General features: G+C 42.8%; 4 protein-coding genes and 1 long non-coding RNA gene across 5 annotated transcripts in view; 2 read left to right on the forward strand and 3 right to left on the reverse strand.

The window, feature by feature from the left end:
* Window positions 1-10,182: 10,182 nt before the first annotated feature.
* LOC111960248 (segment polarity protein dishevelled homolog DVL-2) lies at window positions 10,183-37,922 on the reverse strand. The gene is made up of 14 exons (XM_023982163.2): window positions 37,428-37,922; window positions 19,255-19,324; window positions 17,570-17,733; window positions 16,044-16,153; window positions 15,544-15,764; window positions 15,360-15,429; window positions 14,796-14,935; window positions 14,599-14,675; window positions 14,409-14,476; window positions 14,132-14,266; window positions 13,483-13,614; window positions 13,182-13,358; window positions 12,268-12,501; window positions 10,183-12,017 (listed from the first exon to the last, which is right to left on the reverse strand). Exons 1-14 carry the CDS (start codon window positions 37,586-37,588, stop codon window positions 11,473-11,475), a joined length of 2,304 nt encoding a protein of 767 aa, XP_023837931.1. The 5' UTR covers window positions 37,589-37,922; the 3' UTR covers window positions 10,183-11,472.
* A 261-nt stretch (window positions 37,923-38,183) lies between these two features.
* On the reverse strand, window positions 38,184-39,644 carry LOC139023857 (E3 ubiquitin-protein ligase RNF186-like). Its single transcript, XM_070437904.1, has one exon. It carries the CDS (start codon window positions 39,516-39,518, stop codon window positions 38,877-38,879), a length of 642 nt encoding a protein of 213 aa, XP_070294005.1. The 5' UTR covers window positions 39,519-39,644; the 3' UTR covers window positions 38,184-38,876.
* A 6,630-nt stretch (window positions 39,645-46,274) lies between these two features.
* Window positions 46,275-47,335, forward strand: LOC111960324 (RING finger protein 227-like). The gene is made up of 2 exons (XM_023982290.2): window positions 46,275-46,755; window positions 46,952-47,335. The coding sequence occupies exons 1-2, from the start codon at window positions 46,296-46,298 to the stop codon at window positions 47,008-47,010; spliced, it is 519 nt and encodes a 172-aa protein (XP_023838058.1). The 5' UTR covers window positions 46,275-46,295; the 3' UTR covers window positions 47,011-47,335.
* A 968-nt stretch (window positions 47,336-48,303) lies between these two features.
* On the forward strand, window positions 48,304-50,987 carry LOC111960121 (uncharacterized). Its single transcript, XR_011475059.1, has 3 exons — window positions 48,304-48,413; window positions 48,532-48,590; window positions 50,440-50,987. It is a non-coding gene; the product is annotated as an uncharacterized lncRNA (long non-coding RNA).
* Window positions 50,988-63,605: 12,618 nt separating this feature from the next.
* Window positions 63,606-67,425, reverse strand: part of si:ch73-335l21.1 (insulin receptor substrate 1-B) — a 93,159-nt gene continuing 89,339 nt past the window's right edge. Inside the window, exon 4 of the mRNA XM_023982015.2 lies at window positions 63,606-64,671. Coding sequence (XP_023837783.1) covers window positions 64,664-64,671 — 8 coding nt within the window. The 3' untranslated portion in view covers window positions 63,606-64,663. The remainder of the gene's footprint in view (window positions 64,672-67,425) is intronic.

Genomic DNA, 67,425 nt, shown 5'->3' on the forward strand with positions numbered 1-67,425 from the left:
TCTGCCCACCCTGGGGCTCTCCTGGACCAGGGTTAGTGAGTACAATTGTAATCTGTTACGTCTTGTGCATAGATTTKATTGGCTATTCCACCTGCACACGGAATATGCTCMAAATTACCACCTTTGTTGACAATGTTAAGATCCACAAACATCTTAGTCAGGACCTTTACAAACAGTGACCTACATTGTGTCTGGTGTATTTATAGCACAGCGAGTCGTCTTGTTTCTACCCTCACCTCCAGCTATCTTTTCCTTAACACCCCTACAATGTTTCCACCACCCCCTTACAACAGCCTGCCGTTTCAACACGAATGAGGTTTCTGAGCTGTGTGGTTGCTGTGCGTGTGTGTCTATGTGTGTCAAAGGCTGCGTTCACAGAGGCAGCCGAATTCTGATATTTTTTCCACTAATTGGCCAAGCACATCCGATCTTTTCACATCCAATCTTTTTTTTAAAGCCAATCTGATTGGTAAAAGACCAATTAGTGAAATAAATATCAGAATTGGGCTGCTTGTCTAAATGCAGCCTATGGGGCCTGGTGGTTGTTCTGTAACATGACATGCAGCGCTCAACCACACCAAGAACCGATGAGTGTTCTCAGAACTGAATAACAAATAGACTGCATTCTGAGACATCTCACCTTCATGAAGCCCATGCCTCCCATGATCTGAATGCACTCGGAAGTTACTGTCCACGCTGCTTCCTGTCAACAGAGACAGAGCAAACACGCAAACTAAGCAGGTTCCCCCCTACATTTCAAAAAGCACAACTCTGACACAGCGTTTCCACTTCCCATGTTTACGATCATGTCCCGACAGCAAGGCTWCCACAGAATAAGGAAGACCACACATAAACATAGTGAAACAAAATGTCAGATATTGTAATGGTGTCCAATGGATGGGTGTGAATACTTAGAGACAACCCAGCTAGCACATACTGTTCGGAGAACCATAGTTTCTTAGAKCTTGGAGAGTGTGGTTATCCTATGGTTATTTTTCATACAACCTTCCCACAACTTTCTGGGAGTGGTGAAGGATAGTTGCTTGGCTTTGGAACATTCTCAGGACATTAAAGAAATTGATAAAAAAAATGTAATTTTCTTGATATTTCATTACTTTAACAGAACGTTTCTTAAAAGTTGAAACATGGTTACATTTCATTTAAATGTTGGTAATGTTCTAGGAACGTTCTCTAACAGGTTGGACATTGGGAATGTTCTCAAATAGTTCAGGGAATGTTCTCAAATAGTTCAGAGAATGTTAAGAAACAACGTTCTCCTGTGGGAATTTCAGGACTTCGGCATATAGGTTTCCTCATGTTCCAAGGATTTTAAGAATACTTTCCATAATAACCACAAGAAAACTTTAGTAACGTTCAGAAAACATATCCATTCCCCYGTTCTCAGCATCAACAAAAATCGATCATCTAACTTGTTAAATGTGTTGAGGTGTGTGGGGCAGCGCACACTAATCTTAACGAATGCTTGTTTCCTTTGAAATGGGGTCTGTTTGAATAAAATTGTTACAGGCTTTGGTTTTTCCATTTCTATTTCGAGGCTGAACTGTTAGCACGTGGGGCGCACCAATTTGGTGAAACCTCGTTAGTCAGTATATGTTACACGTGTGCTGGTTTGTCATTGTGTTAGTGGGAAGGTGTTTCACCTGTGCTGGCCCAGGTGATATTTAAGAGTGGCTGGTCCAGTGCTCTGGTTATCTTGAGCGAGGTGGAGAGTTAACACCTTTAGTTGGAGCTCCCCATTTMATTTCTARACAAACCCKCCTTTATCTGAGCTTCCCTGTTTTTGTTGTGCTCCACTTTTTGATTTGCTTTCTGTCTTTACGTTTGGTGTGGGTTTTAATTAAGTTAGCCTGTTCTTGGGCAAATGTAGTGGGCGCTCATGGCTGGTGTCTTTTAGGTCCAAGTTGTTGTTGCTAAATTGTTGTTGCTAGTCAACTTTCAGTGGACACCCACATGAGTGTCTTACAGAACCCCTCCTAAAACYCCAACTGTTTAGTTTTGGTTGTGGTTAGTTCCCCCTTCTGTTTGAGCGACATTATTTAATTTTCTTGCTGGAGAACATAAGGTTTGTATGATTTAAAAAAAAAAAACTGGCATGCTAGCTCCATCCTGGTGGTGCAGTGGACTAATTCCAGAGAACAGAAGATCAGAGGTTCAAATCTTACTGACGCCGTGCCACAATAATGTTTGCATAATTAATGCCTAAGCAAATTAATTTCCAAGTGTCTTCTCTGTGCTTGGAGTTCAACACAGTTAACCCAAACTAAGCTAGTAGTGTTATTGAAACATGTTCTCAGAACATTATTTAATTACCTTCAAATAACCTATAATTTCCATTCTCATAACATTAATAAAACCTCCCAGGAAAACTTTCAGGGAACCACAGTAAAACGTTCCTAGAACCTCCCTGCAACCTAAAAATGTAAGTTCTGAGAACAGGCAAAAGTTTCACTGCCATTCTCAGAACATTTAAAAAACAYTGTTTTACCGGTGAGGAAACTTTGTTCCCAGAACCATTGGGAAACCAAAAATGTACGTTCCCACAACTTCCAAGGAACCAACTGACCATGTTCCCACAAATCGTGTAGGCCATGGGACTGTAAAAAGAGACCTACAAAATTAAAGGAAGCACATAATGTGTGTGTCTGTGTGTGTGCGTGGTTCCTCTGACCTCTATGACCACCTTCTCTTGGACGGTTCCGTAGTTGTGGATTTAGTTGCCAAACTGGTTCCTGTTGGCTGTGTGGTCCACCTGAGGGAGAMATACAGGTCCATATGAGCAGAGGGATCTGGCTTTTAAAACCTCAATAAATACTCAAAGTATAATAATGTAAAGTATCATAACCTCAACGTACAGTAAGCTAGTAGTTTTTCCTTGTCATCATTCTTCTCAGACTTACATGTTTTGGTGCCCATAAGGAAATGCACATTTTAAAAAGATAGATTTTGAGTGAAGGCACAAATAGTTAGTTGTCATAAATGGAGGAAGCTCATACTCAGTCTAGCTTTGTCAGAGAGAGAGGAATATAAACAATAAGAAACATCACATCTTGAGACACCAGCTTCAAATTACCTCAATACTGGGACTTGTTCACATGTTTTCGGGGCAGGGCATTTAGCAATGGAGGAAGCAAAAGGCAGATGCGAGGCCTTAACCAAAGATTCTAGGTCTCACGGAGAGCTGCAACTACAACCCACGAGCTGTGAGCTGAAGGCTTGCCTTGCAAAAATACAACCAACCACAATAGGAGAGCTGAGACGGGGGTTAGAAGGAGCAAAATAACTAAACTACTGAGAAATACCAACCACAGACTCCACTAGGTCTACATTTGTGGTGACTGTGGTGATAGCTATGAAATAGTATGTGCATACATTTTTTAAATAATCTGTTAGGCTATACTGTGTATTGTTAGTTAGCTACAACATTATCTAGCAATTATTCTATGATATTTATTTGTATATTCCATGTCCTCCTTTTAATCAGATGACTTTATTATTCTTTATTGTGAATCTGTAAGATTTGGCAGAAATGYGTATAGAGCAATATCTAAAAAGACAAGTTGATCGTGCTGCACCCTGAAGCTTTCACAGGATATGGCACTGCAAAAACAGGTGCCAGTACAATGCATGACAGGGAAATTCCCCCCACCCACTACCAGGGGAAACACGTGTGGCAAAATAAAAGGCRGCAGTAGAGTGAAGCAAATATAAAATACTAGGCACCTAGAGAGAAGCCCATCTCGCCACTCAACACGCGTGGCGTCATGCCCAGTGTGGGTTACCTATTGTCATTACCAACATGGGTGGGCTCCAATCCCAAACTACCATGAACAAAAATATAAAATCGCAACATGCAACAACTTCAAAGATTTTAGTGAGTTAAGGTTCATGAGTTAAGATGAGSCATCAGCAAATCGCTCTGCCTTGTACAACTGAAACGGGGATTAATCCGTCAAGAGCACACTTCTCCAGCATGCCAGTGGCCATCGAAGGTGAGCATTTGCCCACTGAAGTCGGATACGACGCCAACCTGCGGTCAGGTCAAGAACCTGGTGAGGACAATGAGCATGCAGATGAGCTTCGCGGAGACGGTTTCTGACAGTTTGTGCAGAAATTCTTCAGTTATGAAAACCCACTGTTTCATCAGCTGTCTGGGGGGCTGGTCTCAGACAATCCCACAGGTGAAGATGCTGGATGTGATGATCGTGGGCTGGCGTGGTTACACGTGGTCTGCAGTTGAGGCCGGTTGAGTTGTGAGGCCGGTTGGTCGTAGGGCTGTTAAGGTGACCATATTACCGCCACACCAGTGGTCACTAGTCATGACAGCAGTCAAATTCCACGTGACGGTTTAGTCATGGTTATTAGGCTTCTCCAAGCTCTGATGCTGCTGATGGTCATTAGTAGTCTACCACACGTGCTAACTGCCTGGTAGTCAGCAATCTATTGTCCCCCTAATCACTCTGACATCAATGCAAATGTGATCAAAAATCTAATCAAACACTTCATGAGAGTCCATGACCTCATGTTGCGCAACATTTCTATAGGATATGTAATTTCGGGAGAAAACAGTGATGGAGCTAATAAAAATACAAAGATCCCATCWGCTTTCTATAGGCTAGGCCTACTATATTTATTTCTCAACTTCCTAATATTAAGCACATTGCTTCTCTTCACAACAATGAACCACGGGGARAAGCGTCCTCCATTTGCTATTTAAGTGCATAGATCAAATGTCTTTTTTCCGCTGCCCCTGTTTCCAGACAGGTGCATGATAATGGTCCATTCTAAATCAAAACTAATTTCACACATATATTATTTAGTATATGTTAAGACAAGATTAAATCAAGAATAGTCTGATGGGTGACAATATTAGCCTATCACTTGTGAATGATGCCCAATTTAAGGCATGAAACAGTGCCTTTTTTGTGACTTTTTCAAATCATAGTCGRACACCTCATGTAGCCTAGCCTATATGTTTTGATAAGGTTTGTATGACAACTAAAGTGGCCAAATAACTTCTTGAAATKAAGCACATTAATCCAGGTAGAGCCTAACTGGAATACAAACGCAGCGAGTGAGTTTTAAGTTTGGGGAAGATCAATTTCACCATAAAAATGTACCTTTATARTAAAAGCATTACTCACATTAATCAAATTTGCTTTGAGAATGGTGTTTCCCCGCAAATGGAACATTCGTGCTTTTGGCCTACTGCCGTGTGTGCATTGCAACATTTTAAGCTAAACGTTCTGATCTGTTGCATCAGCTTCGTTATATAAAAACGATTTTTTTTTATGCTAGTGGTTGTATTAATTTGAGATGTATCGCATCCCACAACTGTCCCAGACTATGTTTGGAATATTTATTTCTCACACAGAATAGGTCAACTTTTGTACTATGGGGGATAGTAGATTGACATAAGCTAGTGCTTTTGCTGTTCGTTAGGTCTACTCATCTTGTTGGCTGATGAAAAGTAAATGTGGACAGTTCTTCCAATATCTTCAAYATGCGCCTCGGAATTGGATAAACAACTCTGGACAGGTACATCTTCCTTGTCTTACATACCCCTAATACATATATAGAACAAGCAATGCCTAATATATACAAGACAATCACAATATGATACATAATAGACAACAAAAGGCAGACCGTATCTATCCCGGGCATTTTCTTCTCACCCACGTACTGTAGTCTTACGACTTTTGAGACATGCCACCATTTTGCATTTTTTCAATGAGAACTTGAAACTGCCTATGGAGGTTATACATTTCAAAATCTTTGGAAGACTATTCCAAAGAATGCCAGCTGAGTACAAAAAGGTTTCTTTCCCTCATACCAATATTAAATAAATAAAAAATGGCAGTTTCACTCCTTCTAGTGGAATAGTTATGGGTATCCCGGACCAAGTTAAAGTAGTTACATAGGTACCTGGGACCATACTATGGACAATCTGATGTACAAGACACAATTTCATCTGCGAGACTCTCTCCTCCACTTTGAGCCATCTATGGCTTTCAAAGTGGGAACGATCAAGATGAGTACCTGCTAAAAGTTTGTATAAATAATCCTGAGATGTCTGCAGTTGGTTTTTAATTATCTTAGGTGCACTATTATACCAGAAAGAGAACGCATAGTCGAAGTGGCACTGAACAAGAGCCCCTGYCAATGCCACCATTGCATTCTTAAACAGAAATGTTGAGGTTTGTGCCAGAAACCAAGTTGTATGGTTCACTTTGGAGAGAACGTTTTGAACTATGTTCTCCCCTGTCAGATGGTTATCTAGCACACATCCAAGATAATTAAATGTGTCTTTTGCKGTGACCACTATGTCACCTACTAMCAACTTACATTCAGGGGATTTCCTCAGTTTCTCTTTGTACACATACAAGATGGGACTGTTTTTCCAAGGTRAAGTGACAGTTATTGTCATATAGCCATTTACTGACAATCAGAAGTTCAGCACGGAGGACTTTCTCAACCACATTTTTGTCTTWGTGTGAAACCAACAGCGCAGAATCATCTGCATGGAGGACAAGCTTTAACTTCCTGACTGATGTCTTCAGATATTGCTTCAATATATCCACATCATTTTCCTTCCTCATGACRCCATCTATTTTGTGAAGTGCACCAGTCCCTCCTGCAGCAAAGCACCCCCACAACGGTGCTGCCACCCCCTTGCTTCATGTTTGGGATGGTGTTCTTCGGCTTGCAAACCTCCCCCTTTTTCCTCCAAACATAACAATGATCTTTATGGCCATTTTTGTTTCATCAGACCAGAGGACATTTCTTCAAAAAGTACAATCGTTGTTCCCATGTGCAGTTGCAAACCGTAGTCTGGCTTTTTTATGGAGGTTTTGGAGCAGTGGCTTCTTCCTTGCTGAGCGGCCTTTCAGGTTATGTCGATATAGGACTCGTTTTACTGTGGATATAGATACCTTTGTACCCGTTTCCTCCAGCATCTTCACAAGGTCCTTTGCAGTTGTTCTGGGATTGAATTGCACTTTTTGCACCAAAGTACGTTCATCTCTAGGAGACAGAACGTGTCTTCCTCCCTGAGCAGTATGACGGCTGCATATCCCATGGTGTTTATACTTGCGTACTATTGTTGTACAGATGAACGTGGTACTTCAGGCGTTTGGAAATTGCGCCCTTGGATGAACCAGACTTGTGGAGTCCAAAATGTATTTTCTGGAGGTCTTGGCTGATTTCTTTTGATTTCCCATGATGTCAAGCAAAGAGGCACTGAGTTTTGAAGTAGGCCTGAAATACATCCACAGGTACACTCCACATTGACTCAACACTATGTCAATTAGCCTATAGAAGCTTCTAAAGCCATTACATAAATTTTCTTGGAATTTTCCAAGCTGTTTAAAGGCACAGTCAACTTGTAGTAAGTAAAGTTTGCTGACGCCACTGGAATTGTGTTAAACAGTATCTTAAGTGAAATATCTCTGTCTAGTAAACAATTGCTTGAAAAAAATTTTATGCTTCGATGCACAAAGTAGATGGTCCTAAGCAACTTCAAAAACTACAGTTTGTTAACAAAAATTTGTGGAGTGGTTGAAAAAACAAGTCTTATGAACTCCAACCTATGTGTATGTAACTTCCGACTTCAACTGTGTGTCACACAACAGTGCATTCAGACCACTTGACCACTTATTCTAAAATTGATTTAAAAAATAGTTTTTGTCCATCAACATTTTACACACAATATCCCCATAATGATGAAGCAAAAAACAGTTGTTAGAAATTTTTCTGCTAATTGATAAAAAATAATACTTGAAATATCACATTTACAATAAAGTATTCTGACCCTTTGGGCTCCTGATGGTGTACTGTAGTCGGTCTAAGCCCCACTGCATCTCAATGCTAGAGGGCTCACTACAGACACCCTGGTTTTGAATCCACAGCTGTATCACAACTGGCCGTGATTGGGGAGTCCCATAGAGGCGCCACAAATTAGTCGGTCTACCGGTGCTACGCTTGATAGCCCAAATCTTAATCATAAGTAAATTTATCTTATCTGACTTTCCTAGTAAATAAAGGTAATCTTACATCGAGCCACTATCTGTTGAAGCACTTTTGGCCAAGCGATACCAGCCTCAAGACTTCTTGGCTATGAACAGCTAACAAGCGTCATGAGTTTCTTCAACCATTCTTTCCTGCAATCTCTCTCGCAAGCTCTGTCAGGTTCGTGCATGGAGGAGCGTCTACTCTGCCACAGCTATTTTCAGCTCTCTCTACCAAGACATGTGATCAGCATGCAACTTCCGCGACTCTGGCGGCCCAACTCAAGGATATTCAGACTTGTCCCGCAAGCCCACTCCTGCTTGTCTATGCTGTGTGTTTAGGTTGACTCGTGGCCTGTTGAATGTGAACCTTCGCACTCCAGTACTCGAGTCTTCTGAGCCGCTCTGGAGCAGTTTTCATCAACGGATCTCTCTGTTACTATGCATAACCCCCATTCATCTCTCCTCTCGTATAACAACCATGACTAGTCTCCCCAGTCCCCTGCTGCTGACAAACAATCCCCAAAGAGAATTATCTGCTCATCTACCATCGCCTCATCACCGTACGCGATGTAGCCAGGTTTCCTCCAGACGTGACRCTTGGCATTCAGGCCAGAGTTCAATCTTGGTTTCATCAGACCAGAACATCTTGTTTCTCATGGTCTGAGAGTCCTTTAGGTGCCTTTTGGCAAACTCCAAGTGGGCTGTCATGTGCCTTTTACTGAGGAGTGGCTTCCGTCTAGCCACTCTTCCACTAAGGCCTGATTGGTGGAGTGCTGCAGATATGGTTGTCCTTCTGGAAKGTTCTCCCATCTCCACCGAGGAACTCTGGTGCTCTGTCAGAGTGACCATTGGGTTCTTGTTCATCTCACTGACCAAGGCCCTTCTCCCCTGATTGCTGTTTGGCCAGGTGGCCAGCTCTAAACTTCTTCCATTTAAGAATGATGGAGGCCACGGTGTTCTTGGGGACCTTCAATGCTGCAGATTTTCTTCGGTACCTTTCCCCAGGTCTGTGCCTCAACACAATCCTGTCTTGGAGATCTACGGACAATTCCTTCAACCTCATGGCTTGGGTTTTGCTTTTTAGCAAAATTCTGAAAACCTGTTTTCACTTTGTCATTATGGGTTATTGTGTGTAGATTGATGAGGGATTTAAAAAAAAATGTAATCCATTTTAGAATAAGGCTGTAACGTAACAAAATGTGGGAAAAGGGAAGGGGTCTGAATACTTTCCCAAGGCACTGTATATACACATACAGTATATAGCCTCCTAATATTGTACTATCTGTGTGTTGCTTCATTGGCCTGGGCTATTGTGTGTTTGAACTCAAGACCAGATTGATCTCAGTTTGTCAGTGTCACTCATTCCGGTCATTTGTGTGGCATTAAAAAAAGATTCAGCTAATGTCTTCTATCAGCTAATGTCTTCTATCAGCTAATGTCTTCTATCAGCTAATGTCTTCTATCAGCTAATGTCTTCTATCATGTAAACTATGTAGAATTGCATGAAATGTAGCCTAGTGGTTAAGAGCATTGAGCCACTAACCGAAAGGTCTCCGATTCGAATCCCTGAGCTGACTTCGTGAAAAATCTGTCAATGTGCACTTGAGCAAGGCACTTAATTGCTCCTGTAAATCACTCTTGAAAAGAGCATCTGCTAAATGACAAACATTTTTACTAAAATATCAAGGTTCCTGTCTATGTAAGTGGGTGTTTCCTCTCGCGTAAGCATGCTTTTCCCACGAGCACACGGTTCCTCCATAATATTATGCTCAGCTCTGGTCTACTTATTGTTCCCTCACCCTACCCTACCCGCCCCGCCCTGAAAAGAATGAACCAGTGAGACGTCTCGCCCTGAGCCGCCCCCTCCGTAGGGCAGGGGCCAGAGATCGCTGCCCACAATTCAGGGCATTCCTGCATGTGGACCAATAGAAGTATAAAGAGATGATGCAGGAAAGCCCCGAATTCAGGCCGCAATTGCACGCCATTCTCCACCTGTCAACAGACTTCTGCAGCATGAGAAACATGGAAGTCAACAAAATATAACTTATTCAAAGAAAATGCATGATATTTTTCCATCTACTGTGCTGGAAAGTGTGTTAATAATTCTCTATAAAAACCATTTACATATACAAGAGAAAAAACAATTGTCTTTGGATTTCAGTCTATTACACATTTATTCTCAAATACAGAAACAAAAGTGACAATGAAATCAAACAAAAATGACACCCCAATGTGACACTGCTATACTTTGAAACTATKGACTTCATTTAGCACCTTTATGGTTCGGTTATACATCCTCATCTCTTGTGGACAGATATCTGCATTTTGTTCTGGGTTAAACAAGATTATCTTCAATATATATATATATATTTTCACTCATACAAAATGGACGCTTACGTGCGTCAGTAACATACAAAGTATGAGGAGAGGGGATCACAGTTATTTAAAGCGAAAACTCATGATTCAATCCCAAAAGTACCATTTTTGGTGTGCCCTCTTCTTCCTCCCAGTACCATTTCCTATACCACATAGTCCTAGACAGTGTTACAATACATGGCACCCATTCTTGTCATTTGAGGTATCTATCCTCTGAATACTAGACAGAAGTTGGCCTGTACCTTAACATGAACCATTCTGTACGATTGCATTTAAAACTAGTTGGCACACAAATTCATACAAAATAGGATACTTTACTTAACGTCCCACCATGTTCATAAATCAATGAAAACATGACACATTTCACCTTTTCAAATGTCTTCTTCCCTATAGAAAATAAGAGCAAGTGGCGCCCTCTACTGTTCTAGTCCTCAAAACACTTGGCGACGACTCTTCATTTGGCCCGTTAATATGTTACTTCGGTCAATTCAATGAAAGACCACTACTGTTCCTCACACCCAGCCAGTCAGTCCCAGGTAGGAAAAACAAACACGATGCTAAAAGGTAAATCAGTTAGAAAACACACAACAGCTTCACAGACGGTGTGAGAGGCAGAACTAAACCAATATACATGCTTGAAATCAAACAAGAGTTGCGGCTTATCTGATATGGAGTCCAGCAACATGTTYTGGAGTCATAAGATATGTGGAACGTTGTGGGGGGAGTTGCTGCTCCTAGATCTGACCTCTTGATTGTAGGTCTGTCTAGCTAAACGGTTAGGAGGGAAAACAACCAGACTTGAAAATATGCCAGTATATTTAAGAGGGAAACCAGACGTTATGCATTTCACGTCTTTTACGATACTGTGCCAAAATTCCTCTGACTCACTGTTGAACCCAGTTTTTACCAGACTAGAAATGAGCGACACCAATCTACTAGGGCCTAATCAGACCACAAGTTAATTACCACCAGACTAGAACAGTCAGTCATCCAGAGAGTGGAATACTCCTAGACCTCACACAAATGGTCACTCACCTCACAAGCACACACACACACACACGTCATCAGACTACATGACATCCACAAAGAACTCGCTGGGGTTGCCCATTGCTAGGTGGAAGGACTGGCGCGAGGCGGTCAGCTCAGGGGGCACAGAGCCCAGGTCACGGGTTGGGGGGGCCCCGGGTGGTCCTCCAGGGACAGCGGAGGGGCCCAAGCCTGGGTGCATGGGGACCGAGGGATGGTGCTGGTGGAGGTGTCCCATGTTTGGGTGTCCCATGTGTGGATGTTGGGGCACCATCATCACCATCATAGGGTTGTAGGGCATGGGCATCCCGGGGGGGTAGGGCGACATGTGGGGGGGCATGCGGTGATGATGCGAGCGCTGTGATGTGTGGCTGTGTTCGCTGGGCGTGGCCGAGCCGTGGCCACGCCTCAGGCTGCTGCGGACAGAGTATTCCGATTCGCTGCCGCTGCCCGAGCCCTCCCCTTCCCCTCCAGAGGGGGACTTCTCTCCTCCTCCTCCCCCCCCCACCACCGTGCTGCCAGGACCTCCCTTAATTCCCCGCCGCCTCTCGCCACCCTCACTCTTTGTAGATCCACTGCTCCGACTCCCTAGGGGGACAAAAACAGGTCGGAACTGGTTAGAACGGGTCAGGAGAGTATAGAACAAGTTCAAACAGCTTAAAAAACTGCCAGCTCTCATACATGTCACTGCCAGCTCTCAATGCAGTCACAATTTGGAAATTAGCCACCAAATGTGACACCCTCCCCGACCCTCTTTCCCTACTTCCCCTCTCACTCTGTCTCTCTTTCTCTTTACCTCCCCTCACTCTGTCGATCCCTCCCTCCCCTTTGGGCTTACCTTCGCTGTGCTGGCTGGCTGTGCCCGTGCTGCCTGGGGCGAAGCTGTAGCTGGACAGCTCGTGGTAGGGTGGGGGTTGACTGGAGTAGGGGTGAGGGTGGGGGTACTGGAAGGAGGGGAAGGAGTGTAGCAGGGGCCAGGGCGTGACCCCCGGGAGGGGCAGGGGGGCCAGGGTGTCTTGGTCAGAGGCCCCACTGGAGCCGTCGTTGTCGTTCAGGGACAGGTTGGCCATGTCTTGGGGGGAAAGAGGGGGGAGGAGAGAGGAAGAAGAGAGTAGAGAGGAAGGGGAGAAAAGGAGAGAGGTCAAGTTAAACTGGTTATATTTTGATTTGAAATCAAAATGTTTCATATGAAGCCACCTTTTATTTTGAGGGGATTTTCGTACACATCTTTAACCGTTTAGAAATGAAAGCACTTTAAGTATCTAGTCCCCCCGTTTKAAGAAGTGTTTGGACAARTTCACTTGTAGTGTATTAAAGTAGTCAAACAGTATTTGGTCCCATATTCTTAGCCCGCAATGACTACATCAAGCTTGTGACTAAAAACRTTGGATGCATTTGCAGTTGGTTTTGGTTGTGTTTTGCCCTATAGTTACTGAATGGTAACTGGAGTCATTTTCTTTCGAAGTGAGTAGATTAATGGATTCTCGACTTGAGGGGGACGGGACGAATAGATATATAAAATGCTTTTACTTCTAAAACTGTAAAACTGGTATGAAAACACCCTCAAATAAAAAGTGACATTCTGTACTCTCTCTCATAATGTTACATTTTAGCTGCACTGCCCAAATACATACRGATGGGAGTGTATAAGCATCAACCTTTCCACAAATACCTTTTTCTAAATAAAATCGAAGGAATTAAAACTGTTCAGGTTTTTCCCTGTACAAAAGTCCTCCCCCCATAAGTACTCACAGTTCTCGCAGTCGCTGAAGTCTCCGAAGATGTAGTAACACTGCTCTGAGAAGGTGATCTTGTTGACTGTGTGGCGGATGAAGCCGGCCTTCAGCAGGTTACTGGCATACTTCCGGGCCTCGCGGCGGTCCTGGAAGCCCTCGATGTGGTGGTAAAGCCACTCCACCACGTCAGAACCTGGACACACACACAGGGATGAAAAAAAGGGAGAAAAACAGGAGATGTGTTCCATCAGTTCGAACCTCCCCCCCCCCCATCCACAGCGTCACTATTGTCCCTCAGTGTTCACACCCGCTCTCACCCAGGAAGGCGTTGGGGATGGTGATCTTGAGCCACATCCTGTCTCTGACCTCCAGGCCAGACTCCGGGGACGCCATGGCCTTAGCCACCGACGCCATGTCAGAGTGGAGGGACAGGTTAAAGTCATCAAAACCTGGAGAGACAGAGAAGAAGGGGTATGAGAAAGAAAAGGAGGGAGAGAGAGACGAGGAGAGAGAGAGAGAAATAAAGACATGGAGATTTAAAAAAAGGGTGGGGGGTTGTAGGGAGGGAAAGAGGTAGGGGGATAGAGGAGGAGAGAGAAAGGGAGGGGGGACAACAGAGGGAGGTAGACAGCCATCATTGACCACATAAAACAATGAAGACCAGAAGAGAAAGACAGATGTGGCTGGTGCTTCCTGTGCCATGGCCGAGTTTAAAACGCCTGGCACACGAAAAAGGGATGGATAGACCACAATAAAAAAAAGATGGCAGAGAGAGGGAGGAGGGCAGAGACGAAAGAAACAGAAGACAAACAGATGAAGTAAGAGACAGCAGACGGGGGTCAAGGAGAGAGAGGGAAAGAGTGAATGGAGGAGTTGAACGGAGCGTGAGAGTAGGTAAAGTTGAAAAGAGAGAATGCTAAAATAGAGAGACTGAAAAAGAGATAGAAAGAGAAAAAGGGTACTGACGTTCTGTCTCAGTGACGGAGGAGGAAGAGGTGATGGTGCTGAGAGCGGAGCTGGCGGTGTAGGGGGGGTAGGCCCCCGTCAGGGCCACCGAGTGGTTCACCCACACTGCTGGGTCTATTGGTCGGATTGGCTCATCTACAGGCAAAATGTCTAATTTATTCATTTGAAACATAATTTATTTGACATTTCAGAGGATAATGTATTGATGGCACCACTATATAAATGTGTCTTCCATCTATCTCTACGGTAGAGACGAGGCGTCCAGCTTACTACTCACTGCGAGGGAGTGTGAAGTAGCCCTGAGGTGAYGGGTCCCAGCACTTRGCCACTGTCAGGATGATGGGTCTGAGAGAGACAGGTCATCACCACCATCATCATCRTCATCACATGTCAACTGACCAGACATTTCACACTGAGAACAACTGGTTGGGAATGCCAATGAGAACGTATTTATGTCAGCCACTGACCCCGGTTTGTGTACGATCTCCCTCAGCACACGCACGGCGTCATCGTTGCTCATGTTCTCAAAGTTGATGTCGTTCACCTTGATGAGAAAGCCAGAGTCAGTAAACATTAATGGTTCAATCTTAAGTCAGAAACAAATGGCACCAGTAGTATCATGGCTATCTAGTGTCATCCTGTAGTCCCCTGGGCGACCCMGCACCTGTAGCAGCATGTCCCCGGGTTCGATGCGTCCGTCTGCTGCCACCGCCCCTCCCTTCATGATGGAGCCGATGTAGATGCCCCCGTCGCCCCTCTCGTTGCTCTGCCCCACGATGCTGATACCCAGGAAGTTGTACTTCTCTACAGGGGGTGAGGCAAAGGAGACAAAGAGATTGGGAGATTAGGCKTTGTCCCAAAAGGCACCCTATTCCTTAAATGGTGCACTATTTTGGACCAGGCCCCATAGGGAGGTCAATAGGGCAGAAATGTGTGAGAGGAGTGGATTTCTATAGCCTGATCGCTGAACTCGCGTTTCATTTCACGTCACAGAATGTGAGCTATTGCAATGCCAGGCTGGTTTCACCAGGCTTGGATTTCTGGGCCATTTCAAGAAAGATTTTTTTTAACAAAACGGACAGGGCAGAGTACTGGTTAGGTAGACGTTAGGTTCGAGGTATAAAATAACRTGAAGAAGCATGACAGTCAAAGAGAAGGTCAGAGAAACAGATGGAAGAGGTAAAAACACCTGAGAGAGACATTAGAAGGGAACAGTGATGTTACTGACCCATGTTRAGTGTGACGGTAATGATGTTCAGAGACATGGTGGAGTCTGTCACACTGCTGAACGACGACGCCTGGGACAAGACATGGGAAAAACACAGTATAACTACAATACTTACCAACACAGAAAATGGGCCATTTCTGACTTGCAATGTTTCAAGTTTTAAAAAAAAGTATATGTGCATTACCCTTTCTAGCCTCGGGGGGCGCTGTTTCCTGCGTCTGCGGTGKCGTTTGAGCAGCCTGGATGCCGTGCTCTGCTCCGTGGAGCCGCTGAATCGGCTGATGGTGTCATCCTCCTCGGAGTCACAGAAGCTGGTGGTGTCCAGCTCGCTGCTCATCACAGTGGTAGCGCTCTCATAGCCCGCTAGGTGGCGCTCCATGCCGCTCTGGCCGTTCATCCTCGGCCCTGAGGCACCGCAGAGAGAGAGAGACAGAGTGAAGAGAGAGGGCGAGAGAAAGAGAGGCTTTACTATAGCTTTCATGCTTAGTAATGTTGTCAATGTCAATTGTTTTTACCTCTAGAACAAGAGTTGTGTTCAGTAGGCCCGAAATGGGAGAAAACATTTTGAAAACGGGAAGCCTGACATTGGCCAATTAGAAACGCTCATTGTCATTGTCCATTTTTTCCTACGTGTGCCCTACTGAACACAACCCAGTGCTGTTTCATCATGTGCAGAGTGCTCACCACGCTGCTCCATGGCCTCCCTGTGTCTGGGTCGCTCTCTCCTAAAAGACACCACAGACTCTGTTTCCGACTGGTCATCCAGGTTCTCCACACTGTCTGCTGCATTGGGACTGGATAGGGAGAGGGTAAAAGTAGGGAAAACATAGAAATACTTTGTCCATTCTACTCATTCTAATTCTATGGGTGAATGAGAGATGGTATTGTATGTCGGCTCTGTTACATACATTACCTAATAAACCACAAATAGCAGCACACATAACCTCTAATTAAATAGGCTACAAGCCAGATCATATTAGGACCGGAGGACAGATAGCTAGCATACAATGGTGTAGGGTGTACACCCATTCAGCCCAGGGTGGGAGAAAATGCGCWTTGGTGATGAAAAGTCACTTCCTTGCGTTATAAAACAGATTTGACCAAGACAAATATGATTCTTTATGTTCTGAATCGTTCAGTGGGGGTCTTCCTAACATATAACAATGATATCCAAAAAGTCGGATTTCGTAMCCTAATACATCCGATAATACGCACCGAGCTCTGTTGACAGAAGCGCTGCTTTCTCACAGTGACTTTTGAGGACTTTACATTTTGTTGTGGTCGTCTGCAAAGTTGTTTCAGCAGGTCGCAAAAAGCTAAATTCACACGAGCTGAATTAAATGTAAAATGCTTTGTAAATAAAACGCTCAGTGCTCCGTTGACATTTCACTGACAAGATTTTTCACATAAACAAGCGCACCTCATTCATTTGAAATGCGTATACTGAAATATGAAAATACTACATGTCATGTCTCAAAATCGATATCCAGCTTACCTCGATAATGTTTTATGTCCTCCGGATTCGACAAGAAAAATTAGTTCAAAAGGTGAGACTGTCAGTTCTCGCACARCATCCAGCCTAGCTGACGCTATGCTATTTTCCACATTTTTTTCTCTGGCCATTGAATTATTCACCTTAAACATTCTACATGGGTTAAAACTCCAATAGATTTTGAAGAGATTATGATAGACATGAGTTTTGACCATTGGTTTCCTTAGAGRAGTATCTAYACAATTAACATATTATTTTACCAATTGRTTAAAAGATGCATTTCTGATTGGACACCCTACAATGTGTATGATTAGGAAACAATGGATCAAGCCTAGTAGACTGGTACTGTATATCACAACTGGGTTCAAACAGTATTTGAAATTTWCATTTTCAATAACAGTGCTAGATGGGCGGGTTTGTACTTTTGGGGCCATTCAATTGGTCCCATTGTGCCAGGCATACTGAATCTAGTGCAGCTAATGATATTAAACACTATTTGAACCCAGGTTTGCAGTGTATTATGATATTCTAGACAGGTGCTTAAGAGTCAATGGGCGGCACAGGCTATGATCATGTTGAAATGGGCAGTTGTATTTAACAGTAGGTAACATGATGGCTGGAGTAGAATACACTAGATACAGTGTAAGAGATGCAGCACAGTGAGACTAGGACACTGTGATTCATGTGATTGTGGAAGAGGGTGTCTGTGTGTAAGTACTGGAATGATGGGGGTCTGGAGTCACCGATGCCCCCGGTCCTCTCGACAGGTGGGGGTGGGAGGGGAGGAGGAGGGGGTGAGGGCAGGGGCCGGACTTCTGCTGGGGGCGGAGGAAGGACTGGTGATACCAGCTCTGCTGCTGCTGGGGTGTCTGATGATACCAACTGAGGAGGAGAGGAGAATAGTGGAGAGATGGATAGACGGACAAGGAGTTGAAAGTGGATGATAGTGAGGATGGAGGGGAAAAAAGGAGGATGAGGGCGAAAGAGGAGGAATTAAGTAAGAAGCAGAGGAGAGCATACGAGACGGGGGGAAAWAGGTTGAGGGGGAGAGAAAATAAATATGGGGTTAAAAGGGATAGGTAGGGAGAAAAAAACAATATGGGGGTAAGAGATGTCAATTGCTTTGACAAACACATCTTTACTCCATTCAGAGGAAAATCTCAGGGGTCTAACAGACACTAACCCGACACTTAGCCTGTCTCCCTCCATTATATACCCAGAGTGCTTGAGAGAACGAAAACAGACACACACACAAACATCACAGTCACACACACACACTCCTCCATGGATGGTTGCAAGGTAAAAAGGAAACACCCATGCAATTTGGCCCTATCAATAGCACTGGTGTTCTATTACCTACTCTCTACAGACCTAGCATACACCTATACACACACACGTATGCCTGGGGGGGGGGGGGTTAACAATGCTAACAAACATACCAACTACCTTAACTATCACCACAGACTCTGGTTTTCTATACATTTCTGTTGTATGAAAAGGAGGGACTTGAACAAACTACATGCATTCAAATGTTCTGTCTTGAACTTAACCTTGAGAACCGGTTTGTGGTTTTTGATTTAATATCCCTGCCCCGAGTGACAGAGAACAATTTGCCCCCCTTTCTTTAAAAACTTTCCTCCCTCTCCTCTAATGGCTGTTTGACTATAGAGCACTCATCCCTCTGGGATCATCCCTCCACCATCCTATCATGTATCCATCCTTATGGTCTCCTCTATTTGGCCAACCCTTTCAATCCCTTTCCCTTCCTTCTTGTCCTCCTCCTCCTTATGCACTTAGCAGATGCATTCCTCCCAACCCCCCTTATCCGGGACAAGTCCCAATGTTTTGTCTGGAGGACTCAAAGTAATAACCTTCTTTAGGGTAGGGTAATCATAAGCGGGGAAATTTGAGGATGTAAGAAATCCTTTGTTTCTTCAGTGTTACGATCACAGATAGTGGGTTCTTGTAACGGTTCTACTAGTTAAAGCAAGGCCTAGGCTACAGAGGTCGTTAAAGAAAAGTCGGCTATGTTGGCACCAAGAGTTCCATGACAATAACATTCTAATTGGCATTCTTCGAAGATAATGTAATGGTTTGGAACTTTTGACGCCAACACGGTGCCCGTTTAAGCTCTCAATCCCAGAATGAGTTTGCCAGAGTTTGTAGGCTACATCTCTGGCTCCGCTTCAGGTTCAAAGCTCAATTACGTATAATATATTTGAGCTGCTAGGACCATTTCAGCTATATTGCTTCGACTTGGGAACGGGACTTTTACAACTYAGTCCTGGAAAAATAGTTTCAAGCGATTCAGGAATTCCCCCCCTCTGGCTCCCCTTCTCCTGCTGGTCTTTTACGGGTCCAAGATAATGGTGTACAGTCTACCTCTCCCAACTCTGTTCTTACCCATGACACCACACGTCCGTTGAAGCAGGGGAGCTTAGCACTTTCATCCGAGATCTCTTCCTTCACCACCCTGAAGACAGACAGAAGAAAAAGAACAGAGAGGAGTTTGATGCGGCTGTGATTAGGCAAAGAGTAACAAACACAGAGACAAATACACACTGTAAACTCATACACAGGAGACAGACGCAAAGAGCAACATGAGGACACTGCTGTGTTATTGCTTGTTTTCCAATGACTCACCATCATTACCCAAACCACAATGGAGATAGATAAACACACACACACCAAACAACTAAACAAACTCATGAACCAGCCATTGTTTCTCAAGACTTCTATAACTTCAGACCCTTCTTTCCCTCTGCATCTACCTCTTCACTCTTAGTGGACAGGTAGCATCTGCTGTATAATTTCTCTCCGTCTGTCCGGCTACCATGTTATTACAGCAGTACTTAGGACCTGGGCTGGACACGAGTACTGTGTCGAGGAGACACTTAACTGACTGCCCAGACTAGGATCAGGTCCATCGTGAACTACTGGGCACCCCATCTATGAGTAGCTCGCTAAACAATTCTGAAAGTAGCCTACATGCAATTTCCACCGCAAACTGTCAAACAAATCTCAGCAGTATCAGACACACGCAAGCTCCCAGCTAATCAACGCACCATATCATTATCTCACCCCTGGTTAGCCACTATTGGCAACAAAAAAAGCGAAAATCTAACAATATCTGCCAATTAATTTCCAGCAATATTTCCCCCGCCTGTCTGTGTGGTGCACAGGTTTGTCTATCACTCAGTCTGTAGCCAGTTGATGCGATARGCCTAGCCATCTTGTGGGTTGACAGAAATACTTTCCCCAAAGCCTTCTCAATTAAATGTTAACTGCAAAGCAGGCTTACCTGGCAGAAGTATATCATATGTATATTATTTGCTAACTTTTACATTAAATGAGCATTAGTCAGTACAGAACCATCGCTAGAAGGGCACATTCCTCACCTGCTAGATGTGCAATTAAAAAGGGCCAGATGTGCAATTAAAGGGGAATTACACACAATCTACATTTGTTCGTTTTAATTTTAAAAAGTGTCTTCAGATAGGATTTAAGCATTGACATGGACTCACAACATCCAATGTCCTTGTTTCTCTATGAACTATTGTAATTTTGCGAGTGAAAACCAAAACAAATCTGAAAACAGGAAAAATGAAACATTTGGTGGTGCGTGTGGGGGGGGGTCTGATTTTATAGGGACCTCTAGAGTTTATTAACCATTATTTTACCAGGTACAGTATATTGACAGAAAACAGTGCACTAAGGACCCGGGGAAGAGTTCCAGAGGAGAGAAGAAAAGGTGCGTACTTGAAAGCTATAAATAAAAATTGTAGCTCGTGACGTTTCATTTTTTTTAAAGCAGCTCTCATGCTCAAAAAGGTTGGAGACCCCTGCAATAGCCCATGTAAATCTACTATCCACATCAATAGAATAGGTGAACTTTTCTACGGTCAGCTTGTCGAGAAAGAAATAGCTATTCCAAAACAGACTCTGGGACAATCGACCAAATTCATACAACCAGTAGGCCTAGGCTACATAAAAATAAAAACTTTCAAAAGCAATGAGTCTCGYGCAACAGATCAGAACATTTTGCTTAAAAATGTTGATAAACTATTACTTCTTCACATTATAAGCGCAGCAATGCGCACCAGGCAGTAGGCTACGCGCAAATGTTCGTTCCATAATGCAATTAGCGGTAAAACGTTATCAAAAGGCCACCACACATGCTAGCGGTTTGATGTGACAGATGAAAATAGACATTCGATATTTAGAAAGAGAGGAGATCTAATAGGCTACTTTGAAGGAAGCTAACACATGCCTCATAATATGTATTCAAGCATTTAGGTTTCAAACAATGAAGTATGTTTTCAAAATGCATACTGCCTCCAACTCATTGCAAAGTAGTGTGATGCGCTGATGAAGCCTGCCGTCCGTTGCTTTTGAGATGCTGCAGCAGCAACAGCCTTTGACAGATTTTCCACTCAAAGGCTCTGTATGTTTGTTGTACGCGTGTGAWGAGACACTACCAGTCAAAAGTTTGGAAACACCTACTCATTCCAGGGKTTTTCTTTATTTGTAGTATTTACTACACTGTAGAATAATAGTAAAGACATCAAAAGTGTTAGATCAAAATATAATTTTATACTTAAGATTCTTCAAAGTAGACACTTTGCCAAGACAACAGCTTTGCACTCTCTCGACCAGCTTCACCTGGAATGCGTTTCCAACAGTCTTGAAAGAGTTTCTACGTAGGCTGAACACTTATTGGCTGCTTTTCCTTCACTCTGTGGTCCAAGTCATCCCAAACCATCTCAATTGGGTTGAGGTCATGTGATTGGAGGCCAAATCAAATCAAACTTTATTGGTCACATACACATGGTTAGCAGATGTTAATGCGAGTGTAGCGAAATGCGTGTGCTTCTAGTTCCGACCGTGCAGTGATATCTAACAATTTCACAACAACTACCTTATACACACACACACAAGTGTAAAGGAATGATTAAGAATATGTACATATAAATATATGGAGGAGCATCTAATGCAGCACTCCATCACTCTCCTTGGTCAAATAGCCTTTACACAGCTAGAGGTGTGTTTTGTGTCATTRTGCTGTTGAAAAACAAATGATAGTCCCACTAAGCGCAAACCAGGTGGGAGGGTGTATCAATGCAGAATGCTGTGGTAGCCATGTTGGTTAATTACGGCTAGGGCTAGCAGAACCCCTCGACAACATTCCGCTGAAAGGCATAACACGGAATTCAAAAATATTTTTTTGAAATATTTAACTTTCATACATTCACAAGTGCAATACACCAAATTAAATCTTAACTTCTTGTTAATCTACCCATCGTGTCCGATTTCAAAAAGGCTTTACAGCGAAAGCACACCATATGATTTTGTTAGGTCAGAGCCTAGCCAAAATACATACAGCCATTTTCCAGCCAAAGAGAGGTGTCACAAAAAGCAGAAAKARATAAAATTAAATCACTAACCTTTGATGATCWTCATCAGATGGCACTCACAGGACTTCATGTTACACAATACATTTATGTTTTGTTCGATAAAGTTCATATTTATATCAAAAAATCTCAGCTTACATTGGCGCGTTATGGTCAGTAATGTTGTGCCTCAAACATCCGGCAAATTTTCAGAGAGCCACATCAATTTACAGAAATACTCATCATAAACTTTGATAAAAAATACAAGTGTTATGCACAGAATTAAAGATATACTTCTCCTTAATGCAACCGCTGTGTCAGATTTCAAAAAAACTTTACAGAAAAAGCACACCATGCAATAATCTGAGTACGGAGCTCAGACACAAAAACAAGCCATACAGGTACCCGCCATGTTGTGGAGTCAACAGAAGTCAGAAATAGCATTATAAATATTCACTTACCTTTGATGATCTTCATCAGAATGCACTCCCAGGAATCYCAGTTCCACAATAAATGTTTGTTTTGTTCGATAAAGTCCATAATTTATGTCYAAATAMCTCCTTTTTGTTAGCGYGTTTAGTTCACAATCCAAACTCACGAGGCGCGGGCAAGTCCAGGCGAAAGTTCAGACGAAAAGTCCCAAAAGTTATATAACAGTTCGTAGAAACATGTCAAACGATGTATAGAATCAATCTTTAGGATGTTTTTAACATAAATCTTCAATAATGTTTCAACCGGAGAATTCCATTGTCTTTAGAAATGCAATGGAACGCAGGTCGCTCTCACAGCCATGCATGTGACCAGCTCATGGCACTCTGCCAGACATCTGGTTGAAACAGCTCTCCTCTCCTCCTTCACAGTAGAAGCCTCAAACAAGGTTCTAAAGACTRTTGACATCTAGTGGAAGCCTTAGGAAATGCAATATGACCCCATAGACACTGTATATTAGAAAGGCAATGAGTTGAAAAACTACAAACCTCAGATTCCAACTTTCTGGTTGGATTTCTCTCAGGTTTTCGCCTGCCATATGAGTTCTGTTCTACTCACAGACATCATTCAAACAGTTTTAGAAACTTCAGAGTGTTTTCTTTCCAAATCTACTAATAATATGCATATATTAGCTTCTGGGCCTGAGTAGCAGGAAGTTTTAACTGGGCAGGCTTTTCATCCGAACGTGAAAATGCTGCCCCCTATCCCAAACAGGTTAAGCGTGCCTTGAATTCAAAATAAAATTGAGTGTCACCATCACACCACCTCCTCCATGCTTCACGGTGGGAACCACACGTGGAGATCATTCGTTCTCCTACTCAGCGTCTCACAAAGACATGGCGATTGGAACCAAAAATCTCAAATTTGGACTCATCAGACCAAAGGACAGATTTATACCGGTCTAATGTCCATTTCTCGTGTTTCTTGGCCCAAGCAAATCTATTCTTCTTATTGGTTTGCTTTACTAGTGGTTTCTTTGAAGCAATTCGACCATGAAGGCCTGATTCACGCAGTCTCCTCTGAACAGTTGATGTTGAGATGTGTCTGTTACTTGAACTCTGTGAAGCACTTATTTGGCTGCAATTTCTGAGGCAGGTAACTCACATGCACATTTGTGGCCTGCTGGAGGTCATTTTGCAGGGCTCTGGCAGTGCTCCTCCTTGCACAAAGGCGGAGGTAGCGGTCCTGCTGCTGGGTTGTTGCCCTCCTACGGCCTCCTCCACGTCTCCTGATGTACTGGCCTGTCTCCTGGTAGCGCCTCCATGCTCTGGACACTACGCTGACAGACACAGCAAACCTTTTTGCCACAGCTCGCATTGATGTGCCATCCTGGATGAGCTGCACTACCTGAGCCACTTGTGTGGGTTGTAGACTCCGTCTCATGCTACCACTAGAGTGAAAGCACCGCCAGCATTCAAAAGTGACCAAAACATCAGCCAGGAAGCATAGGAACTGAGAAGTGGTCTGTGGTCACCACCTGCAGAATCACTCCTTTATTGGGGGTGTCTTGCTAATTGCCTATAATTTCCACCTTTTGTCTAGTCCATTTGCACAACAGCATGTGAAATGTATTGTCAATCAGTGTTGCTTCCTAAGTGGACAGTTTGATTTCACAGAAGTGTGATTGACTTGGAGTTACATTGTGTTGTTTAAGTGTTCCCTTTATTTTTTTGAGCAGTGTATTTACAATATCATATGGAGACAGAAACAAACCTTTCACCTTATCATACAGTGAGGGAAAAAAGTATTTGATCCCCTGCTGAATTTGTACGTTTGCCCACTGACAAAGAAATGATCAGTCTATAGTTTTAATGGTAGGTTTATTTGAACAGTGAGAGACAGACTAACAACAAAAAGAATCCACAATACAGTCTGCTTTCTCTATGATTTGCTTGACCTTCACTTGAACTCCGCATCCAGCAAATGAGAAGATAAAGCATGTCTGGTTGGAGGGGTGTATGCTGGGCGAAGAACATTCAGAAATCTCTTCCAATACACATTGCCTGTGAGCATCAGAGGTGAACCAGGTGCATACACAGCTCGAGCAAGACATTCATCAGCATTTCTCTGACTACGTTCCTCCAACTTCTGATCCCAGGAGGACCATGAGCTGCTGCTATCGATAAGGTGTCTGATTCGTCATTTTCACCTCAAATAGTAGTAGAGGGACTTTCATCAGAGGTTGCTTGTTGTGAGCACCGAGGGAACTTTATGCACTTGGCCAGATGATTCTGCATCTTTGTTACATTCTTCACATTTAATTTGGCACAGTATTTGCAAATGTACACAGCTTTTCCTTCTACATTAGCTGCAGTGAAATGTMTCCACACATCAGATAGTGCCCGTGGCATTCTCCTGWAAAGATTAGAAAAAAAAGTTWAAAAACCCCAAATACAATTCCATGTACAGATAAATAGTTAAACAGTTAGATTAAACAACTCATTTGTAAGATAAATGTTTTAAAATGAAACATGTATGGAAACAGGTGAATTAACACTGTTAGCAGGCTCAAGCAAACTAAAACCCACATGGTAGCAATAACTAACTAGCAGAAATTGTTAGAAATTATATAAAACACTTTGCTGTAGCCAACTATTTACTAGTTAAAAAATWATGTATGTCATAAAATATATTCACCCCACCCAGTATTGTATTCAAAACTTACCAGATAGCATGTAGTCCTTTGCTCAGACAGTGTAGTAGTGTGGGCTCAATAGCATCTCATTAGTGTGCAAGATCTTGAGAATCAGCTGTACTGTACATGTGATGGAAGAATGCACTGTGCATGCAGAGGGTTGTAATTCCATTGAATTGGGGATAGTTTAACCAAAATATGCCACAAGACCTAGAATTGCCTTATGTGTTTCGCACAAAAAAGGTTCACTGTTATAAGCTAACTTTGATGAATTTAAACAAAATTCCCGGGCTTAACGTCCCATGGAAAATTTCTGGAAAGTTTCCAACCCTAGTGAGGACGGACTCAAATTGCATCCAGAAAGGGACAGACAAATGCAACATTCTACACAACAGAGTAATTGTCCACATACCTCACCATTACAAACAAACAATTTACCTCCCCTCAAGCTATTTCACCAACGCACAAAAAAAGSCTCAAAACACAAACATCTCGAATATTCCCTCATAACCATTACTCCTTGGCCACACATCCCAAACAAACTTTTTTCTCCCATCTATTAATCTCTCACACATCACACCCAAAACGACCATCCACTTCCCCCACCCCTCCTGTCCATCTCACGCGCCTCTCTTCATGTTGACTCTGCCGCAGCCAGACCCCCAGCAAATGGCATCTCTCCAACCCTAGGGTCTCCTGGTCTGCTCCACTCCATGCTGCTGGCTCTGCCCTGACTGACACAGCCTGTCTGACAGCTGGCTCGCACTCCCGGAAATGAAAACACACAAGGAACAGGCAGAACATACCCTGATGCTTTAGTTACTTTGCTGAGGCCACAGGCTGAAGGAACAGACCCTGAGAAAAGTAGCTCGGTTTTGATTGGGTAGCTGACTTCTGAGCAGAGTTTAAATGTAACCTACTTGTAACTGACTTTGAGGTTCRTTTCAAAATGTTACGGTAGAAGTATGGTCAGACAACTCAGTAGACGCAGGAGCACTTGATTGTTTTAGCGACTGTTTTTATAATATAAGTTGGAATTTTGTGGTGTTCTTTGTTTGAGTAAGTTTACATTTCAGAGTAGCTTACAAAACGCAAGCAGTTTTACTGCAATTAATGTGTTTAACAGAAGCCCTAGGTCTCATCAGGCAAACTCCACCACAAACATGCATTCCATTCAACCTAGGGTAGGGCACAACTGACAAACAGCTACCAAAGAAAGATTCATTGACAGTGACAATAAGGGGAGGAAAAAAGTATGTCTAAAGTAGAGGTCGACCGATTAAATAGGGCCGAWTTCATAACAATCGGTAATCTGCATTTTTTGGGCGCCGATTACATTGCAAACCACGAGGAGACTGCGTGGCAGGCTGACCACCTGTTACACGAGTGCAGCAAGGGGCCAAGGTAAGTTGCTACATAGCATAAAACTTATAAAAAACAATCAATCTTAACATAAATCACTAGTTAACTACACATGGTTGATGATATTACTAGTTTAACTAGCTTGTCCTGCGTTGCATATAATCAATGCGGTGCCTGTTAATTTATCTTCAAATCACAGCTTACTTTGCCAAACGGGTGATGATTTAACAAAAGTGCATTCGCGAAAAAAAGCACAATCGTTGCACCAATGAACCTAACCATAAACATCAATGCCTTTCTTAAAATCAATACACAGAAGTATATATATTTTTTTTTAAACCTGCATATTTAGTTCAAAGAAATTCATGTTAGCAGGCAATAATAACTAGGGAAATTGTGTCACTTCTCTTGCGTTCATTGCACGCAGAGTCAGGGTATATGCAACAGTTTGGGCCACCTGGCTCGTTGCGAACTGTGTGAAGACCACTTCTCCTAACAAACACCGTAATTAATTTGCCAGAATTTTACATAATTATGACATAACATTGAAGGTTGTACAATGTAACAGCAATATTTAGACTTAGGGTTGCCACCTGTTCGATAAAATACGGAACGGTTCCATATTTTACTGAAAGAATAAACATTTTCGAAATGATAGTTTCCGGATTCGACCATATTAATGACCTAAGGCTCGTATTTCTGTGTGTTATGTTATAATTAAGTCTATGATTTGATAGAGCAGTCTGAGCGGTGGTAGGCAGCAGCAGGCTCGTAAGCATTCATTCAAACAGCACTTTCCTGTATTTGCCAGCAGCTCTTCACAATGCTTGAAGCACAGCGCTGTTTGAMTTCAAGTCTATTAACTCCTGAGATTAGGCTGGCAATAAAGTTCCAATATAAACATCCAATAGTCAAAAGGTATATGAAATACAAATGGTATAGAGAAATAATCCTATAATAACTACAACCTAAAACTTCTTAACTGGGAATACTGAAGAACTGGGAATATTGAAGACAGATGTTAAAAAGGAAGCACCAGCTTTCATACGTTCTCATGTTCTGAGCAAGGAACTTACGTTAGCTTTTTTACATGGCACACATTGCACTTCTACTTTCTTCTCCAACACTGTTTTTGAATTATTTAAACCAAATCGAACATGTTTCATTATTTATTTGAGACTAAATTGATTTATGTATCATATTAAGTTAAAATAAAAAAGTGTTCATTCAGTATTGTTGTAATTGTCATTACAAATATATATAAAAAAATAAATAAAATAAAAAATACATTTATTCCCCCCCAGTTTCCAAAAGTAAGAGATGCTTAGGATTTAACAAGATGGGGATAAGTGATGAGAACAGCCAGGGCGAGTTTTTTCTTTTGGTGTCCATTCATTGTAGAAGGTAGTATTCATGGCGGAAGTTATGCTTTGACCCATATGCTCCAAGGCCCTATTCCCACTATGAGATATGAAGAAGAGTGAGGGGCGGGGAAGGGAAAAGGGAATTCTACTTTTCAATTCACATTACATTCTTGTCTTACCTTATCTTTCGTTGTGGCTAACAACATTCTTGGTCTACAGCTCAAATTGATCGTAAATATCACAGTAGATACACTAGCACAAAATATTCAACAATGACAAACTTTTCTTCTAAAACATATTACAATACTGAATAATGSAACCAAACCATATTACACTCTTGAATATTTCAACAATTCACAACTTGTGAATCACAAGCTTGTATTTGCAGAAAATTAAAGGGTTTATTTTCTCATCTGTAGTCTACAATCATTACATTTTAGCTTCAAGAGAAAAGCACAGTTGCTATAACAGCATGTCTTCATCAAGTAATATTAGCCTATCAAAATGAACGATTAACCCTCGCATACATATATAAAAAAGTACAGTAGGCCTACCTTACAACTAACCAGGCTTCATGCATAATCCTTACATGTGGTAAAATTTCATTACCACGATGAGCTGTTTTATATGGGAAGCACATAGCCGCCACCCAAAAATGAAATAGATCATGCTTTTTCAAAGTGCACAATTAGYCCTCCTCAGTCTGATCAACTGTAGCCTACTGATAACAGCTGCAGGTAGCCTAGAGAAGTCTTTCTGCAGCGATCCCATCTGGGCCAGGGGAAACATGTTTTTAAAGGCTCAGCTATGTATTTACAGCGCCTTCGGGAAGTATTCAGACCCCTTCACTTTTTCCATTTTGTTACATTATAACTTTATTCCTAAATGTGTTTTAAAAAAATACCCTCAATCTCCACACAATAACCCATGCATGACAAAGTAAAAACATGTTTAGACAATTTTCTAAATGTATTCAGTAAAAAATCTGAAATATCTTATCATGGAATAGCCTTCATTTCTCAGAACAAGAATAGACTGACGAGCTTCAGAAGGAAGTTAATTGTTTCAGGCCATTTTGAGCATGTAAACGAACCCACAAATGCTGATGCTCCAGATACTCAACTAGTCTAAAGGCCAGTTGTATTGCTTCTTTAAATTAGAACAACAGTTTTCAGCTGTGCTAACATAATTGCAAAAGGGTTTTCTAATGATCAATTAGCCTTTTAAAATGATAAACTTGGATTAGCTAACACAACGTGCCATTGGAACACAGGAGTGATGGTTGTTGATAATGGGCCTCTGTACACCTATGTAGATATTCCATTAAAATTCAGCCGTTTCCAGCTACAATAGTCATTTACAACATTAACAATGTCTAGGCTGTATTTCTGATAACATAACATTTATTTTAAATGKACAAAAAAATWGATTTTCTTTCAAAAACAAGGACATTTCTAARTGACCCAAACTTTTGAACGGTAGTGTAAGTATTCAGACCCTTTGCTATGACACTCAAATTTGAGCTCAGGCACATCCTGTTTCCATTGATCCTCCCTGAGAAGTTTCTACAACTTGATYRGAGTCCMCCTGYGGTAMATTCAATTGACTGGACATGATTTGGAAAAGGCACACACCTGTCTATATAAGGTTGCACAGTTGACAGTGCATGYCAGAGCAAAAACCAAGCCATGAGGTCAAAGGACTTGTCCGTAGAGCTCAGAGACATGATTGTGTCGAGGCAYAGATCTGGAGAAGGGTACCAAAGAAAATCTGCAGCATTGAAGGTCCCCAAGAACAAAGTGGCMTCCATCATGCTTAAGTTTGGAACCACCAAGACTCTTGCTGGAGCTGGCTGCTCGACCAAACAGGGTAGAAGGGCCTTGGTCAGGGAGGTGACCAAGAACCTGATGGTCACTCAGAGAGCTCCAGAGTTCCTCTGTGGAGATGGGAGAACCTTCAAGGACAACCATCTCTGCAGCACTCCACCAATCAGGCCTTTATGGCAGACTTACTGAGGAGTGTCTTCCGTCTGGCCAAAGGCACAACAGCCTGCTTGGAGATGACCTTCCAAAGTTTTAGGTGGCTCAGTGCAGCCGGCAGTTTCAGGATGCAACAGGCTGGTAGTGCAATTTCAAGTAAAAACTCAATAAAACATGTCTCAAATATTAGGAAATATTTCAGCTGTTTCAAAAACTTTGTTCCGCTATTACCATTTATACTGTAGGAGTGTTGGMTCAACACTGCCCTGATTCAAGGATGGCAACTGTCGGGCAAGTGTAGTGCACTACCTCCGGAGGTAGCGGTCGAGATGTAGGCTAGGCAAGTTTACATTTTGAGTAATATGTGTAGCCGATGGTATTTTTACGAAAAGTGTAGTGCAGGCAGTGTGCACTCAATGGTGCATTCGACTGCACGTATCACCCTCTGAAGAGCTTTGCTGTCCGCGGCAATGGAGATGCCGTACCATGCTGTGATGCAGCCCGACAGTATGCTCTCGATGGTGCTCAGGGACAGGCCGAATTTCCAGAGGTTGAAGAGTCGCTGTTGCACCTTCTTCACTACGGYGTCCGTATGGTTTGACCATTTCAGCTTCTCAGAGACGTGTACGTCGAGGAATTTGAAGTTATTGGCCGTCTCCCATTGATGAGGATGGGGGCGTGTCCGGCTTGGTTCCTCCTAAAGTCCACAATCAGCTCCTTTGTTTTGCTAACGTTGAGGGAGAGGTTGTTTACCTGGCAGCACACCGTCAGAGTGCCTACCTCCTCCCTGTAGGCTGTTGYATAGTTATTTAGGCCTACTACGGTCATGTCGTCAGCGAATTTGATGGAGTTGGAACTGTATATGGCCACGCAGGGAATACAGGAGGGGAATGAGGACGCACCCTTGCGGGGCCCCCGTGTTGAGAATCAGTGTCAAGGAGGTCATGTTGCCTACCTTCACCACTTGGGGTGGACTATCAGGAAGTCCAGGACCTAGTTGTATAGGGAGGAGTTCAGTCCCAGGGCTAYGAGCTTTGTAATGAGCTTATTGGGCACTATGGTATTGAAGGCCGAGCTGTAGTCGATGAGCAGCATTCTCACAGATGCATGATCCACTAATGCTAGCGATCCTCAGGAACAACTTACAAAGATGTGACAGGGGAAAGAAAGGTAAACCAAATGCAATGATGCAAAAATACATGTATGTGGGTATTACTGACGATGGCTCCCGATAGTGGCAAATGTTTAAAATGATACAAATTGTAAAATAAAATGGAGAAAAGCCTGGGCATATAATCAAAACATTCTAAAGYGCATACGACAACTCGGCAGCTTCAGCCCTAAGAATCTAATTTGTCACATGCGCCGAATACAACCTTATCGTGAAATGCTTACCTACAAGCCCTTAATCAACAATGCTGTTAAGAAAATATTGCGTAAATGAACTAAAATATATATATTTTAAAGTAACAATAAAATAACAATAATGAAGCTATATACAGGGGGTACCGGTACCGAGTCAATGTGCGGGGGTACTGGTTAGTCGAGGTCATTTGTACATGTAGGGTAAAGTGACTATGCATACATWGCATTCTGAAAGAATTCAGACCCCTTGACTTGTCACACATTTTGTTATGTTACAGCCTTATTCTAAAATCGATTAAATTGTTTTTTCCCCCCTCAATCTACACACAATACCACATAATGACAAAGCAAAAAMAGCATTTTAGAAATGTTGACAAATGTATAAAAAAAAAWAWWWWWWAAACGAAGTCTTCTTGGGTATAACTCTACAAGCTTGGCACACCTGTATTTGGGGAGTTTCTCAGATTCTTCTCTGCAAATCCTCTCAAGCTCTGTCAGGTTGGATCGGGAGCGTCGTTGCACAGCTATTTTCAGGTCCCTCCAGAGTAGAGGTCGACAGATTATGATTTTTCAACGCCGATACCGATTATTGGAGGACCAAAAAAGCCGATACCGATTACTCGGACGATTTATATATAATATATATATATATAAAATAATGACAATTACAACAATACTGAATGAACACTTTTATTTTAACTGAATATAATACATAAATAAAATCCATTTAGTCTCAAATAAATAATGAAACATGTTCAATTTGGTTTAAATAATGCAAAAACAGTGTTGGAGAAGAAAGTAAAAGTGCAATATGTGCCATGTAAAAAGCTAAYGTTTAAGTTCCTTGCTCAGAACATATGAAAGCTGGTGGTTCATTCCCAGTTCTTCAATATTCCCAGTTAAGAAGTTTTAGGTTGTAGTTATTATAGGAATTATGACGCGTCGACTCTCTCTTTACCATTTGTATTTCATAAACGTTTGACTATTGGATGTTCTAATAGGCACTTTAGTATTGCCAGCCTAATCTCAGGAGTTGATAGGCTTGAAGTCATAAACAGCGCTGTGCTTCAAGCACTGCTAAGAGCTGCTGGCAAACACAGTAAAGTTTGAATGAACGCTTACGAGCCTGCTGCTGYCTACCATCGCTCAGTCAGACTGCTCTATCAAATATCAAATCATAGACTTAATTATAACATAATAACACACAGAAATACGAGCCTTAGGTCATTAATATGGTCAAATCCGGAAACTATCATTTCGAAAACAAAACGTTTATTCTTTCAGTGAAATATGGAACTGTTCTGTATTTTATCAAACAGGTGGCAACCCTAAGTCTAAATATTGCTGTTACATTGTACAACCTTCAATGTTATGTCATAATTGTGTAAAATTCTGGCAAATTAATTACTGTCTTTGTTAGGAATAAATGGTCTTCACACAGTTCGCAACAAGCCAGGTGGCCCAAACTGCTGCATATACCCTGACTGCTTGCACAAAAAGCAAGAGAAGTGACACAATTTCACTAAACCTACACTCGATCCCTCCGATGTCAACAACTACAGACCAGTATCCCTTCTTTCTTTTCTCTCCAAAACTCTTGAACGTGCCGTCCTTGGCCAGCTCTCCTGCTATCTCTCTCAGAATGACCTTCTTGATCCAAATCAGTCAAGTTTCAAGACTAGTCATTCAACTGAGACTGCTCTTCTCTGTGTCACGGAGGCGCTCCGCACTGCTAAAGCTAACTCTCTCTCCTCTCCTCTCATCCTTCTAGACCTATCGGCTGCCTTTGATACTGTGAACCATCAGATCCTCCTCTCCGAGCTGGGCATCTCCGGCGCGGGGCCCATGCTTGGATTGCGTCCTACCTGACAGGTCGCTCCTACCAGGTGGCGTGGCGAGAATCTGTCTCCGCACCACGTGCTCTCACCACTGGTGTCCCCCAGGGCTCTGTTCTAGGCCCTCTCCTATTCTCGCTATACACCAAGTCACTTGGCTCTGTCATATCCTCACATGGTCTCTCCTATCATTGCTATGCAGACACACACAATTAATCTTCTCCTTTCCCCCCTCTGATAACCAGGTGGTGAATCGCATCTCTGCATGTCTGGCAGACATATCAGTGTGGATGACGGATCACCACCTCAAGCTGAACCTCGGCAAGACGGAGCTGCTCTTCCTCCCGGGAAGGACTGCCCGTTCCATGATCTCGCCATCACGGTTGACAACTCCATTGTGTCCTCCTCCCAGAGTGCTAAGAACCTTGGCGGTGATCCTGGACAACACCCTGTCGTTCTCAACTAACATCAAGGCGGTGACCCGTTCCTGTAGGTTCATGCTCTACAACATTCGCAGAGTACGACCCTGCCTCACGGAGGAAGCGGCGCAGGTCCTAATCCAGGCACTTGTCATCTCCCGTCTGGATTACTGCAACTCGCTGTTGGCTGGGCTCCCTGCCTGTGCCATTAAACCCCTACAACTCATCCAGAACGCCGCAGCCCGTCTGGTGTTCAACTTTCCCAAGTTCTCTCACGTCACCCCGCTCCTCCGCTCTCTCCACTGGCTTCCAGTTGAAGCTCGCATCCGCTACAAGACCATGGTGCTTGCCTACGGAGCTGTGAGGGGAACGGCACCTCCGTACCTTCAGGCTCTGATCAGGCCCTACACCCAAACAAGGGCACTGCGTTCATCCACCTCTGGCCTGCTCGCCTCCCTACCTCTGAGGAAGTACAGTTCCCGCTCAGCCCAGTCAAAACTGTTCGCTGCTCTGGCACCCCAATGGTGGAACAAACTCCCTCACGACGCCAGGTCAGCGGAGTCAATCACCACCTTCCGGAGACAACTGAAACCCCACCTCTTTAAGGAATACCTTGGATAGGATAAAGTAATCCTTCTAACCCCCCCCCCCCCCCTTAAAAGAGTTAGATGCACTATTGTAAAGTGGTTGTTCCACTGGATATCATAAGGTGAATGCACCAATTTGTAAGTCGCTCTGGATAAGAGCGTCTGCTAAATGACTTAAATGTAAATGTAAATGTAGTTAAAAGAAAGTCATGTTAGCAGGCAATATTAACTAAATATGCAGGTTTAAAAATATATACTTGTGTATTGATTTTAAAGAAAGGCATTGATGTTTAGGTACACATTGGTGCAACGACAGTGCTTTTTTTCGCGAACGCGCTAGTAAATCATCACCTGTTTGGAGAAGTAGGCTGTGATTCGATGAGAAATTAACAGACACCGTATCGATTATATGCAACGCAGGACAATATCATCAACCATGTGTAGTTAACTAGTGATTATGTTAAGGTTGATTGTTTTTTACAAGATAAGTTTAATGCTAGCTAGCAACTTACCTTGGCTTCTTGCTGCACTCGCGTAACAGGTAGTCAGCCTGCCATGCAGGCTCCTCGTGGAGTGCAATGTAAGGCAGGTGGTTAGAGCGTTGGACTAGTAACCGGAAGGTTGCAAGATCGAATCCCCGAGCTGACAAGGTAAAAATCTGTCGTTCTGGCCCTGAACAAGGCAGTTAACCCACCGTTCCTATTAGAGGTCGACCGATTATGATTTTTCAACGCCGATAACGATACAGATTATTGGAGGACAAAAAAAGCCGATACCGATTATTCGGCCAATTAAAAAAAAAGATGTATTTATATATATATATCATACACACACACATTTTTGTAATAATGACTATTGCAATAATACTGAATGAACAATGAACGCTTTTATTTTAACTAATATAATACATAAATAAAATCAATTTAGTCTCAAATAACATGAGAACATATGTTAAAACGAACCACCAGCTTTCATGGGTCTTCAATATTCCCAGTTACGAAGTTTTAGGTTGTAGTGCAGAAAGCAGAGCTTGTCTGCATGGTCCCCTGTCAGTCTGCTCCTCCGCGAAACACAGACCTTATTTGAAGTAGATCAAGACATTCTCTATGGAAGACATGAACGGTAAAATAACGAAGGAACACCTTTCAAGTTCAGCCGCAAGTTATTACAGGAATTATAACGCGTCGACTATTTCTCTCTAAACCATATACCTTGACTAATCCGGAAACTATCACCTCGAAAACAAAACGTTTATTCCATTCCGTATTTTATCTAACGGGTGGCATCCATGAGTCTAAAATTCCTGTTACATTGCACAACCTACAATGTTATGTCATAATTACGTAAAATTCTGGCAAATTAGTTCGCAAAGAGCCAGGCGGCCCAACTGTTGCATATACCCTGACTCTGCGTGCAATGAACGCAAAAGAAATGACACAATTTCACCTGGTTAATATTGCCTGCTAACCTGGATTTCTTTTAGCTAAATATGCAGGTTTGAAAATATATACTTGTGTATTGATTTTAAGAAAGGCATTGATGTTTATGGTCAAGTACACATTGGAGCAATGACAGTCATTGATTGATTGTTTTTATAAGATAAGTTTAATGCTAGCTAGCAACTTACCTTAGCTTACTGCATTTGCGTAACAGCAGGCTCCTCGTGGAGTGCAATGTAATCAAGTGTTAGAGCATTTGACTAGTTAACTGTAAGGTTGCAAGATTGAATCCCCCGAGCTGACAAGGTTAAAAATCTGTCGTTCTGCCCTTGAACAAGGGCAGGACGACAGAGGCAGAACGTTCCTAGGCCGTCATTGAAAATAAGAATGTGTTCTTAACTGACTTGCCTAGTTAAATAAAGATTAAATAAAGGTGTAAAAATAATTTGAAAAATATATATATTAAAAAAATTATAATAATTTAAAAAATTTAATAATATTTAAAAAATTCAATAAAAAAAATCGGCAAATCAGCGCCCAAAAATACAGATTTCCGATTGTTATGAAAACTTGAAATCGGCCCTAATTAATATCCTATTTCACTGTGGAAAAAGGGGCCGCAATACATGTCGATATGATTTTCAGTTTGCTTCCATATGGCTGGTTTCACATTCATCTCCTGGGATCATAAGGAAAAACCATGTAAAACAATTGCTATGTGCATTTACAATACTAATTTAACTTGCTCTTATCAATAGCTCTTACCAATTTATAAATTACAGCGCATGGAGAATGCTGCTATTTTTTTATTGGAAAAAAGCAGACGCTTTTCCCACTTGGAACTGACAGGTTTGCTGATCTTATGGTTTCCTCAAGCGTAAAATTGGTGGAATTATAAGGAAATTAAGTCAAGGTCAGAATATGTCATCTGTAAACACACCTTTAGTCGAGCGACACCTCAAACAAAGTAGGTGATTAGCATGTTATTCTCATACTTAAGTTCAAAGTCTCAATACATAGAGAAAAAAGCACATTAAAATGGAATTATGTTCCATTTACAGTCGCTTAACTTGGGTTGGAATAGGGGCCCAAGAGCAGAGCTGGCAGGGGCTCAGGGGTGGAATTGCAGTGTGTAATGTAGCCTCGTTTTATTTACACCATCCCAGCAGCTATCTTAGAAATGTAACTCTGCTCTGGGTTTCTGAGTATGCACTTTGTAGCCTATAGCACACATCGATGTATAGCCTAATAAGCAACGCAAACACTGAGAAATATTGCCATTACAAATTACATGACCCTCCCCTGGACTAGAATTTTTTAAAAATACTAAAGCCTCCCCTTGACTGAAAAAGCATGACCCTCCTACATTTTCCTCCAGGTATCAATTATGTACATTTCTATCAATCTCTAAGAGTGAAGGCGCTCTTAGCTATGAGAAAGGGAAGGGTGTGATGTATGGCGAGAGAGGCCTAATTGAATGGTTCGCATTCTGCGCGCAGTCAGTCACCCCCCACATCCCATCCCTTTAGATAGGCGAAAGTCACTCACAAACGTTCGTAACATTAAGGCACATTTGGAGACATTCATTGGCTCCTATTGCGCTTATAGAACTCATTCTGGGTTGGTTGATTTCCCCCTTTATCATAATTTGCCTGAAACCCACAACCCGACTCTCGCACAATCATGAATCACTAACGTTAGCTCTCACTCACCCAAAGTCCTGGTCCATAGACTTGAAGAAGAATTTGTAGTTTGGCTTGTTCAAGACCTGTTTAAAATCCAACAAAGTGATATTTTCGGCAGGAATCGGAATCTTCACCAAATACGGCGTCTCCTCCTCGTCGATGTGGTATATTATTTTGGTTTCCGCCATTTCTCTAAACCCTTTTTCAGCTGTCCCACAAAAACTATGGAAGAGAAAGCTAACAGGCTAACGGGAAAAGGGGGTGAGGTGAAATACTCTTACAACGCTAGCCAGTAAATTTGCACTGGCCAGAACTAACAAAAAAGTTAAAAAGTATACTTATACCACGTGCATATCCCCTTCGTTTCTATCTCCCAAAGATACAATATATCATTCTCCTACGGCCAAAGGGTTAAAAACCAAGCACACCCTACCTTCACACTATCGGCCACCCACAACTTTTCCCCCACCAAAAACATACGGAGGGAAGGGGGACTCTAAAACCGTTTCTCTCGACTGTTACAAGCCAACGCGGCGTATGACGTCGTGTATGCTCCCTTTACGTTTTTGCTAAACGTGCCCTCGTCCCCCTGTAGAAATATTCCGGAGATTTTATTCCACAATACATTTTCCACATTCACATTAGTCATAATTCATCTTCATTATGTAGCCTAAATGATTTTACACACACACACATGCACAGGGGGAGAGAGTCAAAATGTGAAACATATGAAAAGATTTTAATAAATACCCAATACAATCAAAGGTCAAATAGGGGGTGCTTATATTTGTCCTGTTTCACACATTTACATTTACATTTAAGTCATTTAGCAGACGCTCTTATCCAGAGTGACTTACACATGTACTAATGGTTAACCTGTACAAGTGCTTGGTGTGAAATTCCACTCCCCCTGAGACACTCTCAGAGAGTGGGGTCAAGGCCAGGGATCAGGCATTATTGCGCAACCCTGGAGCAATTAAGGTTAAGTGCCTTGCTCAAGGGCAGATCGGCAGATTTATCTCCTATTCGGATCAGGGATTCGAAACAAGCAAGCTGTTGACTGGCCCAACACTCTAACCACTAGGCTACCTGGCGCCCCAATGTAATAGGCGCTCCTAGATTAGACCACTAGAGGGAACTCTAAATCAGTGCATAGCCAAACAACTCAGAACTGTCTATATATAATTTTCTCAACAATCGGAACTAGACATGTGATTATGAGACTGTATGCATCAACCTTTTATATATTTTAAAGATATGTCATTTACAGTTGAATTGAAGTTAACAGGACGTTTCAAGGCTACGTTTGATGTAGGCCCGTAGTTCAGTCTAGATCTTAGGCCATATTCAAATATTTTGACAATACACCCTTCCTTCCTTCCTTCCTTGAGCAAGGGGGAAGGAAACAAGGAAAGACAAAAGGAAGGAAGGCAGCATGTAAAAGTATTGGAACAGGCCCCTCGGTTCCTTCTCCCCTCAGTTGCGGAAAAACCTGGGCCCAAACACCAGTCCCACCACGCAGGTCATCACAAACAACACCCAGAACACCACGGCCAGGGTCCTCCTGTGGTGCTGCAGCACCTCCACCTCACCCACCAGGCCCACACCTCCACCATGGGGCCTATCGCTTGGGTGCATCTGCTCCACCCTTAGGCTCACTGTGGGCAGGATGATGAAGCGGGCGTCCCTGCTGGTATCCAGGGAGAGGACCACCCTCTGGGTGACGGTGGCCAAGTGGGCAGCCATCGACACGGGTGTGCAGAAAGCCATGGGGGGCAGTTGAGCCAGGATGCGGGAGTTGCAGGGCAGGGTGAGGGGGTCGCCGGTCTCCAGCAGGGTGGGGTGGCGGCAGAGGGGGCAGAAAATGGCAGTGCTGCGAGGGCTCTGGGGGTCCGCGGGTTCAGCTGGATACGGGAACAGCTGGATTCTCTGGAGGCACTCGGTGCAGAAGACGTGGAGGCATTCCAGCATGCGAGGACACTTGCCACACTGGTTGTACTCGTGGTAGCAGATGGGACACTCCACCTCTGTGGACTCACCCGGCTCAGAGCCGAGTGCCGCTGCTTCTGCTGATGCTTGGTCCCCCTGGAAGTGCACTGGTTCTGGAGGCTCAGCCATCGTGAGCGAAAGGGAGAGATGGAAGTGGGGATGGGAGTTGGGGGGGAGGGGGGTGGGGTTCAGGGTCAGACTGCGTTTGGGGTGGTCAGATGTTCTTTGCTGCAGATGTTCTTTGCTGCAGATGTTCTATGTCTGCAGAACATGGAGGAAGATATGATATAATACATATTGATTATATTCTGATACAGTATTACAGTTCAAGTGTTTTTGGCTATCATAACCTAACCTTTCAGTAGGTGTGTAACAGAGGGAAAATAAAATGGGCCTAGGCCTATATGGGGTACAAATAGTTCATCTTAAACCTGGTCCTTGGGGTTTTCTGTTCTGTTTCAGCTTGGTTTATGACGAGATTCCTAAGCCCTTGAATCACTGGCTTCAGTTAATTACCAAATGAAGAAGAGATGTAAAGCCTGCCCCCTAGCCCCTAGCAGTGGGGAGCAGAGGAAATGGAAAGCCTGACTGCAGGATCCACACTCAAACTGATATCCCTTTCATACTAAGACGTTCTTCCGCCAACTTTCCCATACTGCCAACTTTTTTCCGCCTTTTCCATATATCTGAAAGCTATTGCCGGTATCAAAGCCAAAACTTTTATTGCCGCCTAATGATCTAGTAATCATTTTGGTAAACTTCTGCCTACGGCTTAGTATGAAACTTAGCCGTAATGCTGAGGCGGCATTGGCACGCACTATGCTATTTAAACCAGTTAAATGTAACTAAATGTAATTCCCCAAAGTAATTATTTATTATGAGAGGGCCATAAACAATAACTAGTAATGTTGCATACTCCAAGAAAGTCTCACTTTTTTTGTAATTTAATTTTAATTTTTTATTGCTGAGGTGTATTCACTTGAGGACACAGCTCAAATACACAGTACAAATATGATAAAAATATGAAATATTTTATATGACGTATTTCCTATTCAACAGAACTGTATAAATACAGCTTGAAATTATGTATATACTTCCTAAATATAGTATAATCAGATTATAACATTTCACCTTCCTTATAACTATAAAATACAGATTTGTATGTTTAGTGTTAGAGAAAATGTGCATATTTTCTAAAGGTCTCTCTTGATCTGTACCAGAACACCCTGTATATAGCCTCGCTATTGTTATTTTAATGGTGCTCTTTAATTATTTGTTACTTTTATTTCTTTTTTTGTTGTATTTTTCTTAAAACTTCATTGTTGCTTAAGGGCTTGTAAGTAAGCATTTCACTGTAAGGTCTTACACCTGTTGTATTTGGTGCATGTGACAAATAAAATGTGATTTGATCAGAACATCAGCCCCCATCACTGTGAAGGTCTCACTGAGCTCTATCTTAGCTTCCTGAACCCATTAGGAACTTCCCTTTCATCTCATATTAATCTTGTCTATCTATGACATTTTTTTTTTTTAATCTATAAACTATTTGAGATGAATCGCTATAAATCGATCTCTGAATGTGCTACTGTGATGAAACCACTCTCTCCTACTGCGCTATGATGTAACGATTGCAGGCATGTGCACAAATCGATTTATAAAACAAAATGTAGGTCCCCTAAACAGGGGACTTTACAATTTAAGAGGCTTTAAACTCTTGATGGTTGCGAGGCAACGCCAGTTAACCATCGTCCTGCCACTTCTCCCATAACCCACCACTAAGCATGCACTGTTTTCTTAACCACAACTGGATGGATCCATTATGAATTACTGTGGGAATAACTATCACTGAACGATGAAAATATTGGCATAAAGTAGGCTAATGCAATTGAAGGCATACTATCAAATTGTTGCTTACTGAAACGCCCAAAGTCATCCAATCATTGTAATACATTTCAAGCAATAGCCTACCCGCCTACGGTCAACTAGATTATAATTTCAGTTTGTGCGCAGTTTTCAGACTGGGACAGCGCCATCGCTCTGTTTTGAGACAAGCATGATAAATCAATGTCCGATTTGTTTTCACTGAATCTCTGTTTGGATATTGGTTAGGCTACAATTAGGCTGGGAAAATGTTAGCTAAACTGAGGCGAGTGCTGCTCATGATCATCTTGTCTAGTTGGCTCATTTATTAGAACATTTTGCCTGCATGTTATGTAGTTTAGTTTAGCTAGTGGATTATTTTGCTCTTCACTCACAGTCGTTTAGTAGCCTAGAACTACTCCCAACCAAAAGCCCGTGACTTCAATCAATGTGATTTTGTTTCACTGATCTCCTTCTGTATACGCTACTTGGTTAATTGGTTTCTTTATGGGCAAATAAGTGGAGGTGGTATAGCTCATCTATTCGTTTGCTCAACTATCACTGATCAGGATCATTTAGCATGCAATAATTTAGCCCAAATCAAGTGTAAGCTATTATTTTTGCTCAATCGAGTAAAGGCAGCTACAAAAGCCCGTGGTTGTGAAATATGAACAGGATACTCGCACGCTTTTGAAGATAGGATTGCAATTTTTTTTGTTTTTTTTGTGTCCCACATTTTTTTATATAGAAAACAACAACCCAATATTGTTAATCAACCAGGTTGTCACCGAAATAGTTATAATATAATAGTAGTCTTACGTTTTTTCTGTTTGTTTGTAAGAGGGGTCAGATAAACATGTCCCTTTTCTTCTCTATATGAAAGCAGTATAATAAGTAAAAGGTAGAGAAGTGGAGGTGGAAAAACAAAGTAGGACAGGAGCTGTGGATAGAAGTGATTACCGGGCCCGACACTCTCTCTCTGTCCCTCTGTGTGTTGTTGTGTTTGGTTGCGTTTCAGGTATTTCTCACTGTGGGCTAGTTAGAATGCTGATGCACCAACAACACCAACGCAACGATCATACAAGGAATAAGAATGCCCTCAGCACTACTGGGTTTGTTTAAAATTCCACTGATAGTTGACTAGTGAAATAGAGATTTGAATCAAGTAAACTGCCAAGGATCTCCTCCCAAAGTGTTGTTCCACTGCTGCACAATAGGACCAATGAACCACAATATGAAAATCAATTGTAATATACAGTACATGATGGAAAAGGGGTGTGCTGTACTCATCTGATATTCCCTTAGGTGTCCATGTGTTTACCTCATAAAGATCAAACTGTACTTTCATAAACAGCAGCCTCTCCATTCACATGGGATAGAGCAAGGCAAGCCGTACTCAACAGGGCAGTTGCCTAGCAATAGTGGTCTATTTTGTATTGGGCCCCAGGAGCAGAGATTGTAAGAAACATGTTTCCATGGGATTGGTCTATCTGTACATGTCACACTTGTATTTGGTTCAATAATCTCAATACACATTCCAGACAAATTTGGTCAACATTTACCCTGTGTAATTTGCTTGACAATAATGAATGACTTTCTCCAACTCCTTGACATCCACAGTCAGAAATGGTATACAGTGCAGCATTACAACAGAATGGCAAAAATACATACTGCATGATGTCACAACTGCTATGATAGCCTGTATATTAATATATTGCCATACTTGATCTACTGTATGTAGTTCAGTTGATATGAAACCACCATGGGAGTTAAAGTCACCGAGAATTCATAACCATGTAGTGTGTGGGAAGATAACAAACACTTACCGCCTCATACACTCGCTGTCACACACCCCTCAGATAACGGTGAGCTTTGACGTTCCTCTCCACTACCAAAATTCTCACCGGACACATCATGGTTCTCATTTACAGTAAAAATTAACAACACACTTCATTAATCTACCTCTCTACCTCTTATTTATACTGGCTCGCTCTCCCTCTCTCTGTTTTCTTTCACTCCATATCTCCTCTCCTCTCTTGCTTTACCCATGCCTTGACATCCTCTCCTCTCTCCTACTGCAGCCAGGGTTATCTCCTGGTTGCCCTGATATTAAGTCATCTCTAGGTTGTGGTGGTAACTGGTAACCAGGGACATGGAATAGAGGTAGAAGCCACCTCCTATAACCCTGACACTTCTCACAGTCCTCATAGTACAGTGTGTTGTATGTACATTGTCTTTGTCTCCTCCAAACTTTACAGTTGGCAGTTTGGCACTATGCATTCGGGCAGGTAGCGTTCTCCTGGCATCCGCCAAACCCAGATTCGTTCGTCGGACTGTCAGATGGTGAAGCATGATTCATCACTCCAGAGAACACGTTTCCACTGCTCCAGAGTCCAATGGCGGCGAGCTTTACACCACTGCAGCCGACGCTTGGCATTGCACATGGTGATCTTAGGCTTGTGTGCGGCTGCTCGGCCATGGAAACCCATTTCATGAAGCTCCCGACGAACAGTTCTTGTGCTGACATTGCTTCCAGAGGCAGTTTGGAACTCAGTAGTGAGTGTTGCAGCCAAGGACAGACAATTTTATGTGTTACGCGCTTCAGTACTCGGCGGTCCCATTCTGTGAGCTTGTGTGGCCTACCACTTCGCGGCTGAGCCATTGTTGCTCCTAGGCGTTTCCACTTCACAATAACAGCACTTACAGTTGACGGGGGCAGCTCTATCAGGGCAGAAATTTGATGAACTGACTTGTTCGAAAGGTGACATCCTATGACGGTGCCACGTTGAAAGTTACTGAGCTCTTCAGTAAGGCCATTCTACTGTCAAAGTTTGTCTATGGAGATGGCATGGCTGTGTGCTCAATTTTAAACCCCTGTCAGCAAGGGGTGTGGCTGAAATAGCTGAATCCACTAATTTCAAGGGGTGTCTACATTATTTTGTATATATAGTATATCTACAGAGAAACATGTCTCTGATCATGCATGTATGCAGTCAAATAAGATCCCTATACAGTTAGGTTGCCAAAAATAGGATACAAAAAAATCACTCTTTGCCTAATTCACAAATATTATCTGTGCATGTGTTTCTGTGCATTCATGCTGTGGTATGGTGTGTGTGTGTATCGTATGTCACAATTATATATGAATATTTACACACTATTCATATATACATATTAATATACAGTGCCGTTACATTAGATGAGTGAAGAGGCACTGTGATACAATATGTCTTTTTGTATCTGTTTTTCAAAGCTAAACTTGCTTTTTGCCTGAGTAACCTCTGGTGGCAGAGAATTCCATGATGACATGGCTCTAATACATAACTAAGCGACGTATTCAATAAGTTTTTTTGTTTGGGTACCGTGAAGAAACCCAGAGTGGCGTGTCTGGTCAGGTATGACAGTCAGTGGACCTTATCGCATCGAGTCACCATAATGTATGTGTGAGATTGGACGTTACACTCTTTCACCCACGAGAGGATGACTCACTTTCAAAACACACACCCAGCTTTCCTCGTCTCCTTATCTGAGCTGAGTTTAAACTTCAGAGCCCCATGTGGGTGTTATTTCAAATGAAGAACGGAATCTCGGTACTTCCCAATCACATGACAAAAGTTAAATAGTTTGTCAATTCATCATTATATGGACTGAGCTGGGAATGAGAAAGTGAAAGGAATGTGTAATTAAAAAAATAAAATTGTATTATGTTTGTAAAGGTTATGGGCAGGTTTAATAGACCCAAATTAAGCCTACCCCTGGACTAAAAAGCATGTTCAGTACAAGTTCTACACGGTTTTGTTCTTTACATAAATAGACTATCCCTTTTTACAGTAAGTCAATCTACAGGTGGCAGGCATAGAGGAAAATGGTTCCTCAGATCACAATAACACATCAAAGAGTACTGCCTAATTTCTTTCAAATGTCTTATCCTCCCTAAGATCCTGTTACTCTTGGCTTTGACTGTAGGAGGAGGAAATCACCATGAAAAGAGTTACTGGGTCACCTGATAGGTCCTGGGCTTTGTCTGGAGGATTAGCGTGGGGAGGAAAGGCTGACGTCACGTTTACGACCAGATACACCCCTGAGAGTGTCAGTAAGAGGGAGGTGCTGGGATTTCTGGGAAGGGTAAAGCCAGTAGAGTGAGTAGAGTGGGTAGGCAGCGGCAACAGAGACAATAGTATGTTGCTGTGTTTTCATAACAGATTGTTGCACAACACGTTTGCAACTATCAGCTTGTTTGATATCAATGTTTCTATTATGCTTACAGTAATCAAGGGCATATCAAATGAGATGGAATTCAAAGGGTATCGGAGCCAGTGTGAGTCACTAGAGTAGACAACAGTGAGACATATGGGTCATCTTAAGTGACTGATATGGGTTTATCTATGGGCTAGACAGGTATTAGCAGATAGGCTATGGGACAGCATCGGAAGTTGACAGCTCAAGCTCCTTGCAGTCAAGGCTCACTCCTGTTCTATCCAGTTACAAAGTAGTCTGCTGTCATCAAGAAACAGACAGAGGGAATTTACTAAGGGATCTGGAATTTTTAAAAGATTCTTACTCGTATCTTTGCCTCTCTCCTCCCCCCATAAGGCAGTTCTGTTGTTTAAAGACACAGACAGACAGGAGCCAGTTTGACACATAATAATATTAAAATCACTATTTCAAAGGAGAGGAAACATTCTTGATGCAAGCACTTTGTCTTACATTCATGGTTCTGTTATATCTGGGAAATGTGGGTGATAGTTCATCTGTATAGTGGGCTTTCTTCATACCTGGAAACTGTGGTTGAATATCAGAGACATTGGCCAAACTGTAGCAGAATGGCCCACTAACTCTCTTCCATATACAGTAAAAAGGACGTGTGGGAGGGTTAGCACGCGAACGCCGCGTCTCTTTGATGACATCACTATTTCCAAAAGATTAGTCATAGGTTACTACTATTTTTTTGGCAATCTGTCAAGTGAAAGTCCCTCCCACACTAAGAAATATAAATATAGCCTAATAGCCAATTCATTCAGACAGTTCATTCTCGTTGAACGAAAAATGTGTTCAGAACTTGAGTGCGGAATTTGTTACCGAAGCTACAACACCGGCCGTCGGTGTCCTCGTGAGTTACAGTGTAAACACAGTTTTTGTGAGCGCTGTCTGGTGACTCTTTCCCAATCCTCAGTATGTGAAGTGGAATCCAAGGAATGTTCGCCGCAGGACAAGACAATTGTTTGCCCACTCTGCCGATACCCGACCTCTGTATCGGGTAAAGTGAGGGCAGCGCTTCGGGTAGACGAAAGTGTTCTAGAGCGCATGGTGGTATCTGGCGTTCTCGATGAAAGCATGACAGACGACGAGGAGGATAGTGAGGGGAAGGAGGATGACAACGAGACTCCTCATGAGAACTCAGCCGAGGAAAGGGACTCATCTTCGGGTTCCAGAGGTGGAAGGTTCCACCGTTCGCTGAGGCGCGTCTGGGGCAAATTCACTGGGAATCATTCCCAAAGGAGAGCGCGTAAGTAGCCCTATTCTATTGCAATACTCTTTAGTTTTCACAAAACATTACTTCATATTCCGGTAGTTTCTTTTCTTAGCCTACTTTGATGGCATTTTCATTAACAAATTACCTGCGGACCAAAGTAGGCTATTATAGCCTGCCTAAAGAAGGCCATTTATTGTATTCTCATACATATTTGATTTTTCCCCTACAGATTGTATGACTGATGAGGACCTAATAGACCTCTTCATGATGTCATGCTATACCATTTGATGCGGACTTCATTGACTGGAAAGTCATCAGGGCTGCATTCAGTACGTTTTTACGTTCTGGCACTTTCAGTTGAACGGATCCGGTGCTGTACTGAACGACCAGTTTGAGAAAGCTGTCAGCGTGCCCACTGCCCTTTTAAATACGTCACTCATTGCTTCAAGCCACACCTCGACACACCCACCAAACGGGAGCCAGCCTATCACAGTCTGTTCAAGAACGTTTTGGGGAAACGTGTCAGTCGGTACAAACCGTTCCGTAACTTAGCAAACGTTCGATCGAACTGAACACACCTCAGCTGCACCTGATTGATCAGAGAGGGGGCGTTGCCGTCCACGAGCCTACACTACAGTAGCCAATTTGGAATGTAGAAGACTGGCGGGTCCAGTTGGAGCAAGCAGTAATATGTATTCCATATAATAGCTAAAAAGGCCTATGTGTCCCTTCACACATGCATGTAATAATTGATGGTGACCAAACACATAATGGTAACATAATTGTAAAGGCCTAAAATAACACAACTATAGGCTATTCTTTGAAGCCATTGGGCTACTGAATGAAATAGTTTTATCTAAAATTGTATTTTTTTGTGCTTTGATGTAGCCTATGGCTTTCCATTTCCAAATTTTAGAATGTGTTGAATATTGTTGGTGCTCAGTTCAAGAGAAAACTTTATTTGAATATAATGTATTTATTTAATTCACTTCTATTGATTGTGTGTGATATTTTACACCTTTGTTTTGTTGTAATAAAACATGTTATTGTTTTGTTAATTTTCATCTCGCCGGGATGAATGGCGTGCAGTAATAACTGATGCTTGCTTTTTCGCTGAAGAATAAGTTAATAAATAATACTGTTCTGAACTTCTGCTTGGTTTACCATTATTTAGAATATAAGACTGCGTAAACTCATGCCGTATAGACCTATCCAACAAGTGAGACCAGGTGTCATTTTCCTAAAAAAATCTGGAGGATGCAATCAACATAAATGGTTGCACCTGTGTTCACATGGGCCGGGCGTGTGTTCAGTGAGGTGAAACGTTCAGAAAATTTCAGGACGCAAATTGAAATGTAACAGCGCTAACGTGATTCCCTGGCCTATTCTATACAGACAAGAATATGTTTTAATCTACACAATACATCCCTATTGAAACATACTGTAATGTTGCACTCTTCTGAACGGGTCCTGAATTAGATGCACCTGTTGAGATAGCAACAGGCACATCTAATATGCTAATCAAGGGGATCTGTGAGCACAGCGCACTATTTAACAACTAGAGGAACCTTGAGGTTGATCAAGGCTTTTACCTTGGACTCCTTGTCAGTTACAATCTGATTGTGCTGCCGTGTATCATATGTTGGTTGATGGCCAGCAATAATGTCGAGGACTCTAAGACTTAAATCTAGGTATGTTCTTAATCAAGTAGCTTCAGACTATTGCCCAATACTTTGTGTACTGTGATAACAATGAGAAATTTACTTGTCTTTCAGTAATGTAAATATCTCTTTTTTTTTTGTCCTACAGACTTCTGTTCCTGTGCCTGGTATTAGCTACTGTGGATGTCAGTTCATGTTTATCAAGGGGTAAGAGTAATAAACATGATACCATTTCTATTTTTAACTTATTGCACAGAAAGTGAATGTTTTTTTTGGGTCATACCTATGTCCGTAAAGTTTTTGTTTGTCATAGACTTCAATACGTGAGTTGGGTTAATGGTTAACAACATCCAGCTGCCCAGGGGTATTGCTCAGAATCTATCCTTACATAACCTGTGTGCTTGACCTCATATCTTGTGACGTGAAATTGTTTTCCTTGAGGCGATATGATTTAGACTGTTTGTTTGAAAACAACATGCTCAGTGAACTTCCATAGCTGCCGTGTTACTTTATTAGTCACCATACATATTAAATGTAAGGACAAGCAAACTTTTAACATTTTATATTTAGAGCTCAGCATTTTTTTTCTGTCCAAATAATCTGACTAGGAAATTGAGCACTACCAACATGTCCATTTAATTCAGTGACGCAATTGATGTGAGGTTTTAATTCACTCACCAACAATTTTACTGAGTTACAGTTCATATAAGGGAATCTGTCAAATGTAAAATTCACTAGGCCCTAGTCTGTATTCCCAGTCATGTGAAATCCATAGATACCTTTAGAAAGGTAGGGGCATGGCTCAGAAAACCAGTCAATATCTGGTGTGACCACCATTTGCCTCATGCAGCACAACTAACTCTATGCGAAGGAGCTATCAGGCTGATTGAAGAGGAGTGTGACAACATTCCACAATGGCTGTGCGATGTTGCTGGATATTGTCAGGAACTGGAACATGCTTTTGTACATGTCGAACCACAGCATCCCAAACATGCTCAATGGGTGACATGTCTGAGTATGCAGGCCATGGAAGAACTGGGACACTTTGTGTACAGATCCTTGCGACATGGGGCTGTGCATTATCATGCTGAAACATGGTGGCGGATCAATGGTACGACAATGGGCCTCAGGATCTCATGGTATCTCTGTGCATTCAAATTGCCACCGATTTTTAAAATGCAATTGTGTACGTAGTGTATGTCTGCCCATACATAACCCAACTGCCACCATGGGGCACTCTGTTCACATTGACAAACTGCTCGCCCACACAACGCCATACACGCTATCTGCCCGGTACAGTTGAAACCGGCATTCATCCGTGAAGAGCACACTTCTCCAGTGGCCATCGACGGTGAGCATTTTGCCACTGAAGTACGTTACGACGCCAAACTGCAGTCAGGCCCAAACGCTGGTGTTGACGAGCATGCAGATGCGCTTCCCTGAGATTATTTATTTCTTTGGTTGTGCAAACCCAGTTTCATCAGCTGTCCGTGTGGCTGGTCTCCGACGACCCCCGCAGGTGAAGAAGCCAGATGTGGAGGCCTAGGCTGGCATGGTTACACGTGGTCTGCGGTTGTTATGCCGGTTGAACGTACTGTCAAATTCTCTGAAACTACGGCGGTGGCTTATGGTAGAGAAACTAACATTCCTTCCTCTGGTAACAGTTTTGGTGGACAATCCTGCAGTCAGCATGCCAATTGCACGCTCCCTACAAACATAAGGCCACTCTAAAATGTGCAGTTTTGTCTCACCAACACAATGCCACAGATGTCTTATTGTCCCCAGCACAAGGTGCACCTGTGTAATGATCATGCTGTTTAATCAGTTTCTTTATATGCCACACCTGTCCGGTGGATGGATTGTCTTGGCAAAGGAGAAATGCTAATTTACAGGAATGTGAACAAATTTGAGAAATAAGCTGTGTTTGACATTTCTGGGATCTGTTATTTCAGGACATGGGGACAACACTTTACATGTTGCATCTTGTAATTTTGTTCAGTGTATTTAGACATGAAATTTATGAATAATACTGAATTGCACTCTTATTTCCCTGTAGGCAGGAGAGCAGTACAGGAACAGAGAAGTTCTCTCGGTACACAGGGCCCAAGAAAATGGAGGACTTTCTACAACCCTTACACATTTAGCCAGAGCCATAGTCTCAGCCCAAGCCAACCGGTCCCCAGTAGTGTCCTTAGGCTGAGACCGGGAGTCCAAACTGGGATAGAAGGTTCCCCTGATGGTGAGGAGTCTCAGCCTCCCAACAGTCAATCTAACAGATTTTCAAACATCTCTGTGCCCAGTAAGACTGTCCATTTTCGTACCTACCCTTCTAGTGGCCTAGGTAGCCCAATTGTCCCCAGAACCTGGGGTGCCTCTGGTACCTTTCATTCAGTCTCAAACCCTATGATCCAAAGGAGCCATGTTACCACCAGTAGTTCGCAACCTGCCAGGGACATATTTGGCTCTCCTGCTGTTGAACACACCCCCATCCCAGCCCAACAGGCTGAAAACCCTGTGAGCACGAATGAGAAATCCAAATACAGAAAGTTTCTGTCTTCCTACCGCTTCAGGGAATCCCAACCCACTTCCAGCACCTCTGAAACCACTCGCAAGGGCCCTAGTGAAGGAGTGAAGACCATTAGCAGACTTGGTGCTGCCTCTGCTAACCAAAGTGAAGGAAACTCCAGTGTTCATGGATCTGGAAGATCCACACATGTGCAAAGGGGGTATGGCTACATAGGCTCTCAGTTGTACCCTACAGCTTTTAAGTCTGCCAATGGACAACAAGTGCACCCACCAACTCTGAGCCAATCCGGTTCTTCTAAAGTAGATGCTACCAGTGAAGCCCAACATGCTTCTAGTATCAACAAACCCTTCCATCACAGTGCTAACTTTGCTCGAAGTGGAGATGGCCCTAGTAGCTATTTCCCTGGTGAAATGGCTAAAACTCAGGCTAAAAGTGCTTTCAGCAGAATTCAACCTCTTATTAGATTTGGCTCTTTCTGGAACACAATAGCCCCCACTGCAACTCAACCCACCCAAAGTCCCTCTGAGCCTGCAGAGAGAGAAACTGCCCCTGACCAGTCTTTGAAAACCAAGAGTAGCTATGTCCCTTGGAAGAAATCTGGGCTAAGAAGCTCATCCAGTGGTCAGTACGGGTTAGCCACAGGTGGTTACAAACCTGGAAGATCCATGAATGTCAATACACTCGGAGGGTTCCAATATCAAGATCCCGAGAAAACATTGGCTCCCATCGTGAGTGACGATGACATACCCTCTGTTGCTATCAGACCTTCAATCAACACAAACACTGCAAAGAGTCAGGGTACTGGCTGGAGAAATAGTCATGGTATACCTAGGGGCATGAGAATGAGTTCTGTCAGTGGGTATCCAGCTGTATACAGAAAGTATAGCTTTGCCGCTAGAATTCGAGTAGCTTCCACTACAACTTCCTCTGCCCCAAGCGATACTCTAGCCCCAAGGACATTCAAATCAGGTCCACGAGAAGTCCAACTTATATCCATAGAAGACGACCTAGTCTCTAACAGCCTGCATGCCTCCAATGTCCAGTCTTCAGAAGTGCAGACTACTACCACTGACATGCCTGGCTCTACCACGAGAGCCGGTAGGCCTTGGTTTGTTAGATATACACCTAGCGAGGATAACAAGGCTAAAATCGGCCATGTTTTCAAGGGATCCCAACCAACCCTACTACAATCTCCCCAGAGTGAGAGTCTAAAACATGTTCAGCCAACCTTTAGTCTGCCCGGCAACAATGTTTCCCATGACAGTTTGACTGCAGGAGAGGCTAAACCTGGTCCAACAAGCTCGGCCCCTTTCAAGCCTGAAGCTATATTCAACAAGTTTCAGTCCGTAATTTACAGAAGGCCCAAAGGTTCCAGGTTCAGACAGAATGAAGGTGTTCTGGGCATAAAGCTCCCAGGTGAAACTAGGCCCTCAGGCAGCAATGCATCTGCCCCTGCTGAAATCCAGCCCACCTCCATTACTTCGACAACAGCCAGTCAGAGCCAAAATTTCCACAGTATCGAAGCTTCTCAAAGCAGTGACTCATTTCACAAAACTGTGAATCATTCTGGTTATGAAGACCCCAAGTCTCACCCACATGACTCAGATAGAAATGAAATGACAAGCAATCCCTTTAGGTTCATATCTGGTGAACTCTCAAAAAGCCAGAATAGCTATGCTTTCATGGGCTTCCAAAAACCTAGAAGCAAAGCAGGATCAACCCAGGACAAGGTCGCTGATCTCGGTGCACAAACAGTGCCTCCCATCAGCAAAGAGCATACACCCCCAGTTGTGCCCACCTATGCCCCCAGTGTCCACCCAAGCCCTCCCAGAGTCCAAGTTCAACCAGACCTAAGCCCCACTGAACTTGCAGAGCATCGCAAACCCACCAGCAGCATTGTAAAGGGCAAACGTGTCAAGGTGAAGAGCCAAAATAGTATTTCACCTTCGAACGACACCGCCTCCCAACCAGCCAAGCCCCAAACCATGAGGTTCAAGGCTATCCCATTTGCTGATATCCTAGGAAGTGCCTCTTTCAGTGGAATCCAACCATGGGGAAGCTCCAGACCCAGTGTGCAGTCAACATCCAATACCGCAGCGTCAGGCCACGATGGCGGTGCACTGGACAAGGATCAACCAACACCCAGAGGGTTCGGGTCACCCCAAGGTGAATGAGGGGACCCCAAGGCCTTCCCACTCCCATCATTCCCAAGTAACACTGCTCAGAGTGGCAAGGGGGATGTGGGTAGTGTCATAGGGGATGTTCAAAGTGGTAGTAGTTTGGGAGCCATGAGGAAAGAACTTAACTAGTTGATGATGTCTGCAGGTAATCTTTCCTTGAAGTCAGTCCAGTTTGAATTCATGAAAGATGTGACCTGACCCGATAGCCCTGCTCAAGTATTTATTCAGAACATGGTTGTGCTTGTAAATGTGATAATTTATAATAAATATTCATACTTAGATTTTTCTTGTTCTCTTTAATGCAGACTTGCCATTGGGTTGAAACTTAACAATTCAGCGACGACTAACAGGATTGCAGCGTGGTTAACCTTTTGTACAGGTGACACCATAAGTGTTGATATTGTTATGTGATGTTAGACTTTCTCTTTGGGAAGAATTTACTTATGTTGAACCAACCATATTCACCAACAACTTTTTAGTCTACTTTATCTGGTTAGCCACATCTGACATTGGTTTAGCGGCTTATAAATATAGGATGTATTAACCAGCAATTACCCACTTCAAGCATTGACATCTCAAGAGCAAAATACAGTAAATTAACAATTAGTGCAATTTTTTTTTTCACATCTCACCCCAAGATGCCCATTCTAATCTAATACTAAGTAGTGCACTACATAGGGGAGAAGGGTAGCATTTGGGATGCACACATGGTCCACTGTACATCATTTTAGGGTTGTTTGGGAACAAATTCTTTGGATTTTGTCATGGGGAGTATTAGTTAACGGAAATGGAGGGAGACTTATTGGAATTTTGTTGGTGAAATTATAGTTTACCCATCAGTTGAGTCCCTTGTAAAGGTCCTCTGGCTAAAATCTACTGACAGACTTTCTATCCAGTCTCGGCTTGAGGGTTTGGCATAATGGTCCCTTATTTGACAAAACCACATGGAAAACGTCTCTTTTAAAAAAAAGATAATGACTGCTCTTTTGGATGTTGTAAATGAGTCTAGTTTTACAAGTCTATCGCAAGAAAGTCTGTAAATGTGGTTTATGTTCACTTGACCTTGCTGCTAGAGAGGGGGGGGAATAGGTCAAATGAGATCGAAACAATAGTTGAAATGCATCTGTCATAAGAACATGTACATTGGAATTAATGTCAAGAGACAATCCCCGAGTTCTAGATCACATACATATTCAGTCAACCTGATATCCAGATTGTAGTCAGTGCCGTTCTTGACATACACACAGTGGAGTAATAGCGTGTCTAGACTTGTTGGACTCATTGATTTAAAGTGCACTTATTCCAAGTACTTAGTTAGCCCACTAGGTGGCGTGTGACTATTTAAAACCAAAGGCATATTTTATTTTTCCAGGTCCCCTTGGTTTCCCCAGTGTAAAGTGTTATGTTAGTGCTTACTTACTACAGGACTCTGTAGAAGTAGAGCAGGGGAACTCAAAGATGAAACTAAAACAAATTCACTGTACATACAAACATTATTGCTGGATTAGTTATAGTCCTACTTAGTTTCTTGTTTTTGTTCTAACTTATTTTTAGTATTACGTTATAGATTACTGCATTATTGGGGTTAGAGCTAGCGAGAAAGGCATTTCACTGTACTTGTGGATGTGACATTAACTTTGAAACTACACTGAACAAAAATATAAACGCAACATGTGAAGTGCTGGTCCCAGCTGTAATAAAATATCTCTGAAATGTTCCATATTTATAAAAAGCTTATTTCTCTCAATGTGTGCACAAATTTGTTTACATCACGGTTAGTGAGCATTCTATCCTTTGTCAAGATACGCCACACCTGTCAGGTGGATGGACTATCAAGAAGCTGACAGCATGATCATTAGTTAGCCCACTAGGCAAAACAACATTTTGATTCAGAGCAATAAAGAAATTGAATAATTTATCTGAGCAAACCAGAAACCTTTCAATATATACATTCAAACAATACTTTTGTGCAGGACTATGGAAGATGAAGGAACCAATCTATCTTTTCAGACTGTTAGAGTATTTCTCTGATAAATATGTCAGTGTATTATAAATTGTATTTTAATGTTTAAGTGTTTGAGAACTAAAAGAGATCCAAATAAAATAATTACACAGGTGCACCTTGAGCCGGGGAAAATAACAGGCCACTCTAAAATTTGCAATTTTGTCACAACACAATGCCACATGTGCTCAGGTATATTTCTGTCTGTAATAAACCTTTTTTGTAGGGAAAAACTCATTCTGATTAGCTGGGTCTGGCTCCCCAGTGGGTCGGCCTGGCTTCCAAGTGGGTGGTGGGCCCACCCATGGCTGCGCCCCTGCCCAGTCGTGAAATCCATAGATTAGGGCCTAATGAATTCATTTCAATTGACTGAGTTCCTTATATGAACTGTAACTCAGCAAAATCGTTGAAACTGTTGCATGTTGCATTTTATAGTTTTCAGTATAGTTTAGTGGCTTTTTACTGGGAATTTTCTTCAGTCTGAATTAGAGACATATTTCACAAGTACAGGGATGTTGTTGCTTTGGTCCAGCCGCTAGTGATCTAACACAGTTCCATGTGTCCATGCTAAGCTCAAATCCCAGTGCTAACAGTCTAATTTATGGAGGATGACCCTTTACCTTTTCCCAGCGTGCAAGCCTCACTAAAATACCCACTTCTTCGCTTGTCCTCAACTGTTTTTCAGGATCCAGCAGCGGGGGGCCAAGGGAGAAGCTTGGGGGATCTGTCAATCAAGTTGAAGTACATTGTACATTGGATTAATGCAACTACCCTACAGCCCACCCACCCCTCCCCTGCAAAACTCGTGGTGTTCCACTTTCCCATAGAAGTCCCCCTCAGAGTTCAAAGCCATCAAAGCCAAGGTGTTAGACTGACGGCTCTTTCTAAGCTCTCTCTCTCGTAACTCTCTTTCTCACTCTGTGTGTTTGTTTTTGCATATGTATGTATGTGTGTGTGTGTGTGTTTTCTCTCTTTAAAACGGTCTACCCCCTGGTCCCCCTGTCTCCCACTGTGAGGGGAATTCTGTACCATGTGTCTGGTTTTCAGGAAGCTTTCAAGGAAAGTAAAGCATGGAGGCCTCACCGTCATCTTCCCCTCCCTCCCTCTCCCTCCCTCGCTACATGTGGTAGTTTTATGTTTTCTTTCTCTCTCTGAACCAAACACGACAGAGTAACTGAACTAACAAAGTACGCAACTAAACACATAAACGTTGACATCCACATTCCCATGGAGCATGATTAAGAGGGGGGGATATTGAAGACATTTTTGTTTGGCTAAGAACACTGAAAGAGTGGGAGGAAGGAGGACAAAGAAAGGGGCTGAAAATACATTAGAAATGGTTGGGTCTGCTGTGGCATTTGCAGATCAAATTACTTCAGATACCAGAAGCATTGGAATCGCTGAGTTTTACTATTTCCATATTAGTCTGTACTGTAGTAATTGTGGTAACGCACTGCAATGTTTACCATCAACATTTTCATAATAAATTACCTTAAGTGCACAACATAGAATGTGATTGATTAAAAAAGGAGAATGTGAAGGAGAGGGTGATTAACCGAAATGTACGAAACTGTACGGTTATTATCAAGTATACTATGAATCTAGAGTTCAGATATTTATAAAAAACTATAAAAACATGATGTTTGTGCTACAGTGTGTTTCTGTGCATCTGGTTCAGGGACTCCTGCTATTTCTGTGTCAAACACGGAGTGAGCTTCCTGTTTGGCCGTGCCAGAGAGGAAGTCATAAAGCAGGAAGACTTCCTGTATTCTTACCAACGTGCCGATGGGTCAGAGCACAGCTACATGCTGCTACATCATATGGGGGTTGGAGCTGATGAATGACAGATCATGGGAAATTAAATGTATTAAAATGCATCCATTCTACGCTTTTATCGTGATAAAAAGCCAATTAATATACTTTTTGATACCACTACACAGGCTTGAAAAAGCCCCCACGTACACATCCAAAAGTCATTCTGGAACATGTTAGCCATACATTTTTTGTTTCGTCAAATACAATGATGGATTAATATGTACAATGCACAGTATCACATCATCACTTATTTTTTTCAGTTTTCTTTTATAGCCTACTGATGAGTATTACATACTGTATACATTGTAAGCACACACCTGTTGTCTGTGTGTCATGTGTACCCCAAGCCCTACAATGTCTAGTCTGTATGCATGTGTGTGGATCCGCATGCTCCTGTCCGTCACCCTAACACATGGCTGAGACCAGTGGAGGCTGCTGAGGGGAGGACGGCGCATAATAATGGCTGGAACGGCTCGAATGGAATGGTCGAACACATGGAAACCATGTGTTTAATGTTTTTGATACCGCTCCATTGATTCCGCTCCAGCCATTTAACACGAGCCCGTCCTCCCCAATTAAGGTGACACCAATCACCTGTGGCGGAGTGTTTGGGTGAGAGGCAAAGGACGCTGCTGTACAGAGGGTGTGTCCTTCTACCTAGTTTTGCAACTAGAGTTCACAGCCACAGATCCACCTGTTGTCTTCTGGCCTTCGAGGAAAGCTGCTCTCTTCCTCTCTCTTTCAGTTTCTGTCACTCCCTCTCTTTCCCTCCCTCATTTCTCTTTACCTGTCGTCCCCCCTCCCTCTCTATCTCTCGTTTCCTCTAGGTTTATGACATGACTGTCTGTGCCCGGTGCCCATCTAAACTCGGTGTCCTCTACCACCTCTCCTTGGTGCCATCCCAGAATATTGGCACTGCCGCGGAGGCAACGGAACATGGCCATTGACTGCGTCTCCATGATGACCAGATGGCGGAAGTTCCCAACTCACTCGATCATTCTCTACCTCTCTCTTTCTGATGTGGAGGCTCCAAGTGCCATATTCTTATCCCTTCTCCATCCATCCATCTCAATGGCCATTCATTCACAGCTTGGCTCTTTGAGAGACTTTACTCTGCTGTCCTGTCCTGTCACATTACAGCAACAACGGTCGCTGTAACGTAAGAGCAGCCCTAACAGAGGGAAGCAGTGTGTTTGTAGTTAGCGGTTAGCTAGCGCTTAGCTCCAGTACAGCTTACTTCTTCACCTAGGACCAAGCCACCGAGCTTTCTGGCTTTTTAGCGTCTCTGTTAACGTCTGTTTAACATTGATTGGGACATGTCCCCCCCTAAGATTTACGCTCCTGTGTCTAAGTTTAGACTACACGATTCACATGTCAGTCTAACAAGGCTAAACATGCCCTGAGGGAAGCATAGAGGTGAGAGGTTAGGTGAGAGGGAACAAGAGCCAGCTTATAAGAAAAGAGCATTAGGGTCAGGGCCACAGTGAATAGACTACAGATACAGTGTACTTACATGGTTTTCATTGGCCTTCTGGTGAAGCTGTTTCAGCCTCATATTCCCCTAATACATACTGGTGATGATATGTGCCCTTTACTCCCATATTCCATCCTATTCATGGGCAGGGCAGAGAGAGTGAGAGCATCTGCTTCATGTTCATACAGATGCAGGGTGTGTGTGTTGTGTTCTCATTCCTATTCATCCCAATGGGGATTTGGTGCACATATAACCTGGGGTTGAGTTACCAGGCCATCTGGGAGAGACAGACACAGAGAATCCTCACAACATAGACTTCATTAGGCAAAGAAAGACTGAGTGGAAAGAGGGAGAGACATGAAAGATACCGACTTTTCTCGCTAATAATGCCCATTGAAACTAATTTAATTGTGAGTGAGAGAGCCTGAGAGACAGAGAGAGTGTGACACACACACACACACACACACAGCCTTTCCCAGGCACAAACAAAGCAGTTGGTCATAATTCCAATGAGATGAGTGATAAACCCTGTTGGCATCTTGCCACTACATAGTCACATCGATCTTATCACTGGGGAGAGAGATGACTAATAAAGGCTTTTTGTTTACGGTAACTAATCATTAAACAGTTTTGATTATGGTTGTTAAAGCCTTTATGAGTGTGATTGTGTGTGTTTGTGTGTGTGTGTCCGTCACTACAGTACAGTATGCCGGTACCACCGCCTGTCTTTATAACTGTCTGTGCCCGTCACTTTGCCTTGTTTCTCTTTGTCTCAATCTGTCCCTCCGCACAGACATCTAGACAACTCTTATTTTTATGAGATCATTACCTTTAATCAAAGGACAACTCCTAGATCTTTTTTTGTTGTCGTTTTTTCTTCCCAAGCAACAAAAGTGAAATTGTCACATCACAGTCAAAGAGCATCAGAATTTCCCATTTAGAATTGTAGATAATCTAGAACACCCTATCGTCATGGAGAACAGCAATTAAGCTTAACACCCCCAACCCCTGAATTCTCCCAAATAGAGTTCATTATACATGATCACCATTCATTAATTTCACTTTAAAAAGAAACAAATCAATTTGGAAATGGCCCATACGGCATCGAGATGAGTCAGAAACATTCATTCTAGTGTCAAAATTGACTAGATAATTTTGGTCATAAAGTCAGTCTGGTCTAAAACGGAGTTTGGAACGTCCATGCGTCACACCAGGTAAATGAAGGTTGGGTTTTGATTTGATGATGTCCATTTTGCCCACTAACATGGTTGTGAACAGCTGCGGTGATTGCTCTCTATCCAATAGCATAGACAGTTAAAGTGAGACAGACCTGCTCTCTATCCAATAGCATACATAGTGAGACAAACCTGCCCAGCACGTCACACATTTTTTTACTTGAGAAATACTGCACCAAACACCTTAGTTAGATGTAAAATTGCATGACTAAAACATCCTCGGCAAAACATCAAAACTAATTACAGATTTCTTGAGTTATGTTAAATTGATTTTGAGGAAGTGAAATAGGCTTCCCGTCTAGTGTCTCACGGGGGCAAACATCATTAACCAAACGCGGAATCGATCAGGAAACCTTGTTTTTCTAGTGAGCAACAGAAAAACACAGGTGTCAATCGGTATGTTCAGTAGCTCTTTAAAGTGATAGTTCCCTCCAAAGTAGAAGTTTGTTATATATATTGATGCTTTCAGACCTCAACAGTGACTGGGTTCATGACCATTGTCCACTTTTGAGGCCAGAAAGCATCAGACTTAACTTTGATTTCAGAGTGAACTCTCTGGCTTCAGTTTGGAAGATTATGGAGTCATTATATAACAAAAGAAAACATTTCCCAAAAACTTTTGGAAACATTGACACTATTTACTGTTTGTGTTTTAATGTGTAAGTGTGTGCTCGTATCACTGCCTTGTTGTGCCTTGCAGTGAACCGTCATTAGAAACAAACCCGGCACAGTGAGGTTAGAAACCAACTACTTTCGTAATCTCACCTCTGCATTATTATAGAAACCATTATGGCCAATTGCCCTGACCACAGATCCTAATCTGGTAGCAATAAAGCTGCTTTGTTATGCTACGAGTCCCGACAGTCATGTGACAAGAGTGAGGACGAAGTGCACGAGGCAGACACCTTGGACTGACCGTCGGAATAGACATACGTGCTGCTAGTGAAACGTTGGACAGAGAAATGTGGTTCTCTTTGAAGGGTGTTTTCTCTGTCAGTGACGGCTCATATTGGCAACTTATGGTAAGTATTGTTCATGAAGTAATTTCAGAAGTGCTTCCTCTCACCCCTTTCTTTCATACGTGTCCCAGACGCAAACTAAGGAGGCAAGATGTCTCTCAAACATCCAAGACAGTTTTTTTTTTGCAAAATCAAGGCAAGGTTATAATAGCATTTAACATACAAGAAAATAAAAAAAAAGGTCTGAACTTGTAGCTAGCTATTTAATATATTGTCAAAGAGTCAAAAGGTATTTTTGTTTTGGCACTGATAGGGCCATCCATAGATGAGGTCCTCAATGGAGTCCTCCACGGGGCCAAAACAGCCAGCATGAACCCAATACTGTGACGACCCTCCCACTCTGTCTGCCATATTCTCTCTGTGCTCTTGTCTCCTTATTAGGATGCCGGTGGGCGGAGTTGGGAGGGTCGTCAGCTACATGGGAAACACCTGGGCCCGGGTATGTCCCAGGATAAATAGACCTCTTCCACACTCATTGGGGAGACTCTCTCCATGCAGACACCTTCATAGATTCTGTTGTGGTATTTTTGTGGCCTTTTGGTTGTTTGCTTTAGCACCTTTCAACACCCCGCATTATCACATTTATGCAAGCAAAACACTCACTTACACTACTGATTACACACACACCATTGTTAATTGCATATAGGTTACCTTAGTTAATAAATATATTTTGTTATTCTTTATCTCCATGTTGTCTCCCTTTTGTTACGGGCTTTGAGCCGGTTAGTGACAATACAAACACGAAGGCAGGGGCCATTGGTCAAGTCATTACATGGGTCACTACATCCTTGAACATCATTGAACCATCAAAAAGGGCAGGGTTCCTTAAGTTTACACAATATTGCACAGCCACAAATAGAGAAATAAGAGGAAAATAGACTATATATATTTTGCCCTCATAGCGCTAAAGGGAAAGAAAGGGACAGACATATAGACAGACAGACAGACAGGCAGACAGATAGACATACATACAGGCAGGCACTTTAGTGCTAATGTATAGCAGAGAGAGTATAAAGTAAGAGCCAAAGAGAGAGAGAGAAAGACGGCAACTGAGAAACATAAAGGAGGATGGTGGCCCTATCTATGCCTCAGAACCGAATACTTTGCTAACTAGGCAAAAGTTAGCATGTTGCCCACAGCTAGCGAGGCACGCCATGTTATCAAAGCCAGACGTTAGGTAAGCCAACATTAGCAAGGGCTATTGTTAGCACCTCTTTTATCCCTATGGACTAGCGTGACAAGATGTCCCAGATTTCCTGGGACAGTCCCAAATTTCCTGGGACAGTCCCCGATTAGCCCTCAGAAAGACATTTTTTTACTTTGGAAGTTAAATTGAGGCTGATATTTCAATAATAAAATGCTGTATCCAATCAGATTTGCATGTAAAAAATGTCTGTCCCTGTACCAAACTCGTTTGCTCCCGTGACATTGCCGCTGACCCTTTGAGACCTTATACCAACGTTTGAACAGTGGCACATTGTAACCACTGCATGAACAACCATGCCCATGGCCAGAAAGTGTTGCATGAAACAGTATAGCCTACCAAACGTGGGTGATTCTATAATTACAACACTGAACAAAAATGGAAAACCAGTCAGTATCTGTTGTGATCAACATTTGCCTCATGGAACACGACACATCTCCTTCGCATAGAGTTGATCAGGCTGTTGATTTTGGCCGGTGGAATGTTGCCCCACTCCTCTTCAATGGCTGTGTAAAGTAGTCTGGACTACACGTTTATCCAGAGCATCCCAAACATGCTCAATGGGTGACGTGTGGTGAGTATACAGGCCAAGAAGAACTGGTACATTTTCAGCTTCCAGGAATTGTTTACAGATCCCTGAGGCCGTTCATTATCATGCTGAAAACATGAGGACATGGAGGCGGATGAATTGTACGACAACGGGCCTCAGGATCTCCTCACGGTATCTCTGTGCATTCAAATTGCCATCGATAAAATGCAAATGTGTTCGTTGTCTGTAGCTTATGCCTGTCCATACCATAACCCCACCACCACCATTGGGGCACTCAGCAAACCGCTGGATGCCATACACACCGTCTGCCATCTGCCTGGTACAGTTGAAACCGGGATTCATCAGTGAAGAGCACACTTCTCCAGAGTGTCAGTGACCATAGAAAGTGAACAGTTGCCCATTGAAGTCGTTTACGACGCCAAACTGCAGTCAGGTCAAGGCCCTGGTGAGGACGACGAGCACGCAGATGAGCTTCCCTGAGACGTTTGTGAGGAAATTGTTCTGTTGTGCAAACTCAGTTTCATCAGCTGTCCGGGTGGCTGGTCTCAGACGATCCCGCAGGTGACAAAGCCGGATGTGGAGGTCCTGGGCTGGTGTGGTTACACATAGTCTGCAGTTATGAAGCTGGTTCGACATACTACCAAATTCTCTAAAACAGCGTTGGAGGCGGCTTATGGTAGAAGAATCAACATTAATTTCTCTGGCAACAGCCCTGGTGGACATTCCTGCAGTCAGCATGCCAATTGCGCAAAACTTGAAACATCTGTGGCATTTTCTTGTGTGACAAAACTGCACATTTTAGAGTAGCCTTTTATTGTTCCCAGTACAATGTGCACCTATGTAATGATCATGCTGTTTAATCAGCTTCTTGATATGCCACACCTGTCAGGTGGATGGATTATCTTTGCAAAGGAGAAATGCTCACTAACAGGGATGTAAACAAATCTGTGCACACAATTTTAGAGATGTATTTATAGATGTTTTATTTCACCTTTATTTAACTAGGCAAGTCAGTTAAGAACAAATTCTTATTTACAATGACGGCCTCCCCAGCCAAACCCGGACAACGCTGGGCCAATTGTGCGCCGCCCTACGGGACTCCCAATCACGGCCGGTTGTGACACAGCCTGGAATCAAACCAGGATCTGTAGTGAGATGCAGTGCCTTAGACCACTGCACCACTCGGGAGCTAAAGAATAAGCTTTTTATGTGTATGGAACATTTCTGGTATCTTTTATTTCAGCTCATGAAATATGGGTCCAACACTTTACATGTTGCGTTTATATTTTGTTCAGTATAGATAGGCTAAGATTACGGAAATTGTGGAGTAATCTATTTCTGTGTTATAATTAATACATGTATTTGAAAGAACTATGTATAGTTAAATATAGTTCCATACAATTGTTTTTTTTTGTTGTCTTTCCCGGCAACAAGTGCCAAGTGTCTCTCTGTGCATTAAATACATATTGACCAGAGCATATTGTGTAGTATGTGAGCATGTTGATATGTGATATAGAATAACTCTGCATTATTGGATGAGAGGTGTGGGCAGAGAGAGATAGAGATATTGAAAGAGAGGGAGAGAAACATCTGTCAGCTACATTGAAGCGGTGAGCATAAAGTCAATAGAAGCTATGCCGCTAACATCTCTCACAGTAACACAGTCAGGCCAGCTAATTGCTATTATTATTATCATCATCATCATTATTATTCAGAATATATACCAGTACCAGTGCTCTCTTCTTTGTCCGTTACATCTGGTTGCCACAACATATTCTACTTCAAAAGGAGCACAAAAACTGAAGCTTCTTCAGTTCCTTAGTCAATGCTAAGTTCTTTGTAAAATGGCTACAATCAAAATTAGGCACTTTTGAAAAGATATATACTTCTATATATTTCCTTATAATACTATGTATATTCAGCAATCATTAGATGAAATCCTGCTTTTTGATTGGTTAATTGTGTTTTCATTTAGGTTGATGATCGAAAAATATCATTGGCTCCCGGTCCGCAGTCAGTCTTTATTCTTCTCTCTTATTGGCTGAGAGTCCTCCCTTCACGGGCTATCATCGGCACGCATCCCCATTGGAATCACAACCAATAAACTGAAAGCAACAAAATAAAGGTTTTCCATCAGTCTTTCCAAAGTGCTTCAGGGGCGTGACCAGTCCAACTCCTCTCTCTTCCCATTGGTTGTCACAAAAGGATGAGGAGCTAGGGATCTCCAAGTCTCCTGTAATTTCCCCCCATAATTCCAAGGCCAGGGCATAGACATCAGCATTCTGGAAGCAGAGGAAATGGCTGGGTTAGAAGAACAGTAAACAACAGAATATGATATGAAGATGAACTAAATATTATGACATTCATCTACTGACTACCACACCTTATCACCAACATTGTTTGCAAATCTACAATAAAATATCTATGTCTGTTTATCCACAGGGGAATATTGTGTTCTTAAATGAAATATATACGGTGAAGTTCAACAGAGGGATGGAATGGAGGAGTGTGAGACCGCCAAAGAGAGAGAAATACGGAGAGAGAGAAAGAGAGAGAAATGGTGTGTGTGTGTGTGTGTGTGTGCGTGTAGTGTGCGTGAGGTGTGCGCTATGGCTCCCCGTTTCAGCCAGTGTCAGACTACTAAGTACAGTGACCCCATCACAGACAAACAACTGACGCAGATAGACAAGACAAACTGACGCAGATAGACAGACAACTGACACAGATAGACAAGACAACTGACGCAGATAGACAAGACAACTGACGCAGATAGACAAGACACTAGAGTGATCCACATACCGGTGTGTGCCACACAGAACAAGGCATTGCATCTTAATAAACAACTTGTATTAAGTGAGCGGTCACGGACACTGACTCACAGACTGACAGATGCAAGGGTGACACACAAACACACTCAAATCAATCTACTTAAGGCACAGAAAACAGGGTGTCTTATCCTTAATGAATCGCTAAAGTGAGCCGTGACAGAAAAGGACATTGACAGCCCCAGACAGGCAGACGAACACACGCAGACACCCACCAAAACCACACCGCACCACAATGACTGCTCCAACAAGTGAGCCATCACTGCCCCAGACAGACACATAGACAGACAGGAGGACTGAAATAGAGAGGAACAGTTTATTGGCCAGTCAGTGGCAGAGGCAGGTCGTAGCCCCATCTGGCCTTAAGAGTTAAGGAGCCTGCAGAGAGGGACAGTCACACTCACACACAGACTCCCGCAGACTCCCGCAGGCATCATCACATCGATTAGATCTCAGAACGGAAAGACAACTCAAGGAAATGAATGAGATCGATAGACAAGCAGAGAGCGGGAAGGAGAGAGAGAGAGAGAGATCTGATTACAGTAGAAAGGAAACGCTTCCTGTCTGGTCTGGTTGCAATATGACTGCACCGATGTCAGTGGTTAGTGTGTGTGTGTGGGTGGGTGGGTGGGTGTGTGGGGTGGGTGTGTGTTTTCACATTTAGATCTAGAACACAGAAGAGGATGCATCTACTAGCAGAATGGATTGTACTGTTTATTATAGTCTGGTCTAATGTGCCATCCATGTATCCTCTGTAAATCCCAGTCACTGTCTCCTCAAGACACTCTGTGTCTAGACGCGTGTGTGTGTTGGCGTGCCAATGCGTGGGTGTGTGTGCCCACACCAAATATGTGTGTGTTGTGTGCGTGCCAATGCATTCCCTGTCTCCTGGTCCGTTGGGCTGATTGTTGGCGGCTCTCTCAGGCTGAGCTGCACTGGCTGCTGTGCCGGGAGCCTAAATATAGCACTGCACCAGGAAGAATAAGAAGAATGAGAGGGGGAGCACCAGAAATATAGACGAGACACTTTTTTCATTAACAGTTAGAGAGCAGGCCTGGGAAATTTCAGGAACAAGGGAGTCCTTTCTCTCAATCGGTCACCATTCATCACTGTGTTTTATTTGATGTATCCGCCAGTGGCCGGCCCCAGCAACCTTTCCTCCTATTTTAAACTGCCCTTAATGACGATGTTAAAAACATTGATGATTATTGTAGACCTACACGTACATTACTTGTCACATGTGACTGTTTGCTACCCCTAACAAAGGATAATCGCCGATGGAGAGGAAGACGTGTGTGAGAGTCGTTTATGGTGTGCATTTTCAGTCCTTTCTTTCCGTAGCCTAAATATCCTCCGTCAGTACGACCCTCGAAGGCATTATCAATCTACAATAGGTTCCATAAAAAGACAGTGTTATGTGTGTGGTGTGTGTGTGGTGTGTGTGTTTGTGTTGTGTGTGTGGTGTGTGTGTGTGTGTGTGTGTGTGTTGTGTGTGTGTGTGTGTGTGTTGTGTGTGTGTGTGTGTGTGTGTGTTGTGTGTGAATGTGGACTCTCAATGTTCCATGTTATTGAAATAATGATGACCTTTTTTAGTGACGTACTTGCTTTAGTTTTGTAATAAGATGGGAAAAAGACTATATTCGCCTAAAACAATACATGTAACACACACACACCACACACACATTCTCTCTCTCTCTGTCCAAACCTCTCTCTCTCTCTCCGTATTCTCTCTCTCTCCATATTTCTCTCTCTGTCTCTCTCTCTCTCTCTCTCTCTCTCTCTGTTTCTCTCGTTTCTCTCTTCTCTCTCCTGTATTTCTCTCTTCTTTTTGTCCAACCTCTCCATATTCTCTCTCTCTCTCTCGATATTTCTCTCTCTGTCTCTCTCTCCGAATTTCTCTCTGTCTCTCTCTCCTCCGTATTTCTCTCTCTCTTTTGTCCAACCTCTCTCTCCATCATTTCTCTCTCCGTATTTCTCCTCTCTCTCTCGTATTCTCTCTCTCTCCATATTTCTCTCTCTTTGTCCAACCTCTCCGTATTTCTCTCTCCGTATTTCTCTCTCACTCTCATTTCTCTCTTTATTTCCTCTTGTCCAACCTCTCTCCTCCGTATTTCTCTCTCTCCGTATTTCTCTCTCTTGTCCAACCTCTCTCTTCTCCGTATTCTCTCTCTTGTCCAACTCTCTCTCCGTAATTTCTCTCTCTCCTTTCTC

The sequence above is a fragment of the Salvelinus sp. IW2-2015 genome, linkage group LG37 (genome assembly GCF_002910315.2).
Source record: "Salvelinus sp. IW2-2015 linkage group LG37, ASM291031v2, whole genome shotgun sequence".
NCBI lineage: Eukaryota > Metazoa > Chordata > Actinopteri > Salmoniformes > Salmonidae > Salvelinus > Salvelinus sp. IW2-2015.

What these genes read in the sequence shown, in the direction of transcription:
- LOC139023857 (XM_070437904.1), bottom strand. Translation starts at nt 39,518, where the DNA reads ATGGCTGAGCCTCCAGAACCAGTGCACTTCCAGGGGGACCAAGCATCA.
- LOC111960324 (XM_023982290.2), top strand. Translation starts at nt 46,296, where the DNA reads ATGTGTTCAGAACTTGAGTGCGGAATTTGTTACCGAAGCTACAACACC. An exon ending in TCATTCCCAAAGGAGAGCGC is followed by an intron (nt 46,756 to 46,951) that starts GTAAGTAGCCCT and finishes TTTCCCCTACAG; the next exon opens with ATTGTATGACTGATGAGGAC.